Source organism: Bubalus kerabau, unplaced genomic scaffold (assembly GCF_029407905.1).
Source record: "Bubalus kerabau isolate K-KA32 ecotype Philippines breed swamp buffalo unplaced genomic scaffold, PCC_UOA_SB_1v2 scaffold_31, whole genome shotgun sequence".
NCBI classification, from domain to species: Eukaryota; Metazoa; Chordata; class Mammalia; order Artiodactyla; family Bovidae; genus Bubalus; species Bubalus kerabau.
This window is the reverse complement of record NW_026577885.1, coordinates 3,654,782-3,725,207: the sequence shown is the minus strand read 5'-3', so window position 1 is coordinate 3,725,207 and position 70,426 is coordinate 3,654,782.

Here is a 70,426-nt window from a genome sequence, read left to right as displayed (position 1 = left end):
GTTGCGCTCGAGTCACTGCAGGGCCGAAGAGACCTCACCTAGGCGTGTGTCCGGGACCTAATATTCCTCTCCAGGGAATGCAGGGATCTCGGGGTTGCATTCCAGGCTCCCCCGGGGAGTCAGGCCTCATCTCGAGGGGAAGCCAAGGACTCCGCTCTCCTCTCGAGTCGCGACGCGGGTCTCTTGGAGCCCCCTGAGCGGCCTCAAGGGAGTCCAGCCTCCTCTTCCGTTTGGAGAGAGGACCCGGGATTGCTCTCCAGGCCATGCAGGAAAAGAAGGCCCTCAGCTCGCGTGGATGGGGGCCTCTCAGGGGTTTCCTCGAGCTGAGGCGCCCGTGGGGGTTTTCTCCCGAGGCACGACGAGGATCTCAGGGAGCCTCTCGTGCGGTTCCAGGGAAGTCACGTCTCCATGCCCGTGGCGAGGGGGAGCGCGTCATGGCTCTCGAGTCTCGGGAGGGGTCTAGGGCCTCGAGACGCGTTGAAGAAGGAATCTCGAGGTCTTTCACGGGGGGCGGCGGAAAAACCTCGTTTCCCTCGCCTTCTGCCGGGGACCTTAGGGAACTTCCCAGGGTGCCTCTGAGAGGCGAAGGATCCTGTGGAGGTGGCGGGGCCCCTCGGGACTCCGCTGGGTCTGGCGCAACGGAAGAGGGCCTCACCTCGAGGGGAGGCAGGAACTTCAGGCTTCCTCTCCGTTTCGGACTCCGACCGCAGGGTCCCTGCAGAGTTGGGACAGGAGAGTCAGGCCTCGTCTTGTCTGAGGAAGGGAACCCCGCTGGCCTCTCGAGTTGCTCAGGGTGTCTCAGGCCCATCGTCGAGCTCTGTGTGGAACCCACGGGTCTTTGCGGATGATGCACGGGGGTTGCAGTGCCGTTCTTTTTGTGCCTTCACCCACAGGGTTGCCTTCGAAGAGGGGTCCGTGCCGCGGGTCCTTCTCAAGAGCGGACCGGGGAATCGGGGTCGTTCGGCATGTGGCCCCACCCACGTGGCTCGTCTCGAATTTCCTCGTGAGACCGGCCTCATCCTTAGGTGCCCCGGGAAGGCCTGGAACCCCTTCCAGACCACGCAGGGGAATCGACTCTCCTGTCGCGATCAGGAGGGGAGAAGGGGCTCAGAGGAAGCGGTTGCGGGACCCTCGGTGTTCCCCTCGAGGGAACCCGGCGTGTCAGGGAACTTTTGGGGGTCGCATGAAGGCTGGCAGGATCCTTTCCGCCCTTCAGGGCGGAAGAGGGGACTTCCCTTGAGACGGCGTCGCGGGCAAGGGTCTCATCTTGCCAAGAGTTTGGAACCACGTGGTTTTTCTCGAGTTGCGGCGGGATTCTCGAGTTACAATGGGGATCTCAGCCTTCCTCTTGGGTTGGCCCTGGGAAGCCCAATCTTCCCCTCGAGTTGCAAGGGAAATCTGGGGGTTGCGCTCGAGTCACTGCAGGGCCGAAGAGACCTCACCTAGGCGTGTGTCCAGGACCTACTATTCCTCTCCAGGGAAAGCAGGCATCTCGGGGTTGCATTCCAGGCTCCCCCGGGGAGTCAGACCTCGTCTTGAGGGGAAGCCAAGGACTCCGCTCTCCTCTTGAGTCGCGACAAGGATCTGTTGGAGCCCCCTGAGCGGCCTCAACGGAGTCCAGCCTGCTCTTCAGTTTGGAGAGAGGACTCGTGATTGGTCTCCAGGCCATGCAGGAATATAAGGCCCTCATCTCGCGATGACCGGGGTGTCTCATGTGTTTCCTCGAGCTGCCGCGGCAGTGTGGGTTTCCTCACGAGGTACGATGAGGATCTCAGGGAGCCTCTCGTGCAGTGCCAGGTTAGTCAGGTCTCCATGCGCGTGAAGAGGGGGCGCGTGTCATGGCTCTCGAGTCATGGTAGGGGATTCGCGACTCAACACATTTTGAAGCACTCTCGAGGTCTTTCTCGAGTCATGGCAGAAAACCCAGGGTTCCCTCGACTTGTGCCTGTGACCTCAGGGAGCTTCTCATTGTGCCTCTGAGAACTCAGGGATACTGTGGAGTTGGTAGGGGCCTCTCGGGACTCCACTGGGTGTGGTGCAATGGAAGAGGGCCTCATCTCGAGTGGACGCAGGAACCTCAGGCTTCCTCTCCGTTTCTGACTCGGATCCCATGGTCCCTGCAGAGTAGGGACAAGAGAGTCACACCTAGTCTTCTGTTGAGGAATGGACCTTCGTTTGCCTTTCGAGTTGTTTACAGGGTGACAGGCCACTTGTCGAAATGTCTGTGGGACCTGCGGGTTTTTCTGGACGATGCACGCGGGTGTCAGTGCCCCTTCGTGTTGTGCCTTCATCCACAGGTTTTCCTTCAAAGAGGTGTGCTGGCATCGGGTTCTTTTCAAGAGTGGACCGTGAAATTGGGGTCTTTCGGCATGTGGCACCACCCACGAGGCTACGTCTCGAACTTCCTCATGAGACCGGCCTCATCCTGAGGTGCGCCCGGAAGGTCGGGAACCCCTTGCAGACAGAGAAGGGGAGTCGACCCTCCTGTCGCAATCAGGAGAGGAGAAGGGGGTCAGATGAAGTGGTGCCGGGAACCTCGGTGTTCCCCTTGAGTGAGTCTGGTATGTCGCGGAACTTTTGGGGTCGCATCAAGGGTGCCAAGTACCGTTTCGCACTTCAGGATGGAACGTGGGACTTCTCTTGAGATGCTGTAGCGGACAAAGGGCCTCATCTTGCGATGACGAGGGAAGCACGTGGATTTTCTCGAGTTTCGGTGGGATTCTCGAGTTACGACGGGGAATTCAGGCTTCCTCTTGTGTTGGCCCAGGAAGTCTAATCTTCCATTCGAGTTGCCAGGGAGAGCTGTGGATTGGGCTCCATTCACTGAAGGGCAAACTAGACCTCATCTAGGCTTGTATCCAGGACTTAATGTTCCTCTCCATAGGCGACAGGGATTTGGGGTTGCATTCCATACTCACCCGGGGAGTCAGGCCTCATCTCGAGGGGAAGCAAAGGACTCCACTCTCTTCTCGAGCCGCGACAGGTATCTCTTGGAGCCCACTGAGTGGTCTTTGCTCTGTAGGAGAGCTCTAGTGTACATAAGCCTGTACATAAGTGAACACAGACATTCTGTGTGCATGTTGCTGCGTACCCAAAATAGGGCCACAAGGAGCCTCATGCTCTCCATGCAGCGCGGAAGCTGTGCAGCCACGCAGCAGCTGAAGAATCCAACCAATTGCTCTTTTCTTACCTCTGACAGAGCTCGCATTGCCGTAGCCCTTGGCAGTTTGGAAACACTGGACCCTAACCCCTCTCAAAGTAGGCCTGGGTTCTAGTTCGAATAGAAAGTTAATAGCGGAGCTGAGGACAGGAACGCGGCAGTCATTTTTCACACGCTCCTGCAGCCTGCTACTACAGGGACACTAACGCTAGAAGCTAGGAATGTCTTTGCAAGGTGCGCAAAGGACAAGGGAGAACCTCGACCCTGACTCTAGTATTTCAGCCCCCTGAGCAGATCTGAGGTTCTCCCGCTGTAGAAGCTAACCCATTCCTTTCAAATACAGGCTTCCTAACACAGGGCCAGTTGGCTGCTTGCTCTTCCACGAAGCAGGCTTCCTTAACTTGCAAACTGCGAATTCCGCTTAACAGCCTGGAGGAAAAATCGCTTCTTGCAAGATTTTTTTCAGAGGCTGTATCCCCGGAGCTGGGGCCAAGCTAGGGGACCCATACTGGCAAGGGAAGGCAAAACCACATCCAATGTCTTTGCTCTGGAGGACAGCTTTGGTGAGCCTAAGTCTTTCAGGAATATTTCTGGCTCCAACAGAGTCAAATTCTGTGTGTGAAGCTGCACAGCCAAAATAGGGGAACAGAGAGCCTGATTCTCTCTGTGTAGCTTTGAAGCTGTCATTCAAACAACAGCTTGAGAATCCATACAATGCTCTCCCTTACTGCTAAGAGAATTCTCATTGCTGTAGTCCTTGACAGTTTGTAGAAATCCGCACCCTAACCCTTCTCCAAGTAGGCCTGGGTCCTAGCTCGGAACAACAGGCAACGGCGGAGCGGAGGCCAGTAAGGCACAAGTGAGGTCTCACACACTCTTGCAGCCTGATCGTCCAGGAGCAGGAAGGCCTCTTTTTCCCTGCAGGAGGCTCGCTTGCCTTGCCTCCTGTGAACTGCATTTCCCAGCCTGGGCGCAAAGCTGTTCCTGGAGATTTTTTCTCAGGGGCTGTTTCCCTGGAGCTGGGTCGGACCTCGGGGGCCCAACTCACAGGGGAAGACAAAACCACATGGACAGGTCTATGCTCTGTAGGAGAGCTCTAGTGAACCTCATCTCTCAGGAACATTCTTGGCTTCTACAGAGACACCTCTGTGCATGAAGCTACACACCCAACATAGTGGCAAAGGGAGTCTGATTCTCTCCGTGGGTGCTGATGCTTTGTGGCAAAGCACCTGCTAAGAATCCATCCGCATAGGCTTCCCTCACCTTGACAGAGGTCTCATTGCTGTAGTCCTTGGCAGTTTGGAAAGAAGCAGACCCTTACCCTTCACCAAGTAGGCCCTTGTCCTTGTTTGAATGGAAAGGCAGTAGCTGAGCTGAGGCCAGTAAGGCGCCAGTCAAGTCTGACATATTCCCGATGCCTGCTCCTTCATGGAAAATAACGTTAGAATCTGGGAATGTCTTTGCAAGGCTGGCAAAGGGCAGTCAGGAACCTCGACCCTGCCTCTGGAATTTCTATCTTCTCAGCACATCCGGAGGTCTCGGTCAGGAGAAACTAACCCATTCCTTGCAAATATAGGCTTCCAAACACAGGCCGGTTGGCTGTCTCTTCTTGCCGAAGGAAGCTTGCTTATCCCACCTCCTGTGAACTCCGCTTCCCAGCCTGGGAGATAAGAGGTTCTTGGAGATCTTTTCTCAGAGGCTGTTTCCACGGAGCAGGGGCTGATCCCGGAGACCCACACGCACAGGGGAAGGGAAAACCGCATGGATAAGTCTTTGCTCTCTACGAGTGCTCTAGTGAACCTCAGTCTATGCGGAATGTTCTTGGCTCCAACGGGGACATCTCTGTGTGGGAAGCTGCATTGCCAACATAGAGACACAGAGACCTGATTCTCTCTGTGCAGCTTTGACGCTGTCGTTCAAACAACAAATTGAGAATCCACACAATGCTCTCCCTTACCACTGAGAGAGTTATCATTGCTGTAGCCCTTCGCAGTTTCTGGAAATCGGCACACAAACACTTCTCCAAGTAGGCCTGGGTTCAAGTTCATATGAACATGCAATAGCGGAGCTGAGGCCAGTAAGGCACCAGTCAGGTGTCACACACTCTGGCAGCCTGCTCCTCCAGGGACAGTAAGGCCTCTATTTCCCTTCAGGAGGCTCGCTTGCCTTACTTCCTGTGAACAGCGTTTCCCAGCCTGGGCGGAAAGCAGTTCCTGGAGATCTTTTCTCAGGGGCTGTTTCCCCGGAGTTGGGGCGGACCTCGGGGACCCAACTCACAGGGGAAGGCAAAACCAAATGGACAGGTCTATGCTCTGTAGGAGATCTCTAGTGAACTGCCGGGGTCCAGCCCCAGCTGATCCAGGGTATTCGAAGCAGAGACGGCGTAGGCGAGGGTCAGGGAACAACTGCTTAATTAAACGTTAATTAAGGATATAAAGAGTAATAAAATGAGGATAGCTCAGTAGGAATATTCAGTGGAGAAAAGAGGCTGAGTAGCTTGGTTTACGCGGGGGACCAATAAAACTTCAAGACAAGAAGCTTGCACCACTTACGTAGGCCGCAGGCGTCCTTCCATTCTCCCGAAGAAGAGGAGACCCTGAGGCCTCCCCGGTCGGATCTTAGAAGCCCAGGCAAAATTAGTAAGCTTGGTGGGTTCCGCGCTCCAGATGGAGACTCAACCAGAGTGAGAGAGAGAGAGAGACATGGGGATACCAGTATTTCGAGAAACTGATCCCAATTCTTTATTTTCCATGGTCTACTTTTATACACTGAGATGTTATGCAAAAGTCACGTGGGGTCAGCAGTCCTGACTTTTATCAAAGTCAGGTGCTTCATACAAAAGTATACAGAGGTCTTAGGGGTGTTACATCATCTTCTGGCCGGGGGGCCTGCTGACAATTTACGACCCTCTCCTTGTGACAGCGGTCAGTCAACCAGGACACTTATTTCTCCAGGGGTGATTATTCTTAAAACAGACGCCACCCAAATAAAGTTACATTCCTATAGGGTGAGGGTGTAGTGGGTTTTAGTTAAGGAAAGAATTTACTTAGCCTAAGGTCTAACGTGATTTATATCAAAGGTTAATACTTATTTCTTCTATATATTCATTAATGTGTATAAGGGCAGGGGATGTGGAGACTTAGCAGTAAACATCAGCTCAACAAATGAAAAACCCTTCACCAATATGATTTCTAATCAGCCCATTATACTTATACTAATAATTTTCTAACTTTTCTAAGGAACCTGTTTTTAGAAGGTTTAAAGCATCTCGTGCCTCTCATGGTTGGGAGGCTGTGAGCAATCACATGTGGCCGGACAAGCCTGTCAGGCAGGCTAGAGAACCTTCAGAGGAGTTTGTAGGTTAAAACACTCTTGTCACACCCAGGGGTTTTTATCAACTGGAGCTCTAGGTTAACTCCTTCTCCGAAAGAGGTGGTGGGGGACAGCCCCCCGTAAAGTCAGAGGTGTAGGTGAGAGCACAAAGTAGTAAGGTAGGCAGGCTCTGGTGATGGGGGTAGATGCTCGAGGATTTCCAGGGGGACTCCTGAGGCTCGATCCCGCCTTTGCGTATGTCGAGCCTCCTTCCTCATGACCTTTGCCATGGGCGGAGTGCCTCACTCTGGCCCCCAACAGTGAACCTCCTCTCTCAGGAACATTCTTGGCTCCTATCGAGACACCTCTGTGTGTAGCTACACACGCAACGTAGGGGCAAAGGGAGCCAGATTCTTTCCGTGGGGTGCTGATGCTTTGTGGCAAAGCACCTGCTTGAAAATCCATCAGCTTACGCTTCCCTCGCCTTGACAGAGGTCTCATTGCTGTAGCCCTTGGCAGTTTGGAAAGAAGAGGGCCCTTACCTCTCATAAAGTGGGCCCTTGTCCTAGTATGAAAGGAAAGGCAAGAGCTGAGCTGAGGCCAATAAGGCGCCAGTCAAGTCTGACATATTCCCGAAGCCTGCTCCTTCATGGAAAATAACGCTGTAATCTAGGAATGTCTCTGCAAGGCTGGCAAAGGGCAGTCAGGAGCCTGCACCCTGCCTCTGGAATTACCGACTTCTGAACAGATCTGGAGGTCTCCCTTAGGGGAAGCTAACCCATTCTTCCAAATAGAGGCTTCCAAACGCAGGCCGCTTGGCTGCCTCTTGCTCTCTGAAGGAGGCCTGCTTTTCCCGCCTCCTATGAATCCCACATCCCAGCCTCTGGGAAAAGCGGATCTTGAAGATCTTTTCTCAGGGGTTGTTTCCACGGAGCTGGGGCTAAGCCTGGAGACCCAAACTAACAGGGGAAGAAAAACCACATGTACAAGTCTTTGCTCTCTAGGAGAGCTCTAGTGAACTTCACTCTGTCACGAACATTCTTGATTCATATGGAGACACCCCTGTGTGCGAAGCTGCGTACCCAACATGGGGGCACAGAGAGCCTGATTCTCTCTGTGTAGCTTTAAAGATGTCGTTCAAAAAACACCTTGAAAATCCATACAATGCTCTTCCTTACCCGTGACAGAGTTCTCATTGCTGTAGCCCTTGGCAGTTTTTAGAAATCCGCACCCAAACCCTTCGCCAAGTAGTCCTGGGTCCTAGTTCGGAGGAACATGCAATGGCGGAGCTGAGGCCAGTAAGGCACCAGTCAGGTCTCACACACTCTGCAGCCTGATCGTCCAGGGACAGTAAGCCCTCTTTTTCCCTGCAGGAGGCTCACTTGACTTCCCTCCTGTGAGCTGCATTTCCCAGCCTGGGGGAAAAGAGGTCCCTGGAGATCTTTTCTCAGGGGCTCCTTCCCCGGAGCTGGGGAGGACCTCGAGGACCCAACTCACAGGGGAAGGCAAAAGCATATGGACAGGTCTATGCTCTGTAGGAGAGCTCTAGTGAACCTCATCTCTCAGGAACATTCTGGCCTCCTATAGAGACACCTCTGTATGTGAAGCTACACACCCAACATAGGGGCAAATGGAGCCTGATTCTCCCCGTGGGTTGCTGATGCTTTGTGGCAAAGCACCTGCTTGATGATCCATCCACTTAGGCTTCCCTCGCCTTGACAGAGGTCCCATTGCTGTAGCCCTTGGCAGTTTGGAAAGAAGAAGACCCTTACCCTTCATATAGTAGGCCTTTGTCCTAGTTTGAATGGAAAGGTAATAGCTGAGCTGAGGCCAATAAGGTGCCTGCCAAGTCTGACATACTCCCGTAGCCTTCACCTTCATGGAAAATAACTCTAGAATCTGGGAATGTCTTTGCAAGGCTGGCAAAGGGCAGTCAGGAACCAGCACCCTGCCTCTGGAATTACCGACTTCTGAGCAGATCTGGAGGTCTCCTTTAGGAGAAGCTAACCCATTCTTTCCAAATAGAGGCTTCCAAACAGGCCAGTTGGCTGCCTTTTCGCGCCCGAAGGAGGCCTGCTTTTCTCGCATCCTATGAAGCCCTGTTCCCAGCCTCTGGGAAAAGCGGATCTTGAAGATATTTTCTCAGGGGTTGTTTCCATGGAGCTGGGGCCGAGACCAGAGACCCAATCGCACAGGGGAAGGAAAAGCACATGGACAAGACTTTGCTCTCCAGGAGACCTCTAAGTGAAACTTACTGTGTCAGGAACGTTCTTGACTCCTATGGAGACACCCCTGTGTGTGAAGCTGTGTACCCAACAAGGGGGCACACAGGGCCTGATTCTCTCTTTGCAGTTTTGAAGCTGTCGTTCAAACAACAGCTTGAGAATCCATAGAATGCTCTCCCTCACCTCTGAGAGACTTCTCATTGCTGTAGCCTTTGGCAGTTTTTACAAATCCGCACCCAAACCCTTCTCCAAGTAGACCTGGGTCCTGGTTTGGATGGCCATGCAATGGCGGAGCTGAGGTCAGTAAGGCACCAGTCAGGTGTCACACACTCTGGCAGCCTGCTCCTCCAGGGACAGTAAGGCCTATTTTTCCCTGCAGGAGGCTCGCTTGCCTTGCCTCCTGTGAACTGCGTTTCCCAGCCTGGGCAAAAAGCGGTTCCTGGAGATCTTTTCTCAGGGGCTCTATCCCCAGAGCTGGGGTGGACCTCGGGGACCCATCTCACAGGGGAAGGAAAAACCACATGGACAGGTCTATGCTCTGTAGGAGACGTCAGTGTGTTTCATCTCTTAGGAACATTCTTGGCTCGTACAGAGACACCTCTGTGTGTAAAGCTACACACCGAACATAGGGGCACAGGGAGCCTGATTCTCTCCGTGGGGTGCTGATGCTTTGTGGCAAAGCACCTGTTTGAGAATCCATCTGCTTACGCTTCCCTCGCCTTGACAGAGGTCTCATTGCTGTGTCTCTTGGCAGTTGGGAAAGAAGTAGACCCTTACCCTTCACCAAGTAGGCCCTGATCCTAGTTTGAAAGGAAAGGCAATAGCTGAGCTGAGGCCAGTAAGGCACCCGTCAACTCTGACATATTCCCGATGCCTGCTCCTTCATGGAAAATAGCGCTAGAATCTAGGAATGTCTTTGCAAGGCTGGCAAAGGGCAGTCAGGAACCTCGACCCTGCCTCTGGAATATCTATCTTCTGAGCAGATCTGGAGGTCTCCTTCTGGAGAAGCTAACCCATTCCTTGCAAATAGAGGCTTCCAAACACAGGCTAGTTGGCTGCCTCTTCTTGCCTGAAGGAGGCTTGCTTTTCCTGCCTCCTATGATCCCTGGTTTCCAGCATGGGGGAAAAGCAGATCTTGGAGATCTTTGCTCAGGGGTTGTTTCCACGGAGCTGGGGTTGTGCCCAGAGACCCACACATACAGGGGAAGGCAAAACCACATGAACAAGTCTTTGCTCTCTAAGAGAGCTCTAGTGAACCTCAGTCTTTGACGAACGTTCTTGGCTCCTATGCGGACACCTCTGTGTGTGAAACTGCGTACCCAACATGGCGGCAAAGAGCCTGATTCTCTCTGTGCAGGTTTAATGCTGTCGTTCAGAAAACAGCTTGAGAATCCATACAATTCTCGCCCTTACCTCTGAGAGAGTTCTCATTGCAGTAGCCCTTGGAAGTTTGTAGAAATCTGCAGCTAAACCCTTCTCCAAGTAGGCCTGAGTCCCAGTTCGGAGGAACAAGCAATGGCGGAGCTAAGACCAGTATGGCACCAGTCAGTTTTCACACACTCTGGCAGCCTGCTCCTCCAGGGACAGTAAGGCTTCTTTTTCTCTGCAGGAGGCTCACTTGCCTTACTTCCTGTGAACAGCTTTTCCCAGCCTGGGCGAAAAGCGGTTCCTGGAGATCTTTTCTCAGAGGCTGTTTTCTCGGAGCTGGGGTGGACCTCGGGCACCCAACTCACAGGGGAAGGCGAAACCACATGTACAGGTGAGCACTCTGTAGGAGAGCTCTTGTGAGCCTCATCTCTCAGGAACATTCTTGGCTCCTGTAGAGACACCACTGTGTGTGAATCTACACACCCCACATAGGGGCAAAGGGAGCGTGATTCTCTCCGTGGGGTGCTGATGCTTGGTGGCAAAGAACCTTCCTGATAATCCATCCGCTTATGCTTCCCTCGCATTTACGGAGGTCTCATTTCTGTAGCCCTCGGCAGTTTGGAAAGAAGAAGACCCTTACCCTTCATAAAGTAGGGCCTTGTCCTACTTTGAATGGAAAGGCAATAGCTGAGCTGAGGCCAATAAGGCGCCAGTCAAGTCCGACATATTCCCAAAGCCTGCTGCTTCAGGAAGATAACTGTAGAATCTAGGAATGTCTTTGCAAGGCTGGCAAAGGGCAGTCAGGACCCTGCACACTGCCTCTGGAATTACCGACTTCTGAACAGATCTGGAGGTCTCCCTTAGGGGAAGCTAACCCATTCTTCCAAATAGAGGCTTCCAAACGCAGGCCGCTTGGCTGCCTCTTGCTCTCTGAAGGAGGCCTGCTTTTCCCGCCTCCTATGAACCCCACATCCTAGCCTCTGGGAAAAGCGGATCTTGAAGATCTTTTCTCAGGGGTTGTTTCCACGGAGCTGGGGCCGAGCCTGGAGCCCCAAACGCACAGGGGAAGAAAAACCACATGGACAAGTCTTTGCTCTCTAGGAGAGCTCTAGTGAACCTCACTCTGTCAGGAACTTTCTTGTTTCCTATGGAGACACCCCTGTCTGTGAAGCTGTGTACCGAACATGGAGACACAGAGTCTGATTCTCTCTGTGCATCTTTGAAGCTGTCGTTCAAACAACAGCTTGAAAATCCATACAATGCTCTTCCTTACCCGTGACACAGTTCTCATTGCTATACCCCTTGGCAGTATTTAGAAATCCATACCCAAACCCTTCTCCTAGTAGGCCTGGGTCCTAGTTCAGAGGAACATGCAATGGCGGAGCTGAGGCCAGTAAGGCACCAGTCAGGTCTCACACACTCTTGCAGCCTGATCGTCCAGGGACACTAAGGCCTGTTGTGCCTTGCAGGAGGCTCGCTTGCGTTACCTCCTGTGAACTGCGTTTGCCAGCCTGGGGGAATAGCGGTCCCTGGAGATCTTTTCTCAGGGGCTCCTTCCCCTGAGCTGGGGCGGACCTCAGGGACCCAACTCACAGGGCAAGGCAAAACCATATGGACAGGTCTATGCTCTGTAGCAGACTTCTAGTGAACCTCATCTCTCAGGAACATTCTTGGCTCCTATAGAGACACTTCTGTGTGTGAAGCTGCGTACCTAACATAGGGGCACAGAGAGCCTGATTTTCTCAGTTCATTTTGACCCTGTCGTTCAGAAAACAGCTTGAGAATCCATAAAATGCTCTCCCTGACCGCTGAGAGAATTCTCACTGCTGTAGCCCTTGGCACTTTGTAGAAATCCGCAGCCAAACGCTTCTCCAAATAGGCCTGGGTCCTAGTTCGGAGGAACAGGCAATGGTGGAACTGAGGCCAGCAAGGCAACAGTCAGGTTTCACACACTCTGGCAGCCTGCTCCTCCAGGGACAGTAAGGCCTCTTTTTCTCTGCAGGAGATTCGCTTGCCTTACTTCCTGTGAACAGCGTTTCCCAGCCTCAGCGAAGCCGTTCCTGGAGATCTTTTCTCAGGGACAGTTTCCCCGGAGGTGTGGTGGACCTCGAGGACCCAACTCACAGGGGAAGGAAAAACCACATGGACAGGTCTATGCTCTGTAGGAGAGGTTTAGTGAACCTAATCTCTCAGGAACATTCTTGGCTCCTATAGAGACAACTCTGTGTGTGAAGCTACACTCCCAACATTGGGGAACAGGGATCTTGGTTCTCTCCGTGGGGTGCTGATGCTTTGTAGCAAAGCACCTGCTTGAGAATCCGTCCTCTTAGGCTTCCCTCACCTTGACAGAAGTCTCATTGCTGTAGCCCTTGGGAGTTTCAAAGAAGAAGACCCTTACACTTCATAAACTAGGCCCTTGTCCTAGTTTGAATGGAAAGGCAATAGCTGAGCTGAGGCCAATAAGGAGCCAGTCCCCTCTGACACATTCCCGAAGCCTGCTCCTTCATGGAATATAACTCTAGAATCTTGGAATGTCTTTGCAAGGCTGGCAAAGGGCAGTCAGGAACCAGCACCCTGCCTCTGGAATTACCGACTTCTGAGCAGATCTGGAGGTCTCCTTTAGGAGAAGCTAACCCATTCCTTCCAAATAGAGGCTTCAAAACACAGGCAGGTTGGCTGCATTTCGTGCCCGAAGGAGGCTTGCTTTTCTCTCCTCCTATGAACTCCAGTTCCCAGCCTCTGGGAAAAGCGTATCTTGAAGATATTTTCTCAGGGCTTGTTTCCACGGAGCTGGGGCCGAGCCCGGGGCCCAAAGGCACAGGGGAAGGCAAGACCACATGGACAGGTCTATGCTCTGTAGCAGACCTCTTGTGAACCTCATCTCTCAGGAGCATTCTTGGCTCCTATAGAGACACCTCTGTGTGTGAAGCTGCGTACCTAACATAGGGGCAGAGAGAGCCTGATTCTCTCTGTTCATTTTGACGCTGTCATTCAGAAAACAGCTTGAGAATCCATAAAATGCTCTCCCTTACCACTGAGAGAATTCTCACTGCTGTAGCCCTTGGCACTTTGTAGAAATCTGCACCCAAACGCTTTTCCAAGTAGGCCTGGGTGCTAGCTCAGATGAACAGGCAATGGCGGAGCTGAGGCCAGTAAGGCAACAGTCAGGTTTCACACACTCTGGCAGCCTGCTCCTCCAGGGACTGTAAGGCCTCTTTTACTCTGCAGGAGATTCGCTTGCCTTACTTCCTGTGAACAGCATTTCCCAGCCTCGGCGAAGCGGTTCCTGGAGATCTTTTCTCAGGGACAGTTTCCCCGGAGGTGTGGCGGACCTCGAGGACCCAACTCACAGGGGAAGGCAAAACCACATGGACAGGTCTATGCTCTGTAGGAGAGGTTTAGTGAACCTAATCTCTCAGGAACATTCTTGGCTCCTATAGAGACAACTCTGTGTGTGAAGCTACACTCCCAACATTGGTGCACAGGGAGCTTGATTCTCTCCGTGGGGTGCTGATGCTTTGTGGCAAAGCACCTGCTTGAGAATCCATCCTCTTAGGCTTCCCTCACCTTGACAGAGGTCTCATTGCTGTAGCCCTTGGCAGTTTGCAAAGAAGAAGACCCTTACCCTTCATAAAGTAGGGCCTTGCCCTAGTTTGAATGGAAAGGCAATAGCTGAGCTGAGGTCAATAAGGAGCCAGTCCCGTCTGACACATTCCCGAAGCCTGCTTCTTCATGGAAAATAACTCTAGAATCTAGGAATATCTTTGCAAGGCTAGCAAAGGGCAGTCAGGAACCAGTACCCTGCCTCTGGAATTACCGACTTCTGAGCAGATCTGGAGGTCTCCTTTAGGAGAAGCTAACCCATTCCTTCCAAATAGAGGCTTCAAAACACAGGCAGGTGGGCTGCATTTTTGTTCCCGATGGAGGCGTGCTTTTCTCTCCTCCTACGAACCCCGGTTCCCAGACACTGGGAAAAGTGGATCTTGAAGATATTTTCTCAGGGGTTGTTTCCACGGAGCTGGGGCCGAGCCTGGAGACCCAAAGGCACAGGGGAAGGCAAGACCACATGGACAAGCCTTTGCTCTTTAGTATAGCTCTAATGAACCTCACCCTGTCAGGATCTTTCTTGATTCCTACGGAGACACACCTGTGTGTGAAGCTGCGGCTACAGAGAGCCTGATTCCCTCCGTTTACCGCTGAGTCTGCATTGCCAAGCAACAGCTTGGGAACGCAGCCTGGGGCACTTCCCTTCCCTCGGACAGAGCTCTCCTTGCGGTAGGCCTTGGTAGTTTGCATACAATGGGGCCCTAAGCCCTCTGCAAGTTGGCCTGGCTCCTAGGTCCAAAGGGCAGGCCAGAGCGGAGCTGAGGCTGTCAGGCTCCAGACACATCTCCCATACTCCTACATCCTGCTCCTACCCGGGCGTGAACGCTAGAAGCTGGGAAGGTACCTGGACCGTGCAGGGGCGGGGCGAACGCGGGCGGCGTGGGGCGGGGGTCGGCTTCTGGCGGGGGTGGGGGCGGGCTTCCCAGTTGTGCTCTCAGAGGTGGACACTGAGGCTGAAAACTCGCCGGGAGCGCACCCGGGACAGGTAAACCCGGGCTGCGGGGGTCGAGATTCAGATGGCTTTGGGTGGGGGTCGGTCCCAGTTGTGCTCCCGGGGTCGCCACTGCGGCTGGGAACGCGCAGGGAGCGCGGCAGGGGCGGGGCTAACCCTGGCGGAGCGGGGCGGGGTCGGCTCACCGGGGGGATGGGGAGGGGTTCCCAGTTGCGCTCTCGGGGGTTGCAACTGCGGCTGGGAACGCCCATTTCGTCTGCTCCTGGGTCCCCAAGGATCGCCATCCCGTGGGTGCAGCGGAGGGCTGCGGACCACAGGTAAGGGAACTGGGACTGCGTGGAGCAGGGAACCAAGTATTCTGCCGTCTGTTGGCACATTCTCGGAGCTCCCCAACCTGGCGGTCGCAGAAAGGCCTTGCCTTTGGGGTCAAGGCCTTTACCGCTCCACCCCTCTGCTGAAAAATCTCAGAGTCTGCGCGGTTTTTCCAAGCAGCCTAGTGTCCGCTGGAAGTCCAAGGGACAGAACACTGAACTCTGGCCGGCTGGCCCAGCCCTCTTCTGGCACTTTGTAAGCCAGCGGGCCCTTGAGCACCTGCTGGGATGGGAAAGGGAAGGGTCCATGGATTGCACCCTAGAAACTTAGTAGGGTGCATGGATTTCAAACCCTGGTGGCCGCCCAGGCAGCAAAGAAGTGGGGAGGGCACCTTGCTGCCCTTTCATGGCAGAATCTGTGGTTGTCCAGCTGCGTGGGCCTTTTCATGAGGACCCTGTGCAATAAAAGTTTGGTGTTTTGGAACTGAATAATTAGAACGTGTAAAAGCTTTAAATTATGTGGTGGTGTAATTAAAAAACAAAACAAAACAAAACCAAGCTCCAAGTGTTTTGCAAATGGAGGTTTAAATATTGAAGGACTGTATTCCTTGCACTGTGGCATTCTATCAAGAAGTGTGCAGGATTTTTTTTTTTAAGAAAAGTGTTCGAAGTGAGGGAAACAGGAAACCCAGAGGTACCCCTGTATTTTGGGGAAGGCCTTAGGAGGTCACTTGGAAATGCTGCTGGCTGTGCGGGAGGGGGGCAGATGGGCTGTGCAGGCTTGTCCTTTGCATGGATGTTCTTGTGTGTGGAAACCCAGCTCGGAGCCATCTCCTGATGTGTAAGAATTTCGCAGACAAACCTTGAGCTAAGCAATGCATTTTTTCCTAAGAAAATGTTTGTCTTAAGCGATGTAAATATCCTATGTATTTCCGCTAGACTCTGGCTTCAGGTCGGTTCCCCCAAAAGGCTCAGAAGCGATTTGAACAAAACAGCATGTTTTCCTCCTAGCTTGTTCTCCTTATCTATGTTAAGGAAATGATATATTTGCCTGCAATACTGCCTTTCTTCAAGATTCATGTCAATCAAGTTTTGGCCCGGGATGACTCACCTGCTGCCAATATTATCTCAATGCATGTCGTGGGGGAGGGGCCTGGTGCCATTCCCTGAAACAGTTCCTTTCTTTCCTTAGCTGACTGCTAGTGCCTGTAGAATATCTGGCTAAAGACCAGCAGGGGGTACTCTTACTACCCCCCCCCACCCTGCCTCGAGTCTAAGTCAGCAGCTTTCTCTATCTCTTTAATACTTTAATAACACTTGATGACACAAAAGCTCTGAGCGATCAAATCATATCAAATCTTCATTTCAGATTGAAGATGCATTCCATGGTATTGCCATCTTAAGTCTTTCCATCGTTATGGAATATCTGTCCATGTATTCAGGATAGTTTTCAGCCAGGGTGTATAATTTCCAGTGTGCCAGTCTTGTCATCCTCGTTACATCCATGGCAAAGTGTTTTATTCATGTTGATATTATTGAAAGGGAATTTTTTAAAATTCCTTTTCAGATTATTATCTGCTAATGTATACAGATAAAACTGTGTAATCATTCATTTTTATCAGTTTGGACAGCTTGATAGTTGTCTTTAATTTCTTTACTTTCTGACACTTTAAGATTATCCTGGGACACATATGTAATGCCTCACCCCTAAATTCAGACATGTGTTCAAAGAACTTCTGTCCTTTTATTTATTTATTTATTTATTTATTTATTTATTTATTCTTTAACATTGAAATCGTTTTGACTATGCTGGGTGTTTGTTGCTAGATGGAAGTAGCTAGGACCTCTGGACTGCAGTCTCTCATCTCTTGCTGACCTCTTGTTGACCTCTGCAGAATCCTGGTAGGTGGGAGCTTGTTAGTTCCTTGTTCCTTATCAGAACCTCCTGTGGTAAGTGTTTTTCTCTTCTCTGTTGCCTGGTAAGGGTGGGTGGTCATGGGCATCCCAAAGTTGGCTAGAAGTCAATTATTTAGGCAGGCTTGTGCACAGATATGGGAGAAGGCAATGGCACCCCACTCCTGGAAAATCCCAAGGACGGAGGAGCCTGGTAGGCTGCAGTCCATGGGGTGGCTAAGAGTCGGACACCACTGAGTGACTTCGTTTTCACTTTTCACTTTCATGCATAGGAGGAGGAAATGGCAACCCACTCCAGTGTTCTTGCCTAGAGAACCCCAGAGACTGCGGGGCCTGGTGGGCTGCCATCTATGGCGTGGCACAGGGTCGGCCTCAACTGAACCACTTAGCAGCTGCAGCAGCAGCAGCAGCAGTGCATAGATATCAAAGGGGATGAGAACAGTCAGGTAGGATCACATATGTCATCGTGAAACAATACTTCTCCTCTTAGCCAAAGCTAACGAAAGATTTCTGTTCTAGGTCAACCTAGAAGAGATCACTTAAGAGGTAAAGAAACTTAAACTCCATTAGCAAAGGCAGTTCAACATCTCAAGAAAACTTGTGCTAGGCACAAAACTCTTTTCTGGGGGCCTACTTTCCCTACAACCTCCTTATCCCATTCTGTACCCATTCCTTTGCTTCTCCCGTCCTGAAAATGCCACCTGTAAGACAGAACTACTTCGTTTTCCTTCTTAAAGTGTGATTGCATTCCATACATTCTTGTAATAACAAGTCATACATTTCCCTTCAGCAACCAAGAACTCACTCTTATATTGGCATTTGATAGATTGGTGAGCATACCTATCAGTGATAATAGCGCCCACCCCGCTTCCTGCAAGAACAGAACAAAACAAAACAAAACAAAAAAATTGCTTTCTTACATTTAATATGTTCGGATGGTGCCAGTCACTATTCATGCAGAGTCAAAAATCTCTTTTGTTTCTGTGTAAAAGGGAGGTCCTTTCAAGTCGTGAATGTTTCAGAAGTTTCATTTATTTGGAAGTGACCTAGCTATTCAATACACTGTCGTCACTTAGTTTAGCACCAGGATAGAAACTCAGGTAACCAAAACACCTGGAGGAACGATTGTAAGTTCAGTTCAGTTCAGTTGCTCAGTCGAGTCTGACTCTTTGTGACCCCGTGGCCTGCAGGACGCCAGGCTTCCGTGTCCATCACCAACTCCAGGGGCTTGCTCAAACTCATGTCCATCGAGTCAGTGATGCCATCCAACCATCTTATCCTCTGTCATCCCCTTCTCCTCTGCCTTCAATCAAGACTATGAGAGGCAGATATTTTAGAGTATAATTATTGTTAAGAGTTTATCTAAAAGCTCATATCACATTTACATATTTTACATTGGTTGTTGCTGTTTCCAGGTACTTTCTTGCTGACAAGCTTGTGACACATATAACAATAGAGCAATTTTTACCTCAAAAGAAACCTAGGCACTATGTACATGTTGTGCTTAATGTTGTTGACTCTTAGACATGTCTATAGTGGAGGAGCAAAACCAAAAATACTAGATATTTAATATTGACTAGTTCCCAGTTCACGGGACTCTGACATTCATTTAGGTCAATGTTTTCTTGTATTTCCAGCAGTTTGATTTGGAAGGGCTGCCTTGTCTTGAGACCATTGAAATCAGAACTCAGAACTTGAGCAATATTATCAAAAAACACAAGGCTCACACTGACATATACCTTAATCCAGACAGACAGACAAGACATCTTCCAGTTTTCCGCCTGAGATTTAAAATATTTCTTTGAGCCATTTTCCTGGGAAGTGGGGGGGGGGGAGTGGGGGTGGCAGCGAGGCAGGCTTGGGTAACAAGCTAATTGTTGGTCATTGCATATGCAAAGAACCAGCTTTCCGGGTTCCACGAAAAAAGCTTCCTTGGTACCCAATTTTCTTTGGATCTATAGACTCTCATGGCCCTCCTAGGTCAGGACATCTTTCCTTTCTGTAGTCCTCGTTTGAACCCTAAATCATAGACAGCTTGGATTGTCTCTGTGGGGTGGATGTATTGTCCTCGTGTTTGACCTGGCGGCAGTAGCAAGGTCCGAGAGCCTCTCCTGGAACCGGGCGTGTGGACAGGGCTCACCGGGAGCCCCTGGTGGAAGTGGGCAATGCGCCGGGAGCGCGCCAGGGGCGGGGCGATCCCAGGCGGCGCGGGTCGGGGTTCCGGTCGGGAGGGGGTGGGGGGTGGTAACAGTTGTGCTCTCGGGGGTCCCCACTGCAGCTGGAAATGCGCTGGGAGTGCGGCAGGGGCGGGGTAAACCTGGGCTGCGCGGGTCGAGATTTAGATGGCTGTGGGTGGGGGTTCGGTCCCAGTTGTGCTCTCCGGGGTCGCCACTGCGGCTAGGAACGCCCATTTCCTATGCTAATGTGTCCCCAAGGATCCACATCTAGTGGGTGCAGCGGAGGGCTGCGGGCCACAGGTCAGAGAACTGGGACTGCTTGGAGCAGGGAACCACGTATTCCGCCCTCTGTTGGCACATTCTCGGAGCTCCCCAACCTGGCGGTTGCAGAAAGGCCTCGCCCTTGGTGTCAAGGCCTTTACCGATCCACCCCTTTGCTGAAAAATCTCAGTCTGCACGGTTTTCCCAAGCAGCCTAGTGTCCCCTGGAAGTCCAAGGGACAGAACCCTGAACTCTGGCCGGCTGGCCCAGCCCTGCTTCTGGCACTTTGTAGGCCAGCGGGCCCTGGAGCACCTGCTAGGATGAGAAAGGGAAGGGTCCGCGAATTGCACCCTAGAAAGTTAGTAGGGTGCATGGATTTCAAACCCTGGTGGCCGCCCAGGCAGCAAAGAAGTGGGGAGGGCACCTTGCTGCCCTTTCATGGCAGAATCTGTGGCTGTCCTGATGCGTGGGCCTTTTCATGGGGACCTTGTGCAATAAAAGTTTGGTGTTTTGGTACTGAATAATTAGAAATTGTAAAAAGTTTAAATTATGTGGTGGTGTAATTAAAAAACAAAACAAAACAAAACCAAGCCCCAAGTGTTTGGCACAGGGAGGTTTAAGTATTGAAGGCCTGTTTTCCTTGCACTGTGGCATTCTATCAAGAAGTGTGCAGGATTTTTTTTTTTTTTAAGAAATGTGTTCGAAGAGCTTGAAACAGGAAACCCAGAGGTGCCCCTGTATTTTGGGGAAGGCCTTAGGAGGCCACTTGGAAATGCTGCTAGCTGTGGGGGAAGGGTCAGATGGGCTGTGCAGGCTTGTCCTTTGCATTCATGTTCTTGTGTGTAGAAACCCAGCTCGGAGCCATCTACTGATGTGTAAGAATTTCGCAGACAAACCTTGAGCTAAGCAATGCATTTGTTCCTGAGGAAATGTTTGTCTTAAGCGATGTAAATATCCTATGTATATCTGCTGGACTCTGGCTTCAGGTCGGTTCCCCCAATAGGCTCAGAAGAGACTTGAACAAAACAGTATGTTTTCCTCGTACCTTGTTCTCCTAATCTATGTTAAGGAAATGATATATTTGCCTGGAATACTGCCTTTCTTCAAGATTCATGTCAATCAGTTTTTGGCCCAGGATGACTCACCTGCTGCCAATGTGACCTCAAGGCATGTCGTGGGGGAGGGGCCTGGTGCCATTCCCTGAGACAGTGCCTTTCTTTCCTTAGCTGACTGCTAGTGCCTGTAGAATATCTGGCTAGAGACCAGCAGGGCGTACACCCCGCCTCAAGTCTAAGTCAGCAGCTTTCTCTATCTCATTTATACTTTAATAACAATTGATGACACAAAAGCTCTGAGCGATCAAATCATATCAAATCTTCATTTCAGATTGAAGATGCATTCCATGGTATTGCCATCTTAAGTCTTTCCATTGTTATGGAATATCTGTCCATGTATTCAGGATAGTTTTCAGCCAGGGTGTATAATTTCCAGTGTGCCAGTCTTGTCATCCTCGTTACATCCATGGCAAAGTGTTGTATTCATGTTGACATTATTGAAAGGGAATTTTTTTTAATTCCTTTTCAGATTATTATCTGCTAATATATACAGAAAAAACTGTGTAATCTTTCGTTTTTATCAGTTCGGACAGCTTGATAGTTGTCTTTAAATTCTTTCCTTTCTCATACTTTAAGATTTTCCGGGCACCGTACATGTACTGCCTCACCCCTAATCTCAGTCATGTGTTCAAAGAACTTCTGTCCTTTATTTGTTTACTTATTTTTTGCAACATTGAATTCGTTTTGACTATGCTGGGTCTCTGCTGCAAGATGGAAGTTGCTAGGACCTCTGGACTGCAGTCTTCCATCTCTTACTGACCTCTTGTTGACCTCTGCAGAATCCTGGTTGGCGGGAGCTTGTTATTTCCTTGTTCCTTACCAGGACCTCCTGTGGTAAGTGTTTTTCTCTTCTCTGTTGCCTGGTAAGGGTGGATGGTCATTGGCATCCCAAAGCTAGCTAGAAGTCAATTATTTAGGCAGGCTTGTGCATAGATATGGGAGAAGGCAATGGCACCCCACTCCAGTACTCTTGCGTGCAAAATCCCATGGATGGAGGAGCCTGGTAGGCTGCAGTCCATGGGGTGGTTAAGAGTCGGACACCACTGAGCGACTTCACGTTCACTTTTCACTTTCATGCATGGGAGGAGGAAATGGCAACCCACTCCAGTGTTCTTGCCTAGAGAACCCCAGGGACTGCGGGGCCTGGTGGGCTGCCGTCTATGGGGTCGCACAGAGTCGGACACGACTGAAACGACTTAGCAGCAGCGGCGGCGGCAGCAGCAGCAGAAGCAAGGCATCGATATCAAAAGGGCTGCAAACAGTCAGGAAGGATCACATATGTCGCCGTGAAACACTACTTCTCCACTTAGCCAAAGCTAACCAAAGATTTCTGTTCTAGGTCAACCTAGAAGAGATCACTTAAGAGGTAAAGAAACTTAAACTCCATTAGCAAAGGCAGTTCGACATCTCAAGAAAACTTGTGCTAGGCACAGAACTCTTTTCTGGGGGTCCACTTTCCCTACAACCTCCTTATCCCATTCTGTACCCATTCCTTTGCTTCTCCCATCCTGAAACTGCCACCTGTAAGACAGAACTACTTCGTTTTCCTTCCTCAAGTGCCATTGCATTCCACATACTTTCTTGATATAACAAGTCATACATTTCCCTTCAGCAACCAAGAACTGACTTTTATATTGGCATTGGCTATAGCCCGCCCCCCTCCCCCCACCCCCAAGAACAGAACAAAACAAAACAAAACAATTGCTTTCTTACATTTAACATGTCAGGATGGTGCCAGACACTATTCATGGAGAGTCAAAAATCTCTTTTGTTTCTGTGTAAAAGGGAGGTCCTTTCAAGTCGTGAATGTTTCAGAACTTTCATTTATTTGGAAATGACCTAGCTATTCAATACACTGTCGTCACAAGGATAGAAACTCGGGTAACCAAAACACCTGGAGAAACGTTTGTTAGTTCAGTTCAGTTCAGTTGCTCAGTCGTGTCTGACTCTTTGGGACCCCGTGGCCTGAAGGACGCTAGGCTTCCGTGTCCGTCACCAACTCCAGGGGCTTGCTCAAACTCATGTCCATCGAGTCAGTGATGCCATACAACCATCGTATCCTCTGTCATCCCCTTCTCCTCTGCCTTCAATCAAGACTATGAGAGGCAGATATTTTAGAGTATAATTATTGTAAAGAGTTTGTCTAAAAGCTCATATCACATTTACATTTTTTACATTTGTTGTTGTCGTTTCCAGGTAGTTTCTTGCTGAAGAGCTTGTGACAGATATAACAATAGAGCAATTTTTACCTCAAAAGAAACCTAGGCACTATGAACATGTTGTGCTTAATGTTGTTGACTCTTAGACATGTCTATAATGGAGGAGCAAAACCAAAAATACTAGATATTTAATATTGACTAGTTCCCAGTTCACGGGACTCTGACATTCATTTAGGTCAATGTTTTCTTGTATTTCCAGCAGTTTGATTTGGAAGGGCTGCCTTGTCTTGAGACCATTGAAATCAGAACACAGAACTTGAGCAATATTATCAAAAAACACAAGGCTCACACTGACACATACCTTAATCCAAACAGACAGACAAGACATCTTCCAGGTTTCCGCCTGAGATTTAAAATATTTATTTGAGCCAGTCTTCTGGGGAGTGGGGGGATGGGGGTGGCAGTAAGGCAGGCTTGGGTAACAAGCTAATTGTTGGTCATTGCATATGCAAAGAACCAGCTTTCCGGGTTCCAAGGAAAAAAAGTTTCCTTGGTAACCAACTTTGTCTGGTTCTATAGAATATCATGGCCCTCCTAGGTCAGGTCATCTTGCCTTTCTGTAGTCCTCGTTTTATCCCTAAATCATAGACAGCTTGGATTGTCTCTGTGGGGTGTATGTATTGTCCTCATGTTTGACCTGGCAGCAGCAGCGAGGTCCGAGAGCCTCTCCTGGAACCAGGCGTGGGGACGGGGCTCACCGAGAGCCGCTGGTGAAGGTGGGCAGCGCCCCTGGAGCGCGGCAGGGGCGGGGCGAACCCGGGCGGCACAGGGCGGGTGTCGGCTCCTGGCGGGGGTAGGGGAGGGCTTCCCAGTTGTGCTCTCAGAGATGGCCACTGCGGCTGGAAACACGCCGTGAGCGCAGCCAGGGTGGGGTAAACCTGGGCTGCACAGGTCGAGATTCCGCTCGCTGTGGGTGGGGGGTCGGTCCCTGTTGTGCTCCCGGGGGTCGCCAATGTGGCTGGGAACCCGCCGGGAGCCCAGCAGGGCCGGGGCAAAACCTGGCGGCGCGGGGCGGGGTGGGGGTCCGTTCGCAGCGGGGGTCGGCTCCTGGCGGGGGTGGGGGAGGGCTTTCCAGATGTGCTGTTGGGGGTCGCCATTGCGGCTGGGAATGCCCATTTCGTGAACTCCTGGATCCCCAAGGATCGGCATCCATCGGCCACAGCGGAGGGGTGCGGAACACAGGTAAGGGAACGGGGACTGCGTGGAGCAGGGAACCATGTATTCCGCCCTGTGTTGGCACAGTCTCAGAGCTCCCCAACCTGGCGGTCGCAGGAAGGCCTCGTCTTTGGGGTCAAGGCCTTTACCACTCCACCCCTCTGCTGAAAATCCTCATAGTCTGCGCGGTTTTCCCAAGCAGCCTAGTGTCCGCTGGAAGTCCAAGGGACAGAGCCCTGAATTCTGGCCGGCTGGCCCAGCCCTGCTTCTGGCACTTTGTAGGCCAGCGGGCCCTGGAGCACCTGCTAGGATGGGAAAGGGAAGGGTACGCGAATTGCACCCTGGTGGCCACCGAGGCAGCAAAGAAGGGGGGAGGGCACCTTACTGCCCTTTAATGGCAGACAGAATCTGTGGCTGTCCTGCTGCGTGGGCCTTTTCATGTGGACCTTGTGCAATATAAGTTTACCCGTGACATTAGGGAACTTCCCAGTGTGCTTCTGACAGATGAGTGATGCTGTGGAGTTGGAGGGGCCTCTCAGGACTACGCTGGGTTTGGCGCAATGGAAGAGGGCCTCATCTCCAGGGAAGGCAGGGACCTCAGGCTTCCTCTCCGTTTCGGACTCCGACCGCAGGGTCCCTGCAGAGTTGGGACAGGAGAGTCAGGAATCGTCTTGTCTGAGGAAGGGAACTCCGCTTGCCTGTCGAGGTGTTCAGGGGGTCTCAGGCCCCTTGTTCAGCTGTGTGTGGAACCTGCGGGTGTTTCCGGACGATGCACGACGGTGACAGTGCCCCTTCGTGTTGTGCCTTCACTCACTGGGTTGCCTTCGAAGAGGTGTCCGGGCCTCGGTTTCTTTTCAAGAGCGGACAGGGAAATCGGGGTCTTTCGGCATGTGGGACCACCCACGGGGCTAGTCTCAAATTTCCTAGTGAGGCCGGCTACATCCTGAGGTATGCCGGGAAGGCCGGGGAGCCTTCCAGACAACGCAGGGGGATTGACTCTCCTGTCGCCATCAGGAGGGGAGAAGGGGCTCAGATGAAGTGGGGCCAGAACCCTCGGTGTTACCCTCGAGGGAACCCGGCGTGTTGAGGAACTTTTGGGGGTCGCATGAAGGCTGTCAGGGACCGTTTCGCCTTTCAGGGCGGAACAGGGGACTTCCCTTCATACGCCGTCGCGGGCAAGGGCGTCATCTTGCGAAGACGTGGGAACCACGTGGTTTTTCTCGAGTTGCGGCGGATTCTTGAGTTACGACGGGGATCTCAGGCTTCCTCTTGGGTTGGCCCTGCGAAGCCCAATCTTCCCCTCGAGTTGCGAGGGAAAGCTGGGGGTTGCGCTCGAGTCACTGCAGGGCCGAAGAGACCGCACCTAGGCGTGTGTCCGGGACCTAATATTCCTCTCCAGGGAAGGCAGGGATCTCGGGGTTGCATTCCAGGTTACCCCGGGGAGTCAGGGCTCGTCTCGAGGGGAAGCCAAGGACTCCGCTCTCCCCTTGAATCGCGAACCGGATCTCTTGGAGCCCCCTGAGCGGACTCAAGGGAGTCAAGCCTCCTCTTCCGTTTGGAGAGAGGACCCGGGATTGCTCTCCAGGCCATGCAGGAAAAGAAGGCCCTCAGCTCGCGAGGACGGGGGCGTCTCAGGGGTTTCCTCGAGCTGCGGCACCCGTGGGGGTTTTCTCCCGAGGCACGACGAGGATCTCAGGGAGCCTCTCGTGCGGCGCCAGGGAAGTCATTTCTCCATGCGCGTGGCGAGGGGGAGCACGTCATGGCTCTCGAGTCACGGGAGGGGACTAGGGCCTCGAGACGCGTTGAAGAAGGACTCTCGAGGTCTTTCTCGGGTGGCGGCAGGAAACCCTCGTTTCGCTCGCCTTCTGCCGGGGACCTTAGGGAACTTCCCAGGGTGCCTCTGAGAGGTGAGGGATCCTGTGGAGTTGTCGGGGCCTCTCGGGACTCCGCTGGGTCTGGCGCAACGGAAGAGGGCCTCACCTCGAGGGGAGGCAGGAACCTCAGGCTTCCTCTCCGTTTCGGACTCCGACCGCAGGGTCCCTGCAGAGTTGGGACAGGAGAGTCAGGCCTCGTCTTGTCTGAGGAAGGAAACCCCGCTTGCCTCTCGAGTTGTTCAGGGGGACTAAGGCCCCTCGTCGAGCTGTGTGTGGAACCCGCGGGTCTTTGCGGACGATGCACGGCGGTGTCAGTGCCCCTTCGTGTTGTGCCTTCACCCACAGGGTTGCCTTCGAAGAGGGGTCCGGGCCTCGGCTCCTTCTCAAGAGCGGACCGGGGAATCGGGGGCGTTCGGCATGTGGCACCACCCACGTGGCTCGTCTCGAATTTCCTCGTGAGACCGGCCTCATCCTGAGGTGCGCCTGGAGGGCCGGGAACCCCTTCCGGACCACGCAGGGAAATCGACTCTCCTGTCGTGATCAGGAGGGGAGAAGGGGCTCAGATGAAGCGGTGCCGGGACTCTCGGTGTTCCCTTCGAGGGAACCCGGGGTGTCGGGGAACTTTTGGGGTTCTCACGAAGGGTGTCAGGTACCGTTTCGCACTTCAGGGCGGAACAATGGACTTCCCTTGAGACGCCGTAGTGGGCAAGGGCCTCATCTTGCGAAGACGTTGGAACCACGTGTTTTTTCTCGAGTTACGGCGGGATTGTCGAGTGACGACGGGGAATTCAGGCTTCCTCTTCAACTGGCCCAGGGAAGTCCAGTTTTCATTCGAATTGCGAGTTAGAACTGGGGATTGCTCTCGAGACACTGCAGGGCCAAATAGAGCTCATCTAGGCTTGTGTCCAGGACCTAATGTTCCTCTGCTGGGGCGACAGCTATCTCGGCATTGCATTCTCGACTCACCCGGGGAATCAGGTCTCGTCTCGAGGGGAAGCCAAGGACACTGCTCTCCTGTGAAGTTGCGACGGGTATATCTTGGAGCTCACTGTGTGGCCTAAAATGAGTCAAGCCTCCTGTGGAGTTTGGAGAGAGGACTCAGGATTGCTCTCCAGGCCATACAGCAAAAGAAGGCCCTCATCTCGTGAGGACTGGGGCGTCTCGTGGGTATTCTCGAGCTGCGGCTCCAGTGTGGTGTTGCTCACGAGGTACAATGGGGAGCTCAGGGAGCTTCTCCTGTGGCGCCAGGGAAGTCAGGTTTCTATGCGCGTGGCTAGGGGGAGCGCGTCATTGCTCTCGAGTCATGGTAGGGGAATCGCGCCTCAAGACGCGTTGAAGAAAGACTCTCGAGGTCTTTTACGGGTTGGGGCAGGAAACCCTTGGTTCCCTCGACTTGTGCCGGTGATCTCAGGAAGGTCTAAGGGTGCCTCTGAGAAGTCAGGGATACTATGCAGTTGGGAGGGGCCTCTCGGGACTCCACTGGGTTTGGTGCAATGGAAGAGGGCCTCATCTCGAGTGGAGGCAGGAAACTCATGTTTCATCTCCTGACTTCTCCTGGGCCAGATCTGACTCGGATCGCAGTTTCGCTGCAGAGTTCGAACAGGAGAGTCAGGCCTCGTCTTGTGTGGAGGAATGGAACTCCGCTTGCCTCTCCAGTTGTTCACGGGGTGACAGGTCACTTCTCGAGCTGTGTGTGGTACCTGCGGGTTTCTGCAGACGATACCCGGGGGTGTCAGTGCCCCTTCGTGTTGTGCCTTCATCAAAAGGGTTATCTTCAAAGAGGTGTCCGGGCATTGGGATCTTATCAAGAGCGGACCGGGAAATCGGGGTCTTTCGGCATGTGTCACCATCCACGAGGCTATGTCTCGAATATCCTCGTGAGACCGGCCTCATCCTGAGATGCACCGGGAAAGGCGGGAACCCCTTCAAGACAAAACAGGGGAATCGACCCTCCTGTCGCGATCAGGAGGGGAGAAGGGGCCCAGATGTAGTGGTGCTGGGAACCTCGGTGTTCACCTTGAGTCAGACTGGTGTGGCGAGGAACTTTTGAGGTCGCATCAAGGTTGCCAATACCGTTTCGCACTTCAAGACGGAACGTGGGACTTCTCTTGAGACACTGTAGGGGGCAAGGGCCTCATCTTGCGATGACGGGGGAACCACGTGGCGTTTCTCGAGTTGTGGCGGGATTCTCGAGTTTTGACAGGGAATACAGTCTTCCTCATGTGTTGGCCCAGGGAAGTCCTATCTTCCATTCGAGTTTCAAGGGAGAGCTGGGGATTGCCCTCGAGTCACTGCAGGGCAAAATAGACCTCATCTAGGCTTGTGTCCAGGACTTAATGTTCGTCCCTAGGGGCGACAGGGATCTCGGGCTTGCATACCAGACTCACCCGGGGAATCAGGCCTCATCTCAAGGGGAAGCAAAGAACTCTGCTGTCCTTTTGGGTCGCGATGGGTATCTCTTGGAGCCCACTGTGTGCCCTAAAGGGAGTCAAGCCTCCTGTGGTGTTTGGATAGAGGACTCGGGATTCCTCTCCAGGCCATGCAGGAAAAGAAGGCCCTCATCTCGCGATGACGGCTGCGTCTCGTGGGTTTTCTAGACTGCCGCGCTAGTGCCGGGTTTCTGACGAGGTACGAGAGGGAGCTCAGGGAGCCTCTCGTGTGGCGCCAGGGAAGTCAGGTCCCCATGAGATGGCTAGGGGGAGATCGTCATTGCTCTCGAGTCATGGTAGGGTAATCGGGCCTCAAGACGGGTTGAAGAAGGACTCTCGAGGTCTTTCTCGGGTCACTGCATAAAACCCAGGGTTCCCTTGACTTGTGCCTGCGACCTCAGGGAGCTTCTCAGAGTGCCTCTGAGAAGTCAGGGATACTGTGCAGTTTGGAGGGGCCTCTCGAGACTCCTCTGCATTTGGTGGAATGTAAGAGGGACTCATCTCGAGTTGAAGCAGGAACCTCAGTGTTCCTCTCCATTTCTGACTCAGATCGCAAGGTCCCTGCATGTTGGTACAGGAGAGTCAGGCCTCGTCTTTTCTGGAGGATGGGACTCCTCTTGCCTCTCGAGTTGTTCTTGAGGTGACAGGCCACTTGTCGAGCTGTGTATGTAACCTGCCCGTTTTTCCGGATGATGCACAGGTGTGTTAGTGCCCCTTCGTGTTGTACCTTCATACTCAAGGCTGCCTTCCAAGAGGTGTCCGAGCATCGGATTCTTATCAAGAGCGGACCGGGAAATTGGAGTCTTTCAGCAAGTGGCACCACCCACAAAGCTACGTATTGAATTTCCCCATGAGACCGGCCTCATCCTGAGTTGTGCAGGGAAGGTCGGGCCCCCTTGCAGACAAAGCAGGGGAATCGACCCACCGGTCACGATCAGGAGGGGAGAAGGGGCTTAAATGAAGTGGTGCCGGGAACCTCGGTGTTCCCCTTGAGTGAGACCGGCGTGTTGGGGGACTTTTGGGGTCGCATCAAGGGTGCCAAGTACCGTTTCGCATTTCAAGACGGAACCTGGGACATCTTTTGAAACGCTGTAGCGGGCAAGGGCCTCATCTTACGATGACGGGAGAACCACGTGGTTTTGCTCAAGATGCGGCGGGATTCTCGAGTTATGACCGGGAATTTAGGCTTCCTCTTGTTGGCCTTGAAATCCAATCTTCCATTCGGGTTGCGAGTGGGAGCTGGGGATTGTGCTAGAGTCACTGCAGGGCAAAAGAGACCTAATCTAGGCTTGTGTCCAGGATCTAATGTTGCTCTCCAGGGGCGACAGGGATCTCGGGTTTGCATTCCAGCCTCATCCGGGGAGTCAGTTCTCACCTCGAGGGTAAGCAAAGAATTCTGCTCTCGTCTCGAGTCGCGATCGGTATCTCTTGGAGCCCACTGTGTGTACTAAAGGGAGTCAAGCCTCCTGTGGAGTTTGGAGAGAGGACTCGGGATTGGACTCCAGGCCATGCAGGAAAAGAAGGCCCTCATCTCGAGATGACGGTGGCATCTCGTGGGTTTTCTCGAGCTGCGGCGCCAGTGTGGGGTGTCTCATGAAGTACCACGGGGATCTTAGGGAGCCTCTTGTGTGGCGCCAGGAAAATCCAGTATTCCATTCGAGTTGCGAGTTAGAACTGGGGATTGCTCTCCAGTCACTGCAGGGCAAAATAGACATCATCTACGCTTGTGTCCAGGACCTAGTGTTCCACTACTGGGCCGACAGGGACCTCAGGGTTGCATTCTCGACTCACCCGGAGAGTCAGGCCTCGTCTTGAGGGGAAAAAAAGGACTCCGCTCTCCTGTCAAGTCGCGACGGGTATCTCTTGGAGCCCACTGCGTGGCGTAAAGGGAGTGAAGCCTCCTATGGAGTTTGGAGAGATGACTCGGGATTGTTTTCCTGGCCATGCAGGAAAAAAGGCCCTCATCTTGCGATGACGGGGGCGTCTCGTGGGTTTTCTCCAGCTGTGGCGCCAGTATCAGATTTCTCACGAGGTACAACGGGGAGCTCAGAGAGCCTCTCGTGTGGTGCTAGGGACGTCAGGTCTCCGTGCGTGTGGTGAAGGGGAGTGCGTGATTGCTCTCGAGTAATAGTAGGCGAATCGGGCCTCAAGACGCATTGAAGAAGGACTCTCGAGGTCTTTCTCGGGTTGCGGCAGGGAACCCTGGGTTCCCTCGACTTGTGTCGGTGACCTCAGGCAACTTCTCAGGGTGCCTCTGAGAAGTCAGGGACACTGTGGATTTGGGAGGGGCCTTCCATTACTCAACTGGGTTTGGTGCAATTGAAGAGGGCCTCTTCTCGTATGCAGGCAGGAACCTCAGGGGTCCTCTCCATTTCTGACTCGGGTCGCAGAGTACCTGCAGAGTATGGACAAGAGAGTCACGCCTCGTCTTCTGTGGAGGAATGGATCTCCGCTTTCCTTGCGAGTTGTTCATGGAGTGACAGGCCTCTTGTTGAGCTGTGTGTGGAACCTGTGGGTTTTTCCGGATGATGCAGAGGGGTGTCAGTGCCCCTTCGTGTTGTGCCTTCATCCACAGGGTTGCCTTCAAAGAGGTGTCCGGGCATCGGGTTCTTTTCAAGAGCGTACCAGAAAATTGGGGTCTTTCAGCATGTGGTACCACCCACGAGGCTACATCTCGAATTTCCTCAGGAGACCGGCCTCATCCTGAGGTTCGCCGGGAAGGTAGGGAAACCCTTGCAGACAAAGCACGGGAATCGACCTACCGGTCGCGATCAGAAGGGGAGAAGGGGCTCAGATGAAGTGGTGCCGGGAACTTCGGTGGTCCCCTCGAGTGAGACCGGTATGTCACGGCACTTTTGAGGTCGCCTCAAGGGTGCCAAGTACAGTTTCGCACTTCAAGACGGAACGTGGGAATTCTCTGGAGATGCTCTAGCGGGCAAGGGCCTCATATTGCGATGACGAGCGAAACACGTGGTTTTTCTCGAGATGTGGCGGGATTCTCGAGTTACGACGGGGAATTCAGGCTTCCTCTTGTGTTGGCCCAACAAGTCCAATCTTCCATTCAACTTGTCAGAGAGAGCTGTGGGTTGCTCTCGAGTCACTTCAGGGCAAAGAGTCCTCATCTAGGCTTGGGTCCAGGACGTAGTATTGCTCTCCAGGGGCAACAGGGATATCGGGGTCGCATTCCAGTCTCACCCGGTGGGTCACGCCTCGTCTCGAGTGGAAGCAAAGGACTCCACTATCCTCTCGAGTCGCGACATGTAACTCTTGGAGCCCAATGAGTGGCCTAAAGGGAGTCAAGCGTCCTGTGTAGCTTGGACAGAAGGTTCACGCTTGATCTGCATACCATGCAGTTAAAGATGGCCCTCCTCTCGTGATGACGGGAGCGTCTCATGGGTTTTCTCGAGCTGTGGCGCCAGTGTGGGGTTTCTCACGAGATATGATGGGGAGATCAGGGAGCCTCTCGTGCAGCGCCAGAGAAGTCAGGCCTCCATGCGTGTGGCCAGGCAGATCGCGTCATTGCTCTGGAGTCATGGGAGGGACTAGGGCCTCAAGACGCATTTAAGAAGGACTGTCGAGGTCTTTCTTGGGTTGGGGAGGGAAACACTCGTTTCCCTCGACCTCTACCGGGGACCTTAGTGAACTTCCCAGGTGCCTCTGAGAGGTGAGGGATACTGAGGAGTTAGAGGGGCCTCTCGGGACTCCACTAGGTTTGACGAAATGAAAGAGGGCCTCATCTCGATTGGAGGCAGGAACCTCAGGCTTCCTCTCCATTTCTGACTCCGACCGCAGGGTCCCTGCAGGGTTGGGACAGGAGAGTCAGGCCTCATCTTGTCTGAGTAATGGAACTCTGCTTGCCTCTCGAGTCGTTCAGTGGGTCTCAGGCCCCTTGTCGAGCTGTGTGTGGAACCTGCGGGTGTTTCCAGAAGATGCACGGGGGTGTCATTGCCCCTTCATTTTGTGTCTTCCCCCACAGGGTTGCCTTCAAAGAGGTGTCCGGGTATCGGGTTCATTTCAAGAGCGGACCGGGAAATCGGGGTCGTTCGGCATGTGGCACCACACACGTGGCTCATCTCGAATTTCCTCGTGAGACCAGCATCATCCTGAGGTGCGCCGGGAAGGCCGGGAACACCTTCCACACAAAGCACGGGAATCGAATCTCCTGTCGCGATCAGGAGGGGAGATGGGGCTCAGATGAAGTGGGGCCGGGACTCTAGGTGTTCCACTCGAGGGAACCCGGCGTTTCAGGGAACTTTAGGGGTCGCATCAAGGGAGCCAAGTACCGTTTCCCACTTCAGGACGGAACATGGGACTTCCCTGGAGACGCTGTAGCGGGCAAGGGCCTCATCCTGTGAAGACGTTGGAACCACGTCGTTTTTCTCGAGTTGCGTCTGGATTCTCGAAAACGACGGGGATTTCAGGCTTCCTCTTGGGTTGGCCCTGGGAAGCCCAATCTTCCCCTGGAGTTGCGAGGGAAAGCTGGGGGTTCTGCTCGAGTCACTACAGGGCCAAAGAGACCTCATCGAGGCGTGTGTCCAGGACCTAATATTCCTCTCAAGGGAAGACAGGGATCTCGGGTTTGCATTCCAGACTCCCCCGGGGAGTCAGGCCTTGCCTCGAGGGGAAGCAGAGGACTCCACTTTCCTCTCAAGTTGCGACACGGATCTCTTGGAGCCCAATGAGTGGACTCAAGGGTGTCGAGCCTCCTCTTCAGTTTGGAGAGAGGACTCGGGATTGCTCTCCAGGCCAGGCAGGAAAAGAAGGCCCTCAGCTCGTGAGGACGGGGGCGTCTCATGGGTTTCCTCAGGCTGCAGCGCCCGTGGGGGTTTTCTCACGAGGCATGACGAGGACCTCAGGGAGCCTCTCGTGCGGCGCCAGGGAACTCATGTCTCCATGCGCATGGCGAGGGGGAGCTGGTCATCACTCTCGAGTCATGGGATGCGACTAGGGACTCAAGACGCTTTGAAGAAGGACTCTCGAGGTCTTTCTCGGGTGGCGGCGGGAATCCCTCGTTTCCCTCGACTTCTGTAGGAGACTATAGGGAACTTCCCAGGGTGTCTCTTAGAGGTGAGGGATGTTGTGGAGTTGGCGGGGCCTCTCGGGACTCTGCTGGGTTCGTCGCAATGGAAGAGGGCCTCATCTCGAGGGGAGGCAGGAACCTCAGGCTTCCTCTCCGATTCTGACTCCGACTGCACGGTCCCTGCAGTGTTGGGACAGGAGAGTCATGCCTCGTCTTGTCTGAGGAATGGAATTCTGGTTGCCTCTCGAGTTGTTCCGGGAGTCTCAGGCCCCTTGTCGAGCTGTGAGTAGACCCTGCGGGTTTTTCCGGATGATGCACGGGGGTGTCAGTGCCCCTTCGTGTTGTGCCTTCACTCACAGGGTTTCCTTCGAAGAGGTGTCTGGGCATCGGGTTCTTATCAAGAGCGGACCGGAAAATCGGGGTTGTTCGGCACGTGGCACCTCACACATGGCTAGTCTCGAATTTCCTCCTGAGACCGGCCTCATCCTGAGGTGCACCAGGAAGGCCGGGAACCCCTTCCAGACAAAGCAGGGGAATCGACTCTCCTGTCGCGATCAGGAGGGGAGAAGGGGCTCAGATGAAGTGGTGCCGTGACCCTCGGTGTTCCCCTCGAGGGAACCCAGCGTGTCGGCGAACTTTTGCGGTCGCATCAAGGGTGTCAATTACCGTTTCGCACTTAAGGACGGAACATGGGACTTCCCTGGAGACTCCGGGAACTTCCGTGTTCCCCTGGAGTGAGACCGGTATGTTGGGGAACTTTTGGGTCGCATCAAGGGTGCCAAGTAGCATTTCGAACTTTAAGATGGAACGTGGGACTTCTCTTGAGACTCTAGCTGGCAAGGGCCTCATATTGCGATGAAGGGGGAACCACATGGTTTTTAAGACTTGAGGCTGAATTCTCGAATTACGATGGGAAATTCAGACTTCCTCTTGTGTTGACCTTGGGAAGACCAATCTTCCATTCAAATTTTGAGGGAGAGATGGAGGTTGCTCTCGAGTCACTGTAGGGCAAAATAGACCTCATCTAGGCTTGTGTCTAGGACATAATGTTCCACTCCAGGGGCGACAGGGATCTCGGGGTTGCATTCCAAACTCACCCGGGGAGTCAGGCCTCGTCTCCAGGGAAGCAAAGGACTCCGCTCTCCTCTCGAGTCGCACCGGGTATTTCTTGGACCCAACTGAGTGGCCTAAAGGGAGTCAATCCTCCTGTGAAGTTTGGAGAGAGGACCAGGGATTGCTCTCCAGGTCAGGCAGGAAAAGAAGGCCCGCATCTCTCCTTGATGGGGGCATCTTGTGGTTTTTCTCGAACTGCGGCGCCACTGTGGGTTTTCTCACGAGGTACGATGGGGTACTCAGGGAGCCTCTTGTGTGGTACTAGGGAAGTCAATTTTCGTGCTTGTGGCGAGGGGAGCGCGTCCTTGCTCTGGAGTCATGGTAGGGGAATCGGGCATCAAGAGACGTTGAAAAAGGACTCTCCAAGTCTTTCTCGGGTTACTTCAGGAAACTCTGGGTTCCCTCGACTTGTGCCAGTGACCTCAGGTAGCTTCTCAGGGAGCCTCTGAGAATTCAGGGATACTGTGGTGTTGGGAGGGGCCTCTCGGGACACCACTGAGTTTGGTTCAATGGAAGAGGGCCTCTTCTCTAGTTGAGGCAGGAACCTCAGGGTTCCTCTCCATTTCTGACTCCGATCGCAGGGTCCCTGAAGAGTTGGGCCAGGAGAGTAAGGCCTCGTCTTGTGTGAAGGAATGCAACTTCACTTGCCTCTCGAGTTGTTCACGGGGTGACAGTCCACATTTGGAGCTGTGAGTGGAATCGGCGGGTTTTTCTAGACGATGCATGGGGATGTCAGTGTCCCTTCGTGTTGTGCCTTCATCCACAGGGTTGCCTTCAAAGAGATGTCCGGGCGTCAGGTTCTTATCTAGAGTGGACCGGGAATTCGGGATCTTTCAGCATATGGCACCAACCATGAGGCTACTTTTCGAATTTCCTCATGAGACCGGCCTCATCCGGAGGTTCACGGGGAACGTTGGGAACCCCTTGCAGACAAAGCATGGGAATCGACCCTCCTGTCGCGATCAGGAGAGGAGAAAGGCCTCAGATGAAGTGGTGCCGGGAACTTCAGTGTCCCCTCTAGTGAGATCGGTATATAGGGGAACTTTTGGGGTCGCATCAAGGGTGCCAAGTACTGTTTTGCACTTCAAGACGGAATGTGAGACTTCTCTTGAGATGCTGTAGGGGGCAAGGGCCTCATCTTGCAATACGGGGAACCACATGATTTTTCTCGATTTGCGGCGGGTTTCTCGCATTACGACTGGAAATTCAGGCTTCCTCTTGTGTTGGCCCAGAAAGGCCAATCTTCTGTTCGAGTTGCAAGGGAAAGCTAGGGGTTGCGCTTGAGTCACTGCAAGGCCAAAGAGACCTCCTCTAGGCTTTTGTCCAGGACCTAAGGTTCCTCTCCAGGGGCGACAGGGATCCAGGGTTGCATTCCAGACTCACCCTCGTAGTCAGGCCTCATCTCGAGGGGAATCAAAGGACACCGCTCTCCTCCTGAGTATCGACGAGTATCTCTTGGAGCCCACTGAGTGACCTAAAGGGAGTCAAGCCTCCTTTGGAGTTTGGAGAGAGGATTCGGGATTGCTCTTCAGGTCATGCAGGAAAGAAGGCCCTCATTTCACCATGACAGGGGCGTCTCGTGGGTTTTCTCGAGCTGCGGCGCCAGTGTGGGGTTTCTCACGAGGTACGATGGGGAGCTCAGGGAGCCTCTCATGTGGTGCCGGGGAAGTCAGATCTTCATGCGCGTGGCGAGGGGGAGCGCGTCATTTTTCTCCAGTCATGGTAGGGGAATCGGGCATCAAGACGCGTGAAGAAGGACTCTCGAGGTTTTTCTCAGGTTATGGCAGGAAACCCTGGGTTCCCTCGACTTATGCCCGTGACCTCAGGGAGCTTCTCAGGGTGCCTCTGAGAAGTCAGGGATACTGTGCAGTTGGGAGGGGCCGCTCCGAACTCCACTGGGTTTGGTGCAGTAGAAGAGGGCCTTATCTCGAGTTGAGGCAGGAACCTCAGTGTTCCTCTCCATTTCTGAATCGGATCTCAGTGTCCATGCAGAGTTGGGACAGGAGAGTCAGGCCTCGTCTTGTGTGGAGGAATTGAACTCCTCTTGCCTCTCGAGTTGTTCATGGGGTGACAGGCCACTTGTCGATCTGTATGTGGAACTTGCGGGCTTTTCCAACGATGCAGGAGGGTGTCAGACCCCTTCGTTTTGTGCCTTCGTCCACAGGATTGCCTTCGAAGAGGTGTCCTAGCATTGGGTTCTTATCAAGAGCAGACACGGAAATCGGGGTCTTTCGGCGTGTGGCACCAACCACAAGGCTACGTCTTGAATTTCCTCGTGAGACCGGCCTCATCCTGAGGTGCGCCGGGAAGGTCCGGAACCCCTTCCAGACAAAGCAGGGTAATCGACCCTCACGTCGTGATCAGGAGGGGATAAGGGGCTCAGAACAAGCGGTGCACCGAACCTTGGTGTTCCCTTCGAGTGAGACCAGGGTGTCGGGGAACTTTTGTGGTAACATCAAGGTTGCCAATTATCGTTTTAAACTTCAAGATGGAACGTGGGGCTTCTCCTGAGACGCTGTAGCTGGCAAGGGCCTCATCTTGCGATGACGGGGGAACCACGTGGTTTTTCTCGAGTTGCGGCGGGATTTTCGAATTACGACGGGGAATTCAGGCTTCCTCTTGTGTTGTCCCAGGGAAGTCCATTCTTCCATTCGAAGTGCGAGGGAGAGCAGGGGATTGCTTTCGAGTCACTTCAGGGCAAATGAGACCTCATCTATGCTTGTGTCTAGGACCTAATGTTCCTCTCCAGGGGCGGCAGGGATCTCGGGGTTGCATTCCAGACTCACCTGAGGAGTTAGGCCTGGTATATAGGGGAAGCAAAGAATTCCGCTCTCCTCCTGAGTCCCAACGGGTATATCTTGAGCCCACAGAGTGGCCTAAAGGGAGTCAGGCCTCCTGTGGAGTTTGAAGAGAGGCCTCGAGATGCTCTCCAGGCCATGCAGGAAAAGAAGGCCTTCATCTCGCGATGACGGAGGCGTCTCGTGGGTTTTCTCGAGCTGGGGAGCCAGTGTGGGATTTCTCACGAGGTATGACGGGGAGCTCAGGGAGCCTCTCGTGTGGTGCCAGGGAAGTCAAGTCTCCATGCGAGTGGCGAGGGGGAACGCGTCATTGCTCTTGAGTCATGGTAGGGGAATCGGGATTCAAGACGCGTTGAAGGAGGATTTTCGAGGTCTTTCTCGGGTTGCGTCAGGAAACCCTGTGTTCCCTCGACTTGTGCCGGTGACCTCAGGGAGCTTCTAAGGGTGCCTCTGAGAAGTCGGGATACTGTGGATTTGGGAGGGGCCTCTCGGGCCTCCACTATTTTTGGTGTAATGGAAGAGGGCCTCATCTCGAGTGGAGTCAGGAACCTCAGGGTTATTCTCCATTTCGGACTCCGATCGCAGGGTCACTTCAGAGTTGGGAGAGGTGAGTCAGGCCTCGTCTTGTGTGCAGGAATGGACCTCCGCTTGCCTCTCGAGTTGTTCACAGGGTGACAGGCACTTGTTGAGCTGTAAGAGTAACCTGCGGTCTTTTCTGGACGATGCACGGGGTTGTCAGTGCCCCTTCGTGTTGTGCCTTCATCCACACTATCTTCTTATAGGTGTCTGGGCATCGCGTTCTTATCAAGAGCGGATCGGGAAATCGCGGTCTTTCGGCATGTGGCACCACCATCGAGGCTACATCTCGAATTTCCTCATGAGACAGCCTCATCTGAGGTGCGCGGAGAAGGTCGGGAACCCCTTGCAGACAAAGCAGGGGAATCGACCCTCCTTTCGCGATCAGGAGGGGAGAAGGGGCTCAGATGAAGTGGTGCCAGGAACCTCGGTGTTCCCCTCGAGTGCGACCCATATGTCGGGGAACTTTTGGGGTAGCATTAAGGGTGCCAAATATCATTTCGCACTTCAAGACAGAACGTGGGACTACTCTTGAGACGCTGGAGCAGGCAAGGGCCTCATCTTGCAATGACGGGGGAATCACGTGGTTTTTCTCGAGTTGAGGCGGAATTCTCGAATTACTACTGGGAATTCAGGCTTCCTCTTGTGTTGGCCCAGGGAGGTCCATCTTCCATTCGGGTTGCGAGGGAAAGCTGGGGAGTGCTCTCGAGTTACTGCAGGGCAAAAGCGACCTCAGCTAGCCTTGTGTTCAGGACCCAATGATCCTCTCCAAGGGCGACAGGGATCTCGGGTTTGCATTACAGACTCACCCGGGGACTTAGGCCTCGTCTCGAGGGGAAGCAAAGGACTCGGCTCTCCTCTCGAGTTGCGACGCATATCTCTTGGAGCCCACTGAGTGGTCTAAAGGGAGTCAACCCTCCTCTTCAGTTTGGAGAGAGGACTCGGGATTGCTCTCCAGGCCATGCAGGAAAAGAAGGCCCACATCTTGAGATGACGGGGGCGTCTCGTGGGTTTTCTCGAGCTGTGGCGCCAGTGTGGGGTTTCTCACGAGGTACGACGGGGAGTTCAGGTAGCCTCTCGTGTGGCAACAGGGAAGTCAGGTCTCCATGGGCGGGGCAAGGGGGAGCGCGTCATTGCTCTCAAGTCAGGGTAGGGGAATCGGGCCTCATGACGGGTTGAAAAAGGACTCTCGATGTCTTTCTAGGGTTGCGGCAGGAAACCCTGGGTTCCCTTGACTTGTGCCGGTGACCTCAGGGAGCTTCTCAGGGTGCCTCTGAGAAATCAGGGATACTATGGATTTGGGAGAGGCCTCTCGGGACTCCTCTGGGTTTGGTGCAATGGAAGAGAGCCTCATCTCGAGTTGAGGCAGGAACCTCAGGGTTCTGCTCCTGACTTCCTGGAGCCGGATCTGACTCAGATTGCAGGGTCCCTGCTGAGTTTGCTCAGGAGTGTCAGGTCTCGTGTTCTGCGGAGGAATGGAACTCCGCTTACATCTCAAGTTGTTCAATGATGACACCACTTTTCGTGATGTGTGTGGAACCTGCGGGTTTTTCGGAGATGCACGGGGGTGTCAGTGCTCCTTCCTGTTGTGCCTTCATCCACAAGGTTGCCTTCGAAGAGGTGTCCGGGCATCGGGTTCTCCTCAAGTGCGGACCGGGAAATCGGGGTCTTTCAGCATGTTGCACCACCCACGAGGCTACATCTCGAATTTCCTCGTGAGATCGGCCTCATCCTGAGGCGCGCAGGAAAGTCCGGGAACCCTTTCCAGACAAAGCAGGGGAATCGACCCTCCTTTCGGGATCAGGAGGAGAGAAAGGGCTCAGATGAAGTAGTGCCGGGAACCTCGGTGCTCCCCTTGAGTGAAACTGGTAAGTCGGGTAACTTTTCGGGTTGCATCAAGGGTGCCAAGTACCGTTTCACACTTCAAGACGGAACCTGGGTCTTCTCTTGAGACGCTGTAGTGGGCAAGGGCCTCATCTAGCGCTGACGGGGGACCCACGTGTTTTTTCTCGAGTTGCGGCAGGATTCTTGAGTTACAACGGGGAATACAGGTTTCCTCTTGTGTTGGCCCAGGGAAGTCCAATCTTCCATTCGAGTTGCGAGGGAGAGCTGGGGATTGCACTTGAGTCAATGCAGGACAAAAAAGACCTCATTTAGGCTTGTGTCCAGGACCGAGTTTTCCTCTACAGGGGCGACACGGATCTCGGGATCCCATTCCAGACTCATCCAAGTAGTCAGGCCTCAGCTCGAGGGGAAGCAACGGACTCTGCTCTCCTCTAGAGTAGCGACGTGTATCTCTTGGAGGCTACTGAGTGGCCTAAAGGGAGACAGGCCTCCAGTGGAGTTTGGAGAGTGGACTCGGGATTGCTCTCTAGGTCATGTAGGAAAAGAAGGCCCTCATCTTACGATGACGGGGGCGTCGCATGTGTTTTCTCGAGCGGAGGTGCCAGTGTGGGGTTTTCATGAGGTAGGACGGGGAGCGCAGGGAGCCTCTCGTGTGGCGCCAGGGAAGTTAGGTTTCAATGGGCGTGGCGAGGGAAATGCGTCATTGCTCTCCAGTCATGGTAGGGTATCGGGCCTCAAGACGCGGTAAAGAAGGACTCTCGAGGTCTTTCTCAGAATGCAGCAGGAAACCCTGGGTTCACTCGACTTGTGCCAGTGACCGCAGAAAGCTTCTGAGGGTGCCTCTGAGAAGTCAGGGATACTGTGGAGTTGGGAGGGGCCTCTCGGGACTCCACTGGGTATGGAGCAATGGAAGAGGGCCTCATTTCGAGTTGATGCAGGAACGTCAGGTTTCATCTACATTTCTGACTCCGATCGCACGGTCCCTGCAGAGTTGGGAAAGGAGAGCCAGGCCTTCTCTTGTTTGGAGGAACGGAACTCTGCATGCCGCTCTAGTTCTTCAAGGGATGACAGGACACTTGTCGATCTGTGTTTAGAATATGCGTGTTTTTCCGTACTATGCATGGGGATGTCAGTACTCCTTCGTGTTGTGCATTCATCCACAGGTTTGCTTTCGAAGAGGTGCCCGGGCATCGTGTTCTTATTAAGAGCGGACCGGGGAATCGGGGGCGTTCGGCATGTGGCACCACCCACGTGGCTCGTCTCGAATTTCCTCGTGAGACCGGCCTCATCCTGAGGTGCGCCGGGAAGGCCGGGAACCCCTTCCGGACCACGCAGGGGAATCGACTCTCCTGTCGCGATCAGGAGGGGAGAAGGGGCTAAGATGAAGTGGTGCCGGGAACCTCGGTGTTCCCCTCGAGGGAACCCGGCGTGTCGGGGAACTTTTGAGGGTCGCAGGAAGGCTGTCAGGGACCGTTTTGCCCTTCAGGGCGGAACAGGGGACTTCCCTTGAGACGCCGTCACGGGCAAGGGCCTCATCTTGCCAAGAGGTGGGAACCACGTGGTTTTTCTCGAGTTGCGGCGGGATTCTCGAGTTACGACGGGGATCTCAGGCTTCCTCTTGGGTTGGCCTTGGGAAGCCCAATCTTCCCCTCGAATTGCGAGGGATGGCTGGGGGTTGCGCTCGGGTCACTGCAGGGCCGAAGAGACCTCACCTAGGCGTGTGTCCGGGACCTAATATTCCTCTCCAGGGAAGGCAGGGATCTCGGGGTTGCATTCCAGACTCCCCCGGGGAGTCAGGCCTCGTCTCGAGGGGAAGCCAAGGACTCCGCTCTCCTCTCGAGACGCGACGCGGGTCTCTTGGAACCCTCTGAGCGGCCTCAAGTGAGTCCAGCCTCCTCTTCCGTTTTGAGAGAGGACCCGGGATTGCTCTCCAGGCCATGCAGGAAAAGAAGGCCCTCAGCTCGCGAGGACGGGGGCCTCTCAGGGCTTTCCTCGAGCTGCGGCGCCCGTGGGGGTTTTCTCCCGAGGCACGATGAGAATCTCAGGGAGCCTCTCGTGCGGCGCCAGGGAAGTCAGCTCTCCATGCGCGTGGCGAGGGCGAGCGCGTCATGGCTCTCGAGTCGCGGGAGGGGACTAGGGCCTCGAGACGCGTTGAAGAAGGACTCTCGAAGTCTTTGTCGGAGGGCGGCGGGAAACCCTCGTTTCCCTCGCCTTCTGCCGGGAACCTTAGGGAACTTCCCAGGGTGCCTCTGAGAGGCGAGGGATCCTGTGGAGTTGGCGGTGACCCTCGGGACTCCGCTGGGTCTGGCGCAATGGAAGAGGGCCTCAGCTCGAGGGGAGGCGGGAACCTCAGGCTTCCTCTCCGTTTTGGACTCCGACCGCAGGGTCCCTGCAGAGTTGGGACAGGAGAGTCAGGCCTCGTCTTGTCTGAAGTAGGGAACCCCGCTGGCCTCTCGAGTTGCTCAGGGGATCTCAGGCCCCTCGTCGAGCTGTGTGTGGAACCCGCGGGTCTTTGCGGACGGTGCACGGGGTTGGCAGTACCCCTTCCTGTTGTGCCTTCACCCACAGGGTTGCCTTCGAAGAGGGGTCCGGGCCTCGGTTCCTTCTCAAGAGCGGACCGGGGAATCGGGGGCGTTCGGCATGTGGCACCACCCACGTGGCTCGTCTCCAATTTCCTCGTGAGGCCGGCCTCATCCTTAGGTGCGCCGGGAAGGCCGGGAACCCCTTCCAGACCACGCAGGGGAATCGCCTCTCCTGTCGCGATCAGGAGGGGAGAAGGGGCTCAGAGGAAGCGGTGCCGGGACCCTCGGTGTTCCCCTCGAGGGAACCCGGCGTGTCAGGGAACTTTTGGGGGTCGCATGAAGGCTGGCAGGATCCTTTCCGCCCTTCAGGGCGGAAGAGGGGACTTCCCTTGAGACGCCGTTGCGGGCAAGGGTCTCATCTTGCCAAGAGGTGGGAACCACGTGGTTTTTCTCGAGTTGCAGCGGGATTCTCGAGTTACAATGGGGATCTCAGCCTTTCTCTTGGGTTGGCCCTGGGAAGCCCAATCTTCCCCTCGAGTTGCAAGGGAAATCTGGGGGTTGCGCTCGAGTCACTGCAGGGCCGAAGAGACCTCACCTAGGCCTGTGTCCAGGACCTACTATTCCTCTCCAGGGAAAGCAGGCATCTCGGGGTTGCATTCCAGGCTCCCCCGGGGAGTCAGACCTCATCTCGAGGGGAAGCCAAGGACTCCGCTCTCCTCTTGAGTCGCGACAAGGATCTGTTGGAGCCCCCTGAGCGGCCTCAACGGAGTCCAGCCTGCTCTTCAGTTTGGAGAGAGGACTCGTGATTGGTCTCCAGGCCATGCAGGAATATAAGGCCCTCATCTCGCGATGACCGGAGTGTCTCATGTGTTTCCTCGAGCTGCCGCGGCAGTGTGGGTTTCCTCACGAGGTACGATGAGGATCTCAGGGAGCCTCTCGTGCAGTGCCAGGTTAGTCAGTTCTCCATGCGCGTGAAGAGGGGGCGCGTGTCATGGCTCTCGAGTCATGGTAGGGGATTCGCGACTCAACACATTTTGAAGCACTCTCGAGGTCTTTCTCGAGTCATGGCAGAAAACCCAGGGTTCCCTCGACTTGTGCCTGTGACCTCAGGGAGCTTCTCATTGTGCCTCTGAGAACTCAGGGATACTGTGGAGTTGGTAGGGGCCTCTCGGGACTCCACTGGGTGTGGTGCAATGGAAGAGGGCCTCATCTCGAGTGGACGCAGGAACCTCAGGCTTCCTCTCCGTTTCTGACTCGGATCCCATGGTCCCTGCAGAGTAGGGACAAGAGAGTCACACCTAGTCTTCTGTTGAGGAATGGACCTTCGTTTGCCTTTCGAGTTGTTTACAGGGTGACAGGCCACTTGTCGAAATGTCTGTGGGACCTGCGGGTTTTTCTGGACGATGCACGCGGGTGTCAGTGCCCCTTCGTGTTGTGCCTTCATCCACAGGTTTTCCTTCAAAGAGGTGTGCTGGCATCGGGTTCTTTTCAAGAGTGGACCGTGAAATTGGGGTCTTTCGGCATGTGGCACCACCCACGAGGCTACGTCTCGAACTTCCTCATGAGACCGGCCTCATCCTGAGGTGCGCCCGGAAGGTCGGGAACCCCTTGCAGACAGAGAAGGGGAGTCGACCCTCCTGTCGCAATCAGGAGAGGAGAAGGGGGTCAGATGAAGTGGTGCCGGGAACCTCGGTGTTCCCCTTGAGTGAGTCTGGTATGTCGCGGAACTTTTGGGGTCGCATCAAGGGTACCAAGTACCGTTTCGCACTTCAGGATGGAACGTGGGACTTCTCTTGAGATGCTGTAGCAGACAAAGGGCCTCATCTTGCGATGACGAGGGAAGCACGTGGATTTTCTCGAGTTTCGGTGGGATTCTCGAGTTACGACGGGGAATTCAGGCTTCCTCTTGCGTTGGCCCAGGAAGTCTAATCTTCCATTCGAGTTGCCAGGGAGAGCTGTGGATTGGGCTCCATTCACTGAAGGGCAAACTAGACCTCATCTAGGCTTGTATCCAGGACTTAATGTTCCTCTCCATAGGCGACAGGGATTTGGGGTTGCATTCCATACTCACCCGGGGAGTCAGGCCTCATCTCGAGGGGAAGCAAAGGACTCCACTCTCTTCTCGAGCCGCGACAGGTATCTCTTGGAGCCCACTGAGTGGTCTTTGCTCTGTAGGAGAGCTCTAGTGTACATAAGCCTGTACATAAGTGAACACAGACATTCTGTGTGCATGTTGCTGCGTACCCAAAATAGGGCCACAAGGAGCCTCATGCTCTCCATGCAGCGCGGAAGCTGTGCAGCCACGCAGCAGCTGAAGAATCCAACCAATTGCCCTTTTCTTACCTCTGACAGAGCTCGCATTGCCGTAGCCCTTGGCAGTTTGGAAACACTGGACCCTAACCCCTCCCAAAGTAGGCCTGGGTTCTAGTTCGAATAGAAAGTCAATAGCGGAGCTGAGGACAGGAACGCGGCAGTCATTTATCACATGCTCCTGCAGCCTGCTACTACAGGGACACTAACGCTAGAAGCTAGGAATGTCTTTGCAAGGTGCGCAAAGGACAAGGGAGAACCTCGACCCTGACTCTAGTATTTCAGCCCCCTGAGCAGATCTGAGGCTCTCCCGCTGTAGAAGCTAACCTATTCCTTTCAAATACAGGCTTCCTAACACAGGGCCAGTTGGCTGCTTGCTCTTCCACGAAGCAGGCTTCCTTAACTTGCAAACTGCGAATTCCGCTTAACAGCCTGGAGGAAAAATCGCTTCTTGGAAGATTTTTTTCAGAGGCTGTATCCCCGGAGCTGGGGCCAAGCTAGGGGACCCATACTGGCAAGGGAAGGCAAAACCACATCCAATGTCTTTGCTCTGGAGGACAGCTTTGGTGAGCCTAAGTCTTTCAGGAATATTTCTGGCTCCAACAGAGTCAAATTCTGTGTGTGAAGCTGCACAGCCAAAATAGGGGAACAGAGAGCCTGATTCTCTCTGTGTAGCTTTGAAGCTGTCATTCAAACAACAGCTTGAGAATCCATACAATGCTCTCCCTTACTGCTAAGAGAATTCTCATTGCTGTAGTCCTTGACAGTTTGTAGAAATCCGCACCCTAACCCTTCTCCAAGTAGGCCTGGGTCCTAGCTCGGAACAACAGGCAACGGCGGAGCGGAGGCCAGTAAGGCACAAGTGAGGTCTCACACACTCTTGCAGCCTGATCGTCCAGGAGCAGGAAGGCCTCTTTTTCCCTGCAGGAGGCTCGCTTGCCTTGCCTCCTGTGAACTGCATTTCCCAGCCTGGGCGCAAAGCTGTTCCTGGAGATTTTTTCTCAGGGGCTGTTTCCCTGGAGCTGGGTCGGACCTCGGGGGCCCAACTCACAGGGGAAGACAAAACCACATGGACAGGTCTATGCTCTGTAGGAGAGCTCTAGTGAACCTCATCTCTCAGGAACATTCTTGGCTTCTACAGAGACACCTCTGTGCATGAAGCTACACACCCAACATAGTGGCAAAGGGAGTCTGATTCTCTCCGTGGGTGCTGATGCTTTGTGGCAAAGCACCTGCTAAGAATCCATCCGCATAGGCTTCCCTCACCTTGACAGAGGTCTCATTGCTGTAGTCCTTGGCAGTTTGGAAAGAAGCTGACCCTTACCCTTCACCAAGTAGGCCCTTGGCCTTGTTTGAATGGAAAGGCAGTAGCTGAGCTGAGGCCAGTAAGGCGCCAGTCAAGTCTGACATATTCCCGATGCCTGCTCCTTCATGGAAAATAACGTTAGAATCTGGGAATGTCTTTGCAAGGCTGGCAAAGGGCAGTCAGGAACCTCGACCCTGCCTCTGGAATTTCTATCTTCTCAGCACATCCGGAGGTCTCGGTCAGGAGAAACTAACCCATTCCTTGCAAATATAGGCTTCCAAACACAGGCCGGTTGGCTGTCTCTTCTTGCCGAAGGAAGCTTGCTTATCCCACCTCCTGCGAACTCCGCTTCCCAGCCTGGGGGATAAGAGGTTCTTGGAGATCTTTTCTCAGAGGCTGTTTCCACGGAGCAGGGGCCGATCCCGGAGACCCACACGCACAGGGGAAGGGAAAACCGCATGGATAAGTCTTTGCTCTCTAGGAGTGCTCTAGTGAACCTCAGTCTATGCGGAATGTTCTTGGCTCCAACGGGGACATCTCTGTGTGGGAAGCTGCATAGCCAACATAGAGACACAGAGACCTGATTCTCTCTGTGCAGCTTTGACGCTGTCGTTCAAACAACAAATTGAGAATTCACACAATGCTCTCCCTTACCACTGAGAGAGTTATCATTGCTGTAGCCCTTCGCAGTTTCTGGAAATCGGCACACAAACACTTCTCCAAGTAGGCCTGGGTTCAAGTTCAGATGAACATGCAATAGCGGAGCTGAGGCCAGTAAGGCACCAGTCAGGTGTCACACACTCTGGCAGCCTGCTCCTCCAGGGACAGTAAGGCCTCTATTTCCCTTCAGGAGGCTCGCTTGCCTTACTTCCTGTGAACAGCGTTTCCCAGCCTGGGCGGAAAGCAGTTCCTGGAGATCTTTTCTCAGGGGCTGTTTCCCCGGAGTTGGGGCGGACCTCGGGGACCCAACTCACAGGGGAAGGCAAAACCAAATGGACAGGTCTATGCTCTGTAGGAGATCTCTAGTGAACTGCCGGGGTCCAGCCCCAGCTGATCCAGGGTATTCGAAGCAGAGACGGCGTAGGCGAGGGTCAGGGAACAACTGCTTAATTAAACGTTAATTAAGGATATAAAGAGTAATAAAATGAGGATAGCTCAGTAGGAAAATTCAGTGGAGAAAAGAGGCTGAGTAGCTTGGTTTACGCGGGGGACCAATAAAACTTCAAGACAAGAAGCTTGCACCACTTACGTAGGCCGCAGGCGTCCTTCCGTTCTCCCGAAGGAGAGGAGACACTGAGGCCTCCTCGGTCGGATCTTAGAAGCCCAGGCAAAATTAGTAAGCTTGGTGGGTTCCGCGCTCCAGATGGAGACTCAACCAGAGTGAGAGAGAGAGAGAGAGACATGGGGAGACCAGTATTTCGAGAAACTGATCCCAATTCTTTATTTTCCATGGTCTACTTTTATACACTGAGATGTTATGCAAAAGTCACGTGGGGTCAGCAGTCCTGACTTTTATCAAAGTCAGGTGCTTCATACAAAAGTATACAGAGGTCTTAGGGGTGTTACATCATCTTCTGGCCGGGGGGCCTGCTGACAATTTACGACCCTCTCCTTGTGACAGCGGTCAGTCAACCAGGACACTTATTTCTCCAGGGGTGATTATTCTTAAAACAGACGCCACCCAAATAAAGTTACATTCCTATAGGGTGAGGGTGTAGTGGGTTTTAGTTAAGGAAAGAATTTACTTAGCCTAAGGTCTAACGTGATTTATAGCAAAGGTTAATACTTATTTCTTCTATATATTCATTAATGTGTATAAGGGCAGGGGATGTGGAGACTTAGCAGTAAACATCAGCTCAACAAATGAAAAACCCTTCACCAATATGATTTCTAATCAGCCCATTATACTTATACTAATAATTTTCTAACTTTTCTAAGGAACCTGTTTTTAGAAGGTTTAAAGCATCTCGTGCCTCTCATGGTTGGGAGGCTGTGAGCAATCACATGTGGCCGGACAAGCCTGTCAGGCAGGCTAGAGAACCTTCAGAGGAGTTTGTAGGTTAAAACACTCTTGTCACACCCAGGGGTTTTTATCAACTGGAGCTCTAGGTTAACTCCTTCTCCGAAAGAGGTGGTGGGGGACAGCCCCCCGTAAAGTCAGAGGTGTAGGTGAGAGCACAAAGTAGTAAGGTAGGCAGGCTCTGGTGATGGGGGTAGATGATCGAGGATTTCCAGGGGGACTCCTGAGGCTCGATCCCGCCTTTGCGTATGTCGAGCCTCCTTCCTCATGACCTTTGCCATGGGCGGAGTGCCTCACTCTGGCCCCCAACAGTGAACCTCCTCTCTCAGGAACATTTTTGTCTCCTATCGAGACACCTCTGTGTGTGTAGCTACACACGCAACGTAGGGGCAAAGGGAGCCAGATTCTTTCCATGGGGTGCTGATGCTTTGTGGCAAAGCACCTGCTTGAGAATCTATCAGCTTACTCTTCCCTCGCCTTGACAGAGGTCTCATTGCTGTAGCCCTTGGCAGTTTGGAAAGAAGAGGACCCTTACCTTTCATAAAGTGGGCCCTTGTCCTAGTTTGAAAGGAAAGGCAAGAGCTGAGCTGAGGCCAATAAGGCGCCAGTCAAGTCTGACATATTCCCGAAGCCTGCTCCTTCATGGAAAATAACGCTGGAATCTAGGAATGTCTCTGCAAGGCTGGCAAAGGGCAGTCAGGAGCCTGCACCCTGCCTCTGGAATTACCGATTTCTAAGCAGATCTGGAGGTCTCCTTTAGGAGAATCTAACTCATTCCTTCCATATTGAGACTTCCAAAAACAGGCCGGTCGGCTGCCTCTTCGTGCCCGAAGGAGGCTTGCTTTTCCTGCCTCCTATGAACCCAGCTTCCCAGGCTCTGGGAAAAGCGGATATTGAAGATCTTTTCTCAGGGGTTTTTTCCATGGAGCTGGGGCCGAGACCAGAGACCCAATTGCACAGGGGAAGGAAAACCACATGGACAAGTCTTTGTTCTCCAGGAGACCTCTAAGTGAAACTTACTCTGTCAGGAACGTTCTTGACTCCTATGGAGACACCCCTGTGTGTGAAGCTGCGTACCCAACAAGGGGGCACAGAGAGACTGATTCTCTCTTTGCAGCTTTGAAGCTGTCATTCAAACAACAGCTTGAGAATCCATACAATGCTCTCCCTTACCTCTGAGAGAGTTCTCATTGCTGTAGCCCTTGGCAGTTTTTAGAAATCCGCACCCAAACCCTTCTCCAAGTAGGCCTGGGTCCTGGTTTGGATGGCCATGCAATGGCGGAGCTGAGGTCAGTAAGGCACCAGTCAGGTGTCACACATTCTGGTAGCCTGCTCCTCCAGGGACAGTAAGGCCTCTTTTTCCCTGCAGGAGTCTCGCTTGCCTTGCCTCCTGTGAACTGCGTTTCCCAGCCTGGGCGAAAAGCGGTTCCTGGAGATCTTTTCTAAGGAGTTGTTTCCCCGGAGCTGGGGTGGACCTCGGGGACCAAACTCACAGGGGAAGGCAAAACTACACGGACAAGTCTATGCTCTGTAGGAGACCTTAGTGAATCTCAAGTCTTAGGAACATTCTTGGCTCGTACAGAGACACCTCTGTGTGTAAAGCTACACACCGAACATAGGGGCACAGGGAGCCTGATTCTCTCCGTGGGGTGCTGATGCTTTGTGGCAAAGCACCTGTTTGAGAATCCATCCGCTTACGCTTCCCTCGCCTTGACAGAGGTCTCATTGCTGTGTCCCTTGGCAGTTTGGAAAGAAGCAGACCCTTACCCTTTACCAAGTAGGCCCTGATCCTAGTTTGAAAGGAAAGGCAATAGCTGAGCTGAGGCCAGTAAGGCACCCGTCAACTCTGACATATTCCCGATGCCTGCTCCTTCATGGAAAATAGCGCTAGAATCTAGGAATGTCTTTGCAAGGCTGGCAAAGGGCAGTCAGGAACCTCGACCCTGCCTCTGGAATATCTATCTTCTGAGCAGATCTGGAGGTCTCCTTCTGGAGAAGCTAACCCATTCCTTGCAAATATAGGCTTCCAAACACAGGCTAGTTGGCTGCCTCTTCTTGCCCGAAGGAGGCTTGCTTTTCCTGCCTCCTATGATCCCTGGTTCCCAGCATGGGGGAAAAGCAGATCTTGGAGATCTTTGCTCAGGGGTTGTTTCCACGGAGCTGAGGTTATGCCCGGAGACCCACACATACAGAGGAAAGCAAAACTACATGAACAAGTCTTTGCTCTCTAAGAGAGCTCTAGTGAACCTCAGTCTTTGACGAACGTTCTTGGTTCCTACAGGGACAACTTATGGGGTCAGAGAGCCTGATTCCCTCTGTGAAGGTTTAACGCTGTCGTTCAGAAAACAGCTTGAGAATCCATACAATTCTCTCCCTTATCTCTGAGAGAGTTCTCATTGCTGTAGCCCTTGGCAGTTTTTTAGAAATCCGCACCCAAACCCTTCTCCTAGTAGGCCTGGGTCCTAGTTCAGAGGAACATGCAATGGCGGAGCTGAGGCCAGTAAGGCACCAGTCAGGTCTCACACACTCTTGCAGCCTGCTCCTCCAGGGGCAGTAAGGCCTCTTTTTCTCTGCAGGAGGCTCGCTTGCCTTGCCTTCTGTGAACTGCATTTCCCAGTCTGGACGAAAAGCAGTTCCTGGAGGTGTTTTCTCAGGGGTTTCTTCCTCGGAGCTGGGGCGAACATCGGGAACCCAACTCACAGGGGAAGGCAAAACCATATGGACAGGTCTATGCTCTGTAGCAGAGCTCTAGTGAACCTCATCTCCCAGGAACATTCTGGGCTCCTATAGAAACACCTCTGTGTTTGAAGCTACACACCCAACATAGGGGCAAATGCAGCCTGATTCTCTCCGTGGGGTACAGATGCTTTGTGGCAAAGCACCTGTTTGAGAATCCATCCGCTTCCACTTCCCTCTCTTTGACAGAGGTCTCTTTGCTGTAGCCTTTGGCAGTTTGGAAAGAAGCAGACCCTTACCCTTCACCAAGTAGGCCCTTGTCCTAGTTTGAACGGAAAGGCGATAGCTGAGCTGAGGCCAGTAAGGCGCCAGTCAAGTCTGACACATTCCTGAAGCCTGCTCCTTCATGGAAAATAACGCTAGAATCTAGAAATGTCTTTGCAAGGCTGGTAAATGACAGTCAGGAACCTCGACCCTGCCTCTGGAATTTCCATCTTCTGAGCAGATCTGGAGGTCTTCTTTTGGAGAAGCTAACCATTCCTTCCAAATAGAGGCTTCTAAACACAGGCTAGTTGGCTGCATCTACTTGCCCGAAGGAGGCTTGCTTGTTCCGCTTCCTGTGAACTCCGCTTCCCGCCTGGGGGAAAAGTGGTTCTTGGAGATCTTTTTTCAGGGGCTATTTCAACGGAGTTGGAGCCGAGCCCGGAGACCCACACGCACAGAGGAAGGCAAAACCACATGGACAAGTCTTTGCTCTGTAGGAGAACTCTAGTTAACCTCAGTATGTGAGGAAAGTTTTGGATTCCACGGGGATACCTCTGTGTGTGGAGCTGCGTACCCAACAAGGGGGAACACAGGGCCTGATTCTCTCTTTGCAGCTTTGAAGCTGTCATTCAAACAACACCTTAAGAATCCATACAATGCTCTCCCTTACCTCTGAGAGACTTCTCATTGCTGTAACCCTTGGCAGTTTTTACAAATCCGCACCCAAACCCTTCTCCAAGTAGGCCTGGGTCCTGGTTTGGATGGCCATGCAGTGGCGGAGCTGAGGTCAGTAAGGCACCAGTCAGGTGTCGCACACTCTGGCAGCGTGCTCCTTCAGGGACAGTAAGGCCTATTTTTCCCTGTGGGAGGCTCGCTTGCCTGGCCTCCTGTGAACTGCGTTTCCCAGCCTGGGCAAACAGCGGTTCCTGGAGATCTTTTCTCAGGGGCTCTATCCCCAGAGCTGGGGTGGACCTCGGGGACCCATCTCACAGGGGAAGGAAAAACCACATGGACAGGTCTATGCTCTGTAGGAGACGTTAGTGTGTCTCATCTCTTAGGAACATTCTTGGCTCGTACAGAGACACCTCTGTGTGTAAAGCTACACACCGAACATAGGGGCACAGGGAGCCTGATTCTCTCCGTGGGGTGCTGATGCTTTGTGGCAAAGCACCTGCTTGAGAATCTATCAGCTTACTCTTCCCTCGCCTTGACAGAGGTCTCATTGCTGTAGCCCTTGGCAGTTTGGAAAGAAGAGGACCCTTACCTTTCATAAAGTGGGCCCTTGTCCTAGTTTGAAAGGAAAGGCAAGAGCTGAGCTGAGGCCAATAAGGCGCCAGTCAAGTCTGACATATTCCCGAAGCCTGCTCCTTCATGGAAAATAACGCTGGAATCTAGGAATGTCTCTGCAAGGCTGGCAAAGGGCAGTCAGGAGCCTGCACCCTGCCTCTGGAATTACCGATTTCTAAGCAGATCTGGAGGTCTCCTTTAGGAGAATCTAACTCATTCCTTCCATATTGAGACTTCCAAAAACAGGCCGGTCGGCTGCCTCTTCGTGCCCGAAGGAGGCTTGCTTTTCCTGCCTCCTATGAACCCAGCTTCCCAGGCTCTGGGAAAAGCGGATATTGAAGATCTTTTCTCAGGGGTTTTTTCCATGGAGCTGGGGCCGAGACCAGAGACCCAATTGCACAGGGGAAGGAAAACCACATGGACAAGTCTTTGTTCTCCAGGAGACCTCTAAGTGAAACTTACTCTGTCAGGAACGTTCTTGACTCCTATGGAGACACCCCTGTGTGTGAAGCTGCGTACCCAACAAGGGGGCACAGAGAGACTGATTCTCTCTTTGCAGCTTTGAAGCTGTCATTCAAACAACAGCTTGAGAATCCATACAATGCTCTCCCTTACCTCTGAGAGAGTTCTCATTGCTGTAGCCCTTGGCAGTTTTTAGAAATCCGCACCCAAACCCTTCTCCAAGTAGGCCTGGGTCCTGGTTTGGATGGCCATGCAATGGCGGAGCTGAGGTCAGTAAGGCACCAGTCAGGTGTCACACATTCTGGTAGCCTGCTCCTCCAGGGACAGTAAGGCCTCTTTTTCCCTGCAGGAGTCTCGCTTGCCTTGCCTCCTGTGAACTGCGTTTCCCAGCCTGGGCGAAAAGCGGTTCCTGGAGATCTTTTCTAAGGAGTTGTTTCCCCGGAGCTGGGGTGGACCTCGGGGACCAAACTCACAGGGGAAGGCAAAACTACACGGACAAGTCTATGCTCTGTAGGAGACCTTAGTGAATCTCAAGTCTTAGGAACATTCTTGGCTCGTACAGAGACACCTCTGTGTGTAAAGCTACACACCGAACATAGGGGCACAGGGAGCCTGATTCTCTCCGTGGGGTGCTGATGCTTTGTGGCAAAGCACCTGTTTGAGAATCCATCCGCTTACGCTTCCCTCGCCTTGACAGAGGTCTCATTGCTGTGTCCCTTGGCAGTTTGGAAAGAAGCAGACCCTTACCCTTTACCAAGTAGGCCCTGATCCTAGTTTGAAAGGAAAGGCAATAGCTGAGCTGAGGCCAGTAAGGCACCCGTCAACTCTGACATATTCCCGATGCCTGCTCCTTCATGGAAAATAGCGCTAGAATCTAGGAATGTCTTTGCAAGGCTGGCAAAGGGCAGTCAGGAACCTCGACCCTGCCTCTGGAATATCTATCTTCTGAGCAGATCTGGAGGTCTCCTTCTGGAGAAGCTAACCCATTCCTTGCAAATATAGGCTTCCAAACACAGGCTAGTTGGCTGCCTCTTCTTGCCCGAAGGAGGCTTGCTTTTCCTGCCTCCTATGATCCCTGGTTCCCAGCATGGGGGAAAAGCAGATCTTGGAGATCTTTGCTCAGGGGTTGTTTCCACGGAGCTGAGGTTATGCCCGGAGACCCACACATACAGAGGAAAGCAAAACTACATGAACAAGTCTTTGCTCTCTAAGAGAGCTCTAGTGAACCTCAGTCTTTGACGAACGTTCTTGGTTCCTACAGGGACAACTTATGGGGTCAGAGAGCCTGATTCCCTCTGTGAAGGTTTAACGCTGTCGTTCAGAAAACAGCTTGAGAATCCATACAATTCTCTCCCTTATCTCTGAGAGAGTTCTCATTGCTGTAGCCCTTGGCAGTTTTTTAGAAATCCGCACCCAAACCCTTCTCCTAGTAGGCCTGGGTCCTAGTTCAGAGGAACATGCAATGGCGGAGCTGAGGCCAGTAAGGCACCAGTCAGGTCTCACACACTCTTGCAGCCTGCTCCTCCAGGGGCAGTAAGGCCTCTTTTTCTCTGCAGGAGGCTCGCTTGCCTTGCCTTCTGTGAACTGCATTTCCCAGTCTGGACGAAAAGCAGTTCCTGGAGGTGTTTTCTCAGGGGTTTCTTCCTCGGAGCTGGGGCGAACATCGGGAACCCAACTCACAGGGGAAGGCAAAACCATATGGACAGGTCTATGCTCTGTAGCAGAGCTCTAGTGAACCTCATCTCCCAGGAACATTCTGGGCTCCTATAGAAACACCTCTGTGTTTGAAGCTACACACCCAACATAGGGGCAAATGCAGCCTGATTCTCTCCGTGGGGTACAGATGCTTTGTGGCAAAGCACCTGTTTGAGAATCCATCCGCTTCCACTTCCCTCTCTTTGACAGAGGTCTCTTTGCTGTAGCCTTTGGCAGTTTGGAAAGAAGCAGACCCTTACCCTTCACCAAGTAGGCCCTTGTCCTAGTTTGAACGGAAAGGCGATAGCTGAGCTGAGGCCAGTAAGGCGCCAGTCAAGTCTGACATATTCCTGAAGCCTGCTCCTTCATGGAAAATAACGCTAGAATCTAGAAATGTCTTTGCAAGGCTGGTAAAGGACAGTCAGGAACCTCGACCCTGCCTCTGGAATTTCCATCTTCTGAGCAGATCTGGAGGTCTTCTTTTGGAGAAGCTAACCATTCCTTCCAAATAGAGGCTTCTAAACACAGGCTAGTTGGCTGCATCTACTTGCCCGAAGGAGGCTTGCTTGTTCCGCTTCCTGTGAACTCCGCTTCCCGCCTGGGGGAAAAGTGGTTCTTGGAGATCTTTTTTCAGGGGCTATTTCAACGGAGTTGGAGCCGAGCCCGGAGACCCACACGCACAGAGGAAGGCAAAACCACATGGACAAGTCTTTGCTCTGTAGGAGAACTCTAGTTAACCTCAGTATGTGAGGAAAGTTTTGGATTCCACGGGGATACCTCTGTGTGTGGAGCTGCGTACCCAACAAGGGGGCACACAGGGCCTGATTCTCTCTTTGCAGCTTTGAAGCTGTCATTCAAACAACAGCTTAAGAATCCATACAATGCTCTCCCTTACCTCTGAGAGACTTCTCATTGCTGTAACCCTTGGCAGTTTTTACAAATCCGCACCCAAACCCTTCTCCAAGTAGGCCTGGGTCCTGGTTTGGATGGCCATGCAGTGGCGGAGCTGAGGTCAGTAAGGCACCAGTCAGGTGTCACACACTCTGGCAGCGTGCTCCTTCAGGGACAGTAAGGCCTATTTTTCCCTGTGGGAGGCTCGCTTGCCTGGCCTCCTGTGAACTGCGTTTCCCAGCCTGGGCAAACAGCGGTTCCTGGAGATCTTTTCTCAGGGGCTCTATCCCCAGAGCTGGGGTGGACCTCGGGGACCCATCTCACAGGGGAAGGAAAAACCACATGGACAGGTCTATGCTCTGTAGGAGACGTTAGTGTGTCTCATCTCTTAGGAACATTCTTGGCTCGTACAGAGACACCTCTGTGTGTAAAGCTACACACCGAACATAGGGGCACAGGGAGCCTGATTCTCTCCATGGGGTGCTGATGCTTTGTGGCAAAGCACCTGTTTGAGAATCCATCCGCTTACGCTTCCCTCGCCTTGACAGAGGTCTCATTGCTGTGTCTCTTGGCAGTTTGGAAAGAAGCAGACCCTTACCCTTCACCAAGTAGGCCCTGATCCTAGTTTGAAAGGAAAGGCAATAGCTGAGCTGAGGCCAGTGAGGCACCCGTCAACTGTGACATATTCCCGATGCCTGCTCCTTCATGGAAAATAGCGCTAGAATCTAGGAATGTCTTTGCAAGGCTGGCAAAGGGCAGTCAGGAACCTCGACCCTGCCTCTGGAATATCTATCTTCTGAGCAGATCTGGAGGTCTCCTTCTGGAGAAGCTAACCCATTCCTTGCAAATAGAGGCTTCCAAACACAGGCCGGTTGGCTGCCTCTTCTTGCCTGAAGGAGGCTTGCTTTTCCTGCCTCCTATGATCCCTGGTTCCCAGCATGGGGGAAAAGCAGATCTTGGAGATCTTTGCTCAGGGGTTGTTTCCACGGAGCTGGGGTTATGCCCAGAGACCCACACATACAGGGGAAGGCAAAACCACATGAACAAGTCTTTGCTCTCTAAGAGAGCTCTAGTGAACCTCAGTCTTTGACGAACGTTCTTGGCTCCTATGCGGACACCTCTGTGTGTGAAACTGCGTACCCAACATGGCGGCAGAGAGCCTGATTCTCTCTGTGCAGGTTTAATGCTGTCGTTCAGAAAACAGCTTGAGAATCCATACAATTCTCGCCCTTACCTCTGAGAGAGTTCTCATTGCAGTAGCCCTTGGCAGTTTGTAGAAATCTGCACCTAAACCCTTCTCCAAGTAGGCCTGAGTCCCAGTTCGGAGGAACAAGCAATGGCGGAGCTAAGACCAGTATGGCACCAGTCAGTTTTCACACACTCTGGCAGCCTGCTCCTCCAGGGACAGTAAGGCTTCTTTTTCTCTGCAGGAGGCTCACTTGCCTTACTTCCTGTGAACAGCTTTTCCCAGCCTGGGCGAAAAGCGGTTCCTGGAGATCTTTTCTCAGAGGCTGTTTTCTCGGAGCTGGGGCGGACCTCGGGGACCCAACTCACAGGGGAAGGTGAAACCACATGTACAGGTGAGCACTCTGTAGGATAGCTCTTGTGAGCCTCATCTCTCAGGAACATTCTTGGCTCCTGTAGAGACACCACTGTGTGTGAATCTACACACCCCACATAGGGGCAAAGGGAGCCTGATTCTCTCCGTGGGGTGCTGATGCTTGGTGGCAAAGAACCTTCCTGATAATCCATCCGCTTATGCTTCCCTCGCATTTACGGAGGTCTCATTGCTGTAGCCCTCGGCAGTTTGGAAAGAAGAAGACCCTTACCCTTCATAAAGTAGGCCTTTGTCCTACTTTGAATGGAAAGGCAATAGCTGAGCTGAGGCCAATAAGGCGCCAGTCAAGTCCGACATATTCCCAAAGCCTGCTTCTTCAGGAAGATAACTGTAGAATCTAGGAATGTCTTTGCAAGGTTGGCAAAGGGCAGTCAGGACCCTGCACACTGCCTCTGGAATTACCGACTTCTGAACAGATCTGGAGGTCTCCCTTAGGGGAAGCTAACCCATTCTTCCAAGTAGAGGCTTCAAAACGCAGGCCGCTTGGCTGCCTCTTGCTCTCTGAAGGAGGCCTGCTTTTCCCGCCTCCTATGAACCCCACATCCCAGCCTCTGGGAAAAGCGGATCTTGAAGATCTTTTCTCAGGGGTTGTTTCCACGGAGCTGGGGCCGAGCCTGGAGCCCCAAACGCACAGGGGAAGAAAAACCACATGGACAAGTCTTTGCTCTCTAGGAGAGCTCTAGTGAACTTCACTCTGTCAGGAACGTTCTTGTTTCCTATGGAGACACCCCTGTCTGTGAAGCTGTGTACCGAACATGGAGACACAGAGTCTGATTCTCTCTGTGCAGCTTTGAAGCTGTCGTTCAAACAACAGCTTGAAAATCCATACAATGCTCTTCCTTACCCGTGACACAGTTCTCATTGCTATACCCCTTGGCAGTATTTAGAAATCCATACCCAAACCCTTCTCCTAGTAGGCCTGGGTCCTAGATCGGAGGAACATGCAATGGCGGAGCTGAGGCCAGTAAGGCACCAGTCAGGTCTCACACACTCTGGCAGCCTGATCGTCCAGGGACACTAAGACCTGTTGTGCCTTGCAGGAGGCTCGCTTGCGTTACCTCCTGTGAACTGCGTTTGCCAGCCTGGGGGAATAGTGGTCCCTGGAGATCTTTTCTCAGGGGCTCCTTCCCCTGAGCTGGGGCGGACCTCGGGGACCCAACTCACAGGGCAAGGCAAAACCATATGGACAGGTCTATGCTCTGTAGCAGACTTCTAGTGAACCTCATCTCTCAGGAACATTCTTGGCTCCTATAGAGACACTTCTGTGTGTGAAGCTGCGTACATAACATAGGGGCACAGAGAGCCTGATTCTCTCAGTTCATTTTGACGCAGTCGTTCAGAAAACAGCTTGAGAATCCATAAAATGCTCTCCATTACCGCTGAGAGAATTCTCGCTGCTGTAGCCCTTGGCACTTTGTAGAAATCCGCAGCCAAACGCTTCTCCAAATAGGCCTGGGTCCTAGTTCGGAGGAACAGGCAATGGTGGAACTGAGGCCAGTAAGGCAACAGTCAGGTTTCACACACTCTGGCAGCCTGCTCCTCCAGGGACAGTAAGGCCTCTTTTTCTCTGCAGGAGATTCGCTTGCCTTACTTCCTGTGAACAGTGTTTCCCAGCCTCAGCGAAGCGGTTCCTGGAGATCTTTTCTCAGGGACAGTTTCCCCGGAGGTGTGGTGGACCTCGGGGACCCAACTCACAGGGGAAGGAAAAACCACATGGACAGGTCTATACTCTGTAGGAGAGGTTTAGTGAATCTAATCTCTCAGGAACATTCTTGGCTCCTATAGAGACAACTCTGTGTGTGAAGCTACACTCCCAACATTGGGGAACAGGGATCTTGGTTCTCTCCGTGGGGTGCTGATGCTTTGTAGCAAAGCACCTGCTTGAGAATCCGTCCTCTTAGGCTTCCCTCACCTTGACAGAGGTCTCATTGCTGTAGCCCTTGGCAGTTTCAAAGAAGAAGACACTTACACTTCATAAAGTAGGCCCTTGTCCTAGTTTGAATGGAAAGGCAATAGCTGAGCTGAGGCCAATAAGGAGCCAGTCCCCTCTGGCACATTCCCGAACCCTGCTCCTTCATGGAATATAACTCTAGAATCTTGGAATGTCTTTGCAAGGCTGGCAAAGGGCAGTCAGGAACCAGCACCCTGCCTCTGGAATTACCGACTTCTGAGCAGATCTGGAGGTCTCCTTTAGGAGAAGCTAACCCATTCCTTCCAAATAGAGGCTTCAAAACACAGGCAGGTTGGCAGCCTTTCGTGCCCGAAGGAGGCTTGCTTTTCTCTCCTCCTATGAACCCCAGTTCCCAGCCTCTGGGAAAAGCGGGTCTTGAAGATATTTTCTCAGGGGTTCTTTCCACGGAGCTGGGGCCGAGCCCGGGGCCCAAAGGCACAGGGGAAGGCAAGACCACATGGACAGGTCTATGCTCTGTAGCAGACTTCTAGTGAACCTCATCTCTCAGGAGCATTCTTGGCTCCTATAGAGACACCTCTGTGTGTGAAGCTGCGTACCTAACATAGGGGCACAGAGAGCCTGATTCTCTCTGTTCATTTTGACGCTGTCGTTTAGAAAACAGCTTGAGAATCCATAAAATGCTCTCCCTTACCACCGAGAGAATTCTCACTGCTGTAGCCCTTGGCACTTTGTAGAAATCTGCACCCAAACGCTTTTCCAAGTAGGCCTGGGTGCTAGCTCGGATGAACAGGCAATGGCGGAGCTGAGGCCAGTAAGGCAACAGTCAGGTTTCACACACTCTGGCAGCCTGCTCCTCCAGGGACTGTAAGGCCTCTTTTACTCTGCAGGAGATTCGCTTGCCTTACTTCCTGTGAACAGCATTTCCCAGCCTCGGCGAAGCGGTTCCTGGAGATCTTTTCTCAGGGACAGTTTCCCCGGAGGTGTGGCGGACCTCGAGGACCCAACTCACAGGGGAAGGCAAAACCACATGGACAGGTCTATGCTCTGTAGGAGAGGTTTAGTGAACCTAATCTCTCAGGAACATTCTTGGCTCCTATAGAGACAACTCTGTGTGTGAAGCTACACTCCCAACATTGGTGCACAGGGAGCTTGATTCTCTTCGTGGCGTGCTGATGCTTTGTGGCAAAGCACCTGCTTGAGAATCCATCCTCTTAGGCTTCCCTCACCTTGACAGAGGTCTCATTGCTGTAGCCCTTGGCAGTTTGCAAAGAAGAAGACCCTTACCCTTCATAAAGTAGGGCCTTGCCCTAGTTTGAATGGAAAGGCAATAGCTGAGCTGAGGTCAATAAGGAGCCAGTCCCGTCTGACACATTCCCGAAGCCTGCTCCTTCATGGAAAATAACTCTAGAATCTAGGAATATCTTTGCAAGGCTAGCAAAGGGCAGTCAGGAACCAGTACCCTGCCTCTGGAATTACCGACTTCTGAGCAGATCTGGAGGTCTCCTTTAGGAGAAGCTAACCCATTCCTTCCAAATAGAGGCTTCAAAACACAGGCAGGTGGACTGCCTTTTCGTTCCCGATGGAGGCGTGCTTTTCTCTCCTCCTACGAACCCCGGTTCCCAGACACTGGGAAAAGTGGATCTTGAAGATATTTTCTCAGGGGTTGTTTCCACGGAGCTGGGGCCGAGCCTGGAGACCCAAAGGCACAGGGGAAGGCAAGACCACATGGACAAGCCTTTGCTCTTTAGTATAGCTCTAATGAACCTCACTCTGTCAGCATCTTTCTTGATTCCTACGGAGACACACCTGTGTGTGAAGCTGCGGCCACAGAGAGCCTGATTATCCCTGTGCAGCGCTGAGTCTGGGCGGCTAAACAACAGCTTGGGAATGCAGCCTGGGGCGCTTCCCTTCCCTCTGACAGAGCTCTCCTTCGGTCCCTAAGCCCTCTGCAAGGAGGCATGGATCATAGGTGCAAAGGGAAAGGAAGAGCGGAGCTGAGGCCAGTAAGGCGCCCGCCAGTCACGTCTCCCCCACTTCCGCAGTCTGTTCCTTCCCCTGCGCGAAAGCTAGAAGCTGGGAAGGGCTTGGCGAGGCTCGCCCAGGCAGAGCAGCCTCTAGGCCGGGGCTCTGCGATATCGCGCCTGGGTGCAGATCTGGAGCTCCGCCGGAGTGGAAGATCATTCGGTCCTTCCCAATACAGGCTTGCAAGCACCCGACGGCGGCCTGACTCTATTCTCCCGCGTGCTGGGAGTGGGCTTCCAATCCAGAGCACAGAGCACTGCCTGGAGCTCTCTGCTCAGGGGCTGGTTCCCCTACGCTGGGGCTGTGCTAGGGAGCCCAAACGCACATGTCAAGGCCCCAAAACACATCCACACGTCTCTGCTCTGCAACAGAGCTCTGGGGAAGCCCAGTCTGGCAGGCGCTTTCTGGGCACAAAGGGAGGAACACTCTGGCTGTGGAGCTTCCTCCCCAAGACAGGGGCACTAGGACCCTGATTCCCTCCGTTTACCGCTGAGTCTGCATTGCCAAGCAACAGCTTGGGAACGCAGCCTGGGGCGCTTCCCTTCCCTCGGACAGAGCTCTCCTTGCGGTAGGCCTTGGTAGTTTGCATACAATGGGGCCCTAAGCCCTCTGCAAGTTGGCCTGGCTCCTAGGTCCAAAGGGCAGGCCAGAGCGGAGCTGAGGCTGTCAGGCTCCAGACACATCTCCCATACTCCTACATCCTGCTCCTACCCGGGCGTGAACGCTAGAAGCTGGGAAGGTACCTGGACCGTGCAGGGGCGGGGCAAACGCGGGCGGCGTGGGGCGGGAGTCGGCTTCTGGCGGGGGTGGGGGCGGGCTTCCCAGTTGTGCTCTCGGAGGTGGACACTGAGGCTGAAAACGCGCCGGGAGCGCGGCAGGGGCGGGGCTAACCCTGGCGGCGCGGGGCGGGGGTCGGCTCATGGGGGGGATGGGGAGGGGTTCCAGTTGCGCTCTCGGGGGTTGCAACTGCGGCTGGGAACTCCCATTTCGTCCGCTCCTGGGTCCCCAAGGATCGCCATCCCATGGGTGCAGCGGAGGGCTGCGGACCACAGGTAAGGGAACTGGGACTGCGTGGAGCAGGGAACCAAGTATTCCGCCGTCTGTTGGCACATTCTCGGAGCTCCCCAAACTGGCGGTCGCAGAAAGGCCTTGCCTTTGGGGTCAAGGCCTTTACCGCTCCACCCCTCTGCTGAAAAATCTCAGAGTCTGCGCGGTTCTTCCAAGCAGCCTAGTGTCCACTGGAAGTCCAAGGGACAGAACACTGAATTCTTGCCGGCTGGCCCAGCCCTGCTTCTGGCACTTTGTAAGCCAGCGGGCCCTTGAGCACCTGCTGGGATGGGAAAGGGAAGGGTCCACGAATTGCACCCTAGAAACTTAGTAGGGTGCATGGATTTCAAACCCTGATGGCCGCCCAGGCAGCAAAGAAGTGGGGAGGGCACCTTGCTGCCCTTTCATGGCAGAATCTGTGGCTGTCCTGATGCGTGGGCCTTTTCATGGGGACCTTGTGCAATAAAAGTTTGGTGTTTTGGTACTGAATAATTAGAAATTGTAAAAAGTTTAAATTATGTGGTGGTGTAATTAAAAAACAAAACAAAACAAAACCAAGCCCCAAGTGTTTGGCACAGGGAGGTTTAAGTATTGAAGGCCTGTTTTCCTTGCACTGTGGCATTCTATCAAGAAGTGTGCAGGATTTTTTTTTTTTTAAGAAAAGTGTTCGAAGAGCTTGAAACAGGAAACCCAGAGGTGCCCCTGTATTTTGGGGAAGGCCTTAGGAGGTCACTTGGAAATGCTGCTGGCTGTGGGGAAGGGGGGCAGATGGGCTGTGCAGTCTTGTCCTTTGCATTCATGTTCTTGTGTGTAGAAACCCAGCTCGGAGCCATCTCCTGATGTGTAAGAATTTCGCAGACAAACCTTGAGCTAAGCAATGCATTTGTTCCTGAGGAAATGTTTGTCTTAAGCGATGTAAATATCCTATGTATATCCGCTGGACTCTGGCTTCAGGTCGGTTCCCCCAATAGGCTCAGAAGCGACTTGAACAAAACTGTATGTTTTCCTCGTACCTTGTTCTCCTAATCTATGTTAAGGAAATGATATATTTGCCTGGAATACTGCCTTTCTTCAAGATTCATGTCAATCAGTTTTTGGCCCAGGATGACTCACCTGCTGCCAATGTGACCTCAAGGCATGTCGTGGGGGAGGGGCCTGGTGCCATTCCCTGAGACAGTGCCTTTCCTTCCTTAGCTGACTGCTAGTGCCTGTAGAATATCTGGCTAGAGACCAGCAGGGCGTACACCCCGCCTCAAGTCTAAGTCAGCAGCTTTCTCTATCTCATTTATACTTTAATAACAATTGATGACACAAAAGCTCTGAGCGATCAAATCATATCAAATCTTCATTTCAGATTGAAGATGCATTCCATGGTATTGCCATCTTAAGTCTTTCCATTGTTATGGAATATCTGTCCATGTATTCAGGATAGTTTTCAGCCAGGGTGTATAATTTCCAGTGTACCAGTCTTGTCATCCTCGTTACATCCATGGCAAAGTGTTGTATTCATGTTGACATTATTGAAAGGGAATTTTTTTTAATTCCTTTTCAGATTATTATCTGCTAATATATACAGAAAAAACCGTGTAATCTTTCGTTTTTATCAGTTTGGACAGCTTGATAGTTGTCTTTAATTTCTTTCCTTTCTCATACTTTAAGATTTTCCGGGCACCATACATGTACTTCCTCACCCCTAATCTCAGTCATGTGTTCAAAGAACTTCTGTCCTTTATTTGTTTACTTATTTTTTGCAACATTGAATTCGTTTTGACTATGCTGGGTCTCTGCTGCAAGATGGAAGTTGCTAGGACCTCTGGACTGCAGTCTTCCATCTCTTACTGACCTCTTGTTGACCTCTGCAGAATCCTGGTTGGCGGGAGCTTGTTAGTTCCTTTTTCCTTACCAGGACCTCCTGTGGTAAGTGTTTTTCTCTTCTCTGTTGCCTGGTAAGGGTGGATGGTCATTGGCATCCCAAAGCTAGCTAGAAGTCAATTATTTAGGCAGGCTTGTGCACAGATATGGGAGAAGGCAATGGCACCCCACTCCAGTACTCTTGCGTGGAAAATCCCATGGATGGAAGAGCCTGGTAGGCTGCAGTCCATGGGGTGGTTAAGAGTCGGACACCACTGAGCGACTTCACGTTCACTTTTCACTTTCATGCATGGGAGGAGGAAATGGCAACCCACTCCAGTGTTCTTGCCTAGAGAACCCCAGGGACTGCGGGGCCTGGTGGGCTGCCGTCTATGGGGTCGCACAGAGTCGGACACGACTGAAACGACTTAGCAGCAGCGGCGGCGGCAGCAGCAGCAGAAGCAAGGCATCGATATCAAAAGGGCTGCAAACAGTCAGGAAGGATCACATATGTCGCCGTGAAACACTTCTTCTCCACTTAGCCAAAGCTAACCAAAGATTTCTGTTCTAGGTCAACCTAGAAGAGATCACTTAAGAGGTAAAGAAACTTAAACTCCATTAGCAAAGGCAGTTCGACATCTCAAGAAAACTTGTGCTAGGCACAGAACTCTTTTCTGGGGGTCCACTTTCCCTACAACCTCCTTATCCCATTCTGTACCCATTCCTTTGCTTCTCCCATCCTGAAACTGCCACCTGTAAGACAGAACTACTTCGTTTTCCTTCCTCAAGTGCCATTGCATTCCACATACTTTCTTGATATAACAAGTCATACATTTCCCTTCAGCAACCAAGAACTGACTTTTATATTGGCATTGGCTATAGCCCGCCCCCCTCCCCCCACCCCCAAGAACAGAACAAAACAAAACAAAACAATTGCTTTCTTACATTTAACATGTCAGGATGGTGCCAGACACTATTCATGGAGAGTCAAAAATCTCTTTTGTTTCTGTGTAAAAGGGAGGTCCTTTCAAGTCGTGAATGTTTCAGAACTTTCATTTATTTGGAAATGACCTAGCTATTCAATACACTGTCGTCACAAGGATAGAAACTCGGGTAACCAAAACACCTGGAGAAACGTTTGTTAGTTCAGTTCAGTTCAGTTGCTCAGTCGTGTCTGACTCTTTGGGACCCCGTGGCCTGAAGGACGCTAGGCTTCCGTGTCCGTCACCAACTCCAGGGGCTTGCTCAAACTCATGTCCATCGAGTCAGTGATGCCATACAACCATCGTATCCTCTGTCATCCCCTTCTCCTCTGCCTTCAATCAAGACTATGAGAGGCAGATATTTTAGAGTATAATTATTGTAAAGAGTTTGTCTAAAAGCTCATATCACATTTACATTTTTTACTTTTGTTGTTGTCGTTTCCAGGTAGTTTCTTGCTGACAAGCTTGTGACAGATATAACAATAGAGCAATTTTTACCTCAAAAGAAACCTAGGCACTATGAACATGTTGTGCTTAATGTTGTTGACTCTTAGACATGTCTATAATGGAGGAGCAAAACCAAAAATACTAGATATTTAATATTGACTAGTTCCCAGTTCACGGGACTCTGACATTCATTTAGGTCAATGTTTTCTTGTATTTCCAGCAGTTTGATTTGGAAGGGCTGCCTTGTCTTGAGACCATTGAAATCAGAACACAGAACTTGAGCAATATTATCAAAAAACACAAGGCTCACACTGACACATACCTTAATCCAAACAGACAGACAAGACATCTTCCAGGTTTCCGCCTGAGATTTAAAATATTTCTTTGAGCCAGTCTTCTGGGGAGTGGGGGGATGGGGGTGGCAGTAAGGCAGGCTTGGGTAACAAGCTAATTGTTGGTCATTGCATATGCAAAGAACCAGCTTTCCGGGTTCCAAGGAAAAAAGTTTCCTTGGTAACCAACTTTGTCTGGTTCTATAGAATATCATGGCCCTCCTAGGTCAGGTCATCTTGCCTTTCTGTAGTCCTCGTTTTATCCCTAAATCATAGACAGCTTGGATTGTCTCTGTGGGGTGTATGTATTGTCCTCATGTTTGACCTGGCAGCAGCAGCGAGGTCCGAGAGCCTCTCCTGGAACCGGGCGTGGGGACGGAGCTCACCGAGAGCCGCTGGTGAAGGTGGGCAGCGCTCCTGGAGCGCGGCAGGGGCGGGGCGAACCCGGGCGGCACAGGGCGGGTGTCGGCTCCTGGCAGGGGTAGGGGAGGGCTTCCCAGTTGTGCTCTCGGAGATGGCCACTGTGGCTGGAAACACGCCGGGAGCGCAGCCAGGGTGGGGTAAACCTGGGCTGCACAGGTCGAGATTCCGCTCGCTGTGGGTGGGGGGTCGGTCCCTGTTGTGCTCCCGGGGGTCGCCAATGTGGCTGGGAACCCGCCGGGAGCCCAGCAGGGCCGGGGCAAAACCTGGCGGCGCGGGGCGGGGTGGGGGTCCGTTCGCAGCGGGGGTCGGCTCCTGGCGGGGGTGGGGGAGGGCTTTCCAGATGTGCTGTTGGGGGTCGCCATTGCGGCTGGGAATGCCCATTTCGTGAACTCCTGGATCCCCAAGGATCGGCATCCATCGGCCACAGCGGAGGGGTGCGGAACACAGGTAAGGGAACGGGGACTGCGTGGAGCAGGGAACCATGTATTCCGCCCTGTGTTGGCACAGTCTCAGAGCTCCCCAACCTGGCGGTCGCAGGAAGGCCTCGTCTTTGGGGTCAAGGCCTTTACCACTCCACCCCTCTGCTGAAAAACCTCATAGTCTGCGCGGTTTTCCCAAGCAGCCTAGTGTCCGCTGGAAGTCCAAGGGACAGAACCCTGAATTCTGGCCGGCTGGCCCAGCCCTGCTTCTGGCACTTTGTAGGCCAGCGGGCCCTGGAGCACCTGCTAGGATGGGAAAGGGAAGGGTACGCGAATTGCACCCTGGTGGCCACCGAGGCAGCAAAGAAGGGGGGAGGGCACCTTACTGCCCTTTAATGGCAGACAGAATCTGTGGCTGTCCTGCTGCGTGGGCCTTTTCATGTGGACCTTGTGCAATAAAAGTTTACCGGTGACCTTAGGGAACTTCCCAGTGTGCTTCTGACAGATGAGGGATGCTGTGGAGTTGGAGGGGCCTCTCAGGACTACGCTGGGTTTGGCGCAATGGAAGAGGGCCTCATCTCCAGGGAAGGCAGGAACCTCAGGCTTCCTCTCCGTTTCGGACTCCGACCGCAGGGTCCCTGCAGAGTTGGGACAGGAGAGTCAGGAATCGTCTTGTCTGAGGAAGGGAACTCCGCTTGCCTGTCGAGGTGTTCAGGGTGTCTCAGGCCCCTTGTTCAGCTGTGTGTGGAACCTGCGGGTGTTTCCGGACGATGCACGACGGTGACAGTGCCCCTTCGTGTTGTGCCTTCACCCACTGGGTTGCCTTCGAAGAGGTGTCCGGGCCTCGGGTTCTTTTCAAGAGCGGACAGGGAAATCGGGGTCTTTCGGCATGTGGGACCACCCACGGGGCTAGTCTCAAATTTCCTAGTGAGGCCGGCTACATCCTGAGGCATGCTGGGAAGGCCGGGGAGCCTTCCAGACAACGCAGGGGGATCGACTCTCCTGTCGCCATCAGGAGGGGAGAAGGGGCTCAGATGAAGTGGGGCCAGAACCCTCGGTGTTACCCTCGAGGGAACCCGGCGTGTCGAGGAACTTTTGGGGGTCGCATGAAGGCTGTCAGGGACCGTTTCGCCCTTCAGGGCGGAACAGGGGACTTCCCTGCATACGCCGTCGCGGGCAAGGGCGTCATCTTGCGAAGACGTGGGAACCACGTGGTTTTTCTCGAGTTGCGGCGGATTCTTGAGTTACGACGGGGATCTCAGGCTTCCTCTTGGGTTGGCCCTGCGAAGCCCAATCTTCCCCTCGAGTTGCGACGGAAAGCTGGGGGTTGCGCTCGAGTCACTGCAGGGCCCAAGACACCTCATCTAGGCGTGTGTCCGGGACCTAATATTCCTCTCCAGGGAAGGCAGGGATCTCGGGGTAGCATTCCAGGTTACCCCGGGGAGTCAGGGCTCGTCTCGAGGGGAAGCCAAGGACTCCGCTCTCCCCTTGAGTCGCGACCCGGATCTCTTGGAGCCCCCTGAGCGGCCTCAAGGGAGTCCAGCCTCCTCTTCCGTTTGGAGAGAGGACCCGGGATTGCTCTCCAGGCCATGCAGGAACAGAAGGCCCTCAGCTCGCGAGGACGGGGGCGTCTCAGGGGTTTCCTCGAGCTGCGGCGCCCGTGGGGGTTTTCTCCCGAGGCACGACGAGGATCTCAGGGAGCCTCCCGTGCGGCGCCAGGGAAGTCAGATCTCCATGCGCATGGCGAGGGGGAGCGCGTCATGGCTCTCGAGTCACGGGAGGGGACTAGGGCCTGGAGACGCGTTGAAGAAGGACTCTCGAGGTCTTTCTCGGGGGGCGGTGGGAAACCCTGGGTTCCATCGACTTGTGCCAGTGACCTCAGGAAGCTTCTCAGCGTGCCTCTGAGAAGTCAGGGTCACTGTGGAGTTGGGAGGGGCCTCTCGGAACTCCACTGGGTTTGGTGCAATGGAAGAGGGCCTCATGACAAGTTGAGGCAGGAACCACAGGGTTCCTCTCCTGGCTTCGAATGCGCCGGATCTGACTCGGATCGCAGAGTCCCTGCAGAGTTGGGACAGGAGAGTCAGGCCTCGTCTTGTGTGGAGGAATGGAACTCCGCTTGACTCTCGCGTTGTTCATGGGGTGACAGGCCACTTGTCGATTTGTATGTGGAACTTGTGGGTTTTTCTAGACGATGCACTGGGGTGTCACTGCCCCTTCGTGTTGTGCCTTGTTCCACAGGATTGCCTTCGAGTTGGGTTCTGCCATCGGGTTCTTATCAAGAGCGGACCAGGGAATCGGGGTCTTTTGGCATGCCGCACCACCCACAAGGCTATGTCTCGAATTTCGTCGTGAGACTGGCCTCATCTTGTTGTGCATCAGGAAGGTCGGGAACGCCTTCCAGACAAAGCAGGGGAATCGAACCTCCTGTCGCGATCAAGAGGGGAGAAGAGTCTCAGATGAAGTGGTGCCGGGAACCTCGGTGTTCTCCTCAAGTGAGACTGGTATGTCGGGGAACTTTTGGGGTCGCATCAAGGGTTCCAAGTAACTTTTCGCTCTTCAATACGGAACGTGGGACTTCTCTTGAGACGCTGTAGCGGGCAAGGGCCTCATCTTTCGATGACGGGGGAACCACGTGGTTTTTCTTGAGTTGGGGCGGGATTCTCGAGTTACAACCGGGAATTCAGGCTTCCTCTTCAACTGGCCCAGGGTAGTCCAGTTTTCATTCGAATTGTGAGTTAGAATGGGGATTGCTCTCGAGACACTGCAGGGCCAAATAGACCTCATCTAGGCTTGTGTCCAGGACCTAATGTTCCTCTGCTGGGGCGAAATCGATCTCAGCATTGCATTCTCGACTCACCCGGGGAGTCAGGCCTCGTCTCGAGGGGAAGCCAAGGACACCGCTCTCCTGTCAAGTCGCGACGGGTATATCTTGGAGCTCACTGTGTGGCCTAAAATGAGTCAAGCCTCCTGTGGAGTTTGGAGAGAGGACTCAGGATTGCTCTCCAGGCCATACAGCAAAAGAAGGCCCTCATCTCGTGAGGACTGGGGCGTCTCGTGGGTATTCTCGAGCTGCGGCTCCAGTGTGGTGTTGCTCACGAGGTATAATGGGGAGCTCAGGGAGCCTCTCCTGTGGCGCCAGGGAAGTCAGGTTTCTATGCGCGTGGCTAGGGGGAGCGCGTCATTGCTCTCGAGTCATGGTAGGGGAATCGCACCTCAAGACGCGTTGAAGAAGGACTCTCGAGGTCTTTTACGGGTTGGGGCAGGAAACCCTTGGTTCCCTCGACTTGTGCCGGTGATCTCAGGAAGGTCTAAGGGTGCCTCTGAGAAGTCAGGGATACTGTGCAGTTGGGAGGGGTCTCTCGGGACTCCACTGGGTTTGGTGCAATGGAAGAGGGCCTCATCTCGAGTGGAGGCAGGAAACTCATGTTTCCTCTCCTGACTTCTCCTGGGCCAGATCTGACTCGGATCGCAGTTTCGCTGCAGAGTTCGAACAGGAGAGTCAGGCCTCGTCTTGTGTGGAGGAATGGAACTCTGCTTGCCTCTCCAGTTGTTCACGGGGTGACAGGTCACTTCTCGAGCTGTGTGTGGTACCTGCGGGTTTCTCCGGACGATACCCAGGGGTGTCAGTGCCCCTAAGTGTTGTGCCTTCATCAAAAGGGTTATCTTCAAAGAGGTGTCCGGGCATCAGGATCTTATCAAGAGCGGACCAGGAAATCGGGGTCTTTCGGCATGTGTCACCATCCACGTGGCTATGTCTCGAATATCCTCGTGAGACCGGCCTCATCCTGAGATGCACCGGGAAAGGTGGGAACCCCTTCAAGACAAAACAGGGGAATCGACCCTCCTGTCGCGATCAGGAGGGGAGAAGGGGCCCAGATGTAGTGGTGCCGGGAACCTCGGTGTTCTCCTCGAGTCAGACTGGTGTGTCGAGAACATTTGAGGGCGCATCAAGGGTGCCAATACCGTTTCGCACTTCAAGACGGAACGTGGGACTTCTCTTGAGACGCTGTAGGGGGCAAGGGCCTCATCTTGGGATGACGGGGGAACCACGTGGCGTTTCTCGAGTTGTGGCGGGATTCTCGAGTTTCGACGGGGAATACAGTCTTCCTCATGTGTTGGGCCAGGGAAGTCCTATCTTCCATTCGAGTTTAAAGGGAGAGCTGGGGATTGCTCTCGAGTCACTGCAGGGCAAAATAGACCTCATCTAGGCTTGTGTCCAGGACTTAATGCTCGTCCCTAGGGGAGACAGGGATCTTGGGGTTGCATACCAGACTCACCCGGGGAATCAGGCCTCGTCTCGAGGGGAAGCAAAGAACTCCGCTGTCCTTTTGAGTCGCGATGGGTATCTCTTGGAGCCGACTGTGTGCCCTAAAGGGAGTCAAGCCTCCTGTGGTGTTTGGATAGAGGACTCGGGATTCCTCTCCAGGCCATGCAGGAAAAGAAGGCCCTCATCTCGCGATGATGGCGGCGTCTCGTGGGTTTTCTAGACTGCTGCGCTAGTGCCGGGTT